The sequence below is a fragment of the Lytechinus variegatus genome, chromosome 12 (genome assembly GCF_018143015.1).
Source record: "Lytechinus variegatus isolate NC3 chromosome 12, Lvar_3.0, whole genome shotgun sequence".
In the NCBI taxonomy this organism is placed as follows: domain Eukaryota; kingdom Metazoa; phylum Echinodermata; class Echinoidea; order Temnopleuroida; family Toxopneustidae; genus Lytechinus; species Lytechinus variegatus.
This window is the reverse complement of record NC_054751.1, coordinates 9268384-9320139: the sequence shown is the minus strand read 5'-3', so window position 1 is coordinate 9320139 and position 51756 is coordinate 9268384. Positions and strand designations below refer to the sequence as shown.

The 51756-nt window shown below is 35.7% G+C and overlaps 1 protein-coding gene and 2 non-coding genes across 5 annotated transcripts; 2 read left to right on the top strand and 1 right to left on the bottom strand.

Annotated features, from left to right (window-relative positions):
* Positions 1-18362: 18362 nt before the first annotated feature.
* Positions 18363-28533, bottom strand: LOC121425565. Of its 3 annotated transcripts, XM_041621651.1 has the most exons (5): positions 28120-28533; positions 24287-24477; positions 22791-22937; positions 20479-20664; positions 18363-19965 (listed from the first exon to the last, which is right to left on the bottom strand). In XM_041621651.1, the coding sequence occupies exons 1-5, from the start codon at positions 28136-28138 to the stop codon at positions 19792-19794; spliced, it is 717 nt and encodes a 238-aa protein (XP_041477585.1). In that variant the 5' UTR covers positions 28139-28533; the 3' UTR covers positions 18363-19791. The 3 variants fall into 3 exon arrangements, with proteins under 3 accessions (XP_041477585.1, XP_041477584.1, XP_041477587.1); XM_041621650.1 differs by lacking the exon at positions 28120-28533 and having other exon boundaries at positions 24287-24649; XM_041621653.1 differs by lacking the exon at positions 28120-28533 and having other exon boundaries at positions 22791-22901; positions 24287-24626.
* Positions 28534-31050: 2517 nt separating this feature from the next.
* Positions 31051-31132, top strand: TRNAL-AAG. Its single transcript has one exon. It is a non-coding gene; the product is annotated as a tRNA-Leu (tRNA).
* Positions 31133-32063: 931 nt separating this feature from the next.
* On the top strand, positions 32064-32145 carry TRNAL-UAG. The gene has a single exon. It is a non-coding gene; the product is annotated as a tRNA-Leu (tRNA).
* The last annotated feature ends 19611 nt before the right edge of the window (positions 32146-51756 follow it).

Genomic DNA, 51756 nt, shown 5'->3' with positions numbered 1-51756 from the left:
TCACACAATAACTTTAATATTTTTTAACAACTATGAATGGTGGAATCAATAGATTTCTAGTTTGAATATTGAATGTCGCCATCTTTTGATCGTCCACTCTAACATTAGAGGGCGTTGTGGCGTGCACCTGTTATTATCAAAGTTACGCGTAAAAAACAAAGAAATACGTTATTTGAGGTCCTAGGGTTCAGCAATGAGTCACGGTTTTCCGATGATCAGCAACTAGAAAAATGATTACGCTCGATCAAAAGACATGAATGATCATCTGTAACTAAAATATGTTTTCAAACTCAGGGTGCATTATGTAGGCCTAGCTGTGCGAAAACTGCTAAAGAAACTTTCGTGAAACTGAAAAAAAAATAAGTTTCTTTGAAAAATATTACTCATGATCTCCAAAACCCCTAGGAAAAGATATTGCGTATGGCCCAAATAGTCACCAAGAAATTGTGACAGGAGCTCCTCCCAGCGCTTCCCTTTCCCCAAAGTGAGCCTCCATATGATCCCCCCCCCTCCCAATCTAAAATTGTTTCCGATGCACCTGTAAACGAGAGTAGAAATAGTAATGCAGGCAGGTAAATTGGCAGGAATGTATTCCTTGGGTGAACTTGTAAGGCTTATAGGAGATCTTTCATAACCTTTAATATATATATATAAATTCTGCCCAGAAACATTTGCATTTATCATATTGCACTTGCTTTGGGATTAAAGTTACTTTGTTATATTAGAGACATTTATGATAAAGGGTCAATTGAGGACGTCTGTGATGAGAGTAACATGATGTTTCAGAATACAAATTTACAAACGTAAATTGTATCGTTAGTTCAAAGCAATTTTATTTCGCGCTAATAAAAATCAGTAATAGCGTTTTATAACTATATGGGCTGAAGTGATCAACGAAACTCAAAAGTTTTCTCCCAGTCGGTGATGATTAGTGGGAAAAGTACTCCCTTGTCACGTGATTGACTTCTTGCCAAGTACACATCAGTAATCTCAGTGGAATAATTACAATAATGATAAATCTCAAAATAGCAGTAATAATAAATCTAATAAAAGCAATAATAATACTAAAATAATAATAATAGATCTAATAATAGCAATAATTAATGATGATGGTCAAATATGACACGCTTGGCGCCCCTCAAAAAAAATTTAAGCGTGCACCATGTGTCTTCAAATGTATTGTGATAATTCCTCGAAATTACAGCCAGCGTTTTAACTTTTGAACAAGGATAATCATTCGAAGTTATTATTCACTATAATTTCTTCATTCATTCTCCTCTTGGGGCGGGCATCTAAGAGAATAAATATTGCACAGACATGACAGATCAACATATGTGATCCACATAAAAGTTATTCCTTTCAAAACCGAAATTGTGTCGACCATGAAGATTAATGCAAATAGTTGACTTGACACACATCGTAGAACCTTTCTTTAAATAACTCATATAATAGTAGTTAGCATGTGTTTGTTGTAAGTAAACAAACCTGTTAAGATAAACGCTATCTGCAGATATATGTGTATCCAAATACTAGTTCAACAAGTGTGACGTCTTACGTACTATTGACATATGTGATAAAGATTAAAGTACATATATACTGCACTAAATATTCCTCGAAAATATGCGGGGAGTTTTAGACCTTCCCACAAATTTTCTATTGTTAACGCACACTAAAACGAGATTTGTTTTGCAGTTTTAGGGGCGTACATTTCTTTTGAAATATGAAATTCCCTCCATGGTAAATTTCGTATACTTTTTTAGAAACCATATTATTGATTATGCTCTACTAGAATGTTCGCTTCTTAGAACAGCAATATCTGTATTTCAGATCTTAATCTTGCTACTCATGACGAGCTGATTCTGTGAAGTTTTGCCTTCACTTATGGATGCATTTTTCCAGCAAAGTACAAAATAAAAACACAAATAACATAAAATCACCTTACATCAATACAAAACAAATCAAAATTTGCAAATTCTTTTTTTTCCTTTTCCATACAAGGCTCATTCATGGATTTAATCATATCAACATATTTTCCAAAAGAAAATGATACTTTTCTGTATACTATCCAAATAGGCCCTAGGTGATTTGCAAGGATTTGCATTTAAAATATATGGGATCGACTCCCTTCCTTGATGTAAAGTACTTGTTAGGTCATTACTTCATTTGTCATTACAATTATGGAATAGAACAGCATGATCAGAGTATGCAAACGTAGCCTATATATGCCACAAATTGGCCTTTAGAACTTCACATTATATCAGAAACATCCCATGTAAAACCATTCTCTTTAGCGAGGATAGAGATTTTAAAAATTAGGGCGGAGCGGCATGAATAAGCCTACGTAATCAGCCTTTGTAAGAAAGATAGAATGATTTATATCAAGCAGTAAAGGAAAGTAGAATAAGTGATATGAAAACAATGTGGTTATAATTTTCCCATCTCCATAAAACAAATGCGCATCATCCATCAGGGGTCTCGTTTCATAAAGGACTTGCAACTGTTGTAACTTTGCCATAATGGCAACTACCATGGTAACAGGGCTCAGCAGCCAATCAGAATCAAGGTTACCATGGCAGTTGCCATAATGACAAAGTTACAACAGTTGCAAGTCCTTTATGAAAAGGGACCCTGGTCTTCCTAACTTCATGAGCTTCTTCACTGAAACCAGAGTGCGTCGGCTATCATGCCTATATTTGGTTTCTGCGTGCCATATTTCAGATCGATGTATTTATCTGTTTATAGTTAAGGGTAATCATCAGAAAGTCAAACTACATGCTAGGTACAGTCGAGTCAGGGCAGTGTTAAGCAGCGGAGGGAGAAACGTGCCCCATGTGCAACTATACAGGGAAAGAGGCAACAAATTAAAATAATAATAATAATGGGTATTAAAAAAGTCTCTCTTGAAACAAAAATAATTAGACCATTGCTGATTGTACCAAATAATAAATAGACAAAGTGGTAATTAAACGATTTGGGTAATTAGTCGAAATGGGTTTAGAAAACTCATTTCAATCTCATGGACAACGAAAATAACAGCGACAAACATTAGAAGGGGCGTGGTTTCGCTATCTATCCCGGAAGGGGGCGGGGTTTGAAGCACTTATTGAATAGCAATACTTCTAGTGGTAAATAATGATAGCCATGATGCCATTTAGAATAGCAGCAGTATTTTTTTACAATATATCAAGAGCTTACATCCTATTTGACTTTTTTACATGAATATATTCTCGGGTGAAATTTCAGTATAATAGAATTGTCAGTAAATAAGACACAAATGAGATACAGAAAAGATACACACGTTCAGAAAGATGGAAAAAAAGAAGAAATGAATAACAGGAAGTGAAAGTGGAAGAGATGATGATGGAAAGTAAAGGAAGGAAGACGAAAGAATGGCAAAATGTGGCTGAGAGAATAAAGGAGATACGATGGAAGGAAGCATGAAGAAAGAGGAAATGTGAAGAAGAGCGAAAGGAATAGAAATGAAAGTTAGGAAGTCACAAAGAACGGATTAAAAAAGAGGGGGGGGGCTGTAAAAAAATTGGAAGAAAAGAGGAGAAACGGAAACAAAATTAGGACAAGAAAGAAACGAAAAACCCAGATATTAATCAATTACAGAAATAAACTAAAGGCAAGCTCATATAGTGTGATAAGATGGTTGAAATGATATAGAAATGAGATGCTTACAACGAAAACATTGAAAGTTATACAGATTGCCCCAATAAAAAGTACCACAACCCATAGACACATGATATAGTATTCCGATTGCAAAAAAAAATCATCATCCAATATATAACTGTCAGTATAAACTTGGTTTTAGTATTGTTATTCAGCCATTTACGCTGTATATCCAATAGCAAACGCATTAACTTAGGTTAGGGGGGTAGGGTTCTGAGCACATTAAAATCTTCTCTTTTTTTAATGAATCTTTTCCCGGTCGCGCTCAAAGTTTTACTCACATTATTTTTTCCAATAATTCTGACCCCTGTTATTAATATTGTGGAAAACATTTTTCCTAAATATTGGCTAATCTTTTTCAGTGTGTCTGGGTAAATTATGTCAAATGACATCAAAATGATTAAAGAGAGAAATATTGAAAGAACCTGTGTTGGAAAAAGGATGTTTGCGGTTAAAAAAAGCCGCTTTTCTGTATCGGATGTCCGGATCAAAAGGGGCAGTTCCGAAATCCGGGAAATTTCAAACCATGTGATGGGAAATGGGAATAATTCGCTACCTATCAAGGTGGTTGAATACATACTTTTCCAGAATATGTCGGCAGAACTCGACTATCATTATTACAAGTACTGACAGGAAGTTGAGATGAGACTGGAAGTGTATCATATTTGGAATGTAAAGCGCTTAGAAACAAAGTGTATCATTCGCTAAATAAATGTAGTAGTATAGTAGTAGTAGTAGTAGTAAAGGTAGTATTAGTAGCAGTAGTATATAGTAGTAGTAGTAGTAGTAGTAGTAGTAGTAGTAGTAGTAGTAGTAGTAGTAGTAGTAGTCAGTGGTAGTCGTAGTAGTAGTAGTATAATTATTATCAATTTTATTATTATTGTTGTTGTTGTTGTTATTATTCATTTAAACATTGACAAATGTGAATGGCCATGCATATTTTGTGAGCTAATATAATCATTGTTGACGGGGTTTTGTATTTCATGTTCATGACCGAAGTGCAATTTATAGGCATGTATCAGTAGAATAATGTATAGTGTACGGTGATAGACCTACGATCGATCACCGATTGGCACAATAAGCACGTATTTTTATTGTTTATAACCAGCATTAAATCGTTTGCTTTCCAGGGAGAAGAGGGGAATCGGGGACCATACCCCCTGTTGATCATGAATTGACCCCCCCCCCCAAAAAAAAGGGGGAGGCAAAAAAGAAAACAATCGATTCCTGTGAAAAAAAGTAAAATATTTACTTAAGTAGGTCTATTTGATAGCTTAGTTTAAATGATGTAAATGTCATTTATTTTCATCGCTGGCGAATACGCTCCGTCACACACAAACGCCATTGAGGGCAATATTTCATTTTGTATAATGTATTCTGGGTTCAAATGACCAAGTTTCACTAATAAAAATAGGATTTTTTTACAATCGGTCGCTATACTCCCTCGCACATTAGGGGATGCCATCACAAAGACACCAACATGATTTTATATTCGTCTTCCCTAACCCATCTTCCATTTGCATCTACGAACATGACGAATGTTGACATTTTTCCTCCCACGAGAAATGATAGCCCTTCCACACGGTTAATTTTTACGCTTCCTCGCCCTATTGAAAACGAAGATTTAAAAAAAAATCATAAAATGATAATTTATCTGTTTCGTAAGGTGAGCTATTGATAGGATTGAAACCATATCAAACAATATCGGTACAAAAAAAAGATAGACATGTATGGTAGATTCCATGTGTATTGCAACCGAACAGGTGTTCCGGTCACGTGATACGAATCTGTGCATTAAAATGTATTAATATGGCTAACATAACGAAAAGTCGTAAAAACCCTTCCTTTAATTTTGTGATGGAAAAAAATGGAAATATTTACAGCGTCATATTTTCCTTTGAAATCTTTTGCTACGAATATTGGTTCTCCCCTTAAATCAAGTCATAGGAAGGTGTAAAATGAGGCGAAGTTCCAATACCGTTGACATTATAACACAAACATTATAACATAAACACAACTTCACACTTTGATAGTATAGACGATTAATCAGTCGTGAGTAACAAACCCACTTTCAACGCCTTATTATGACGTCATAGTTTTGACAATTTGGTGGTTTACGGGTCCCAGGTGCTACCAATGTATCATTCCATATAGCCACGGTTTCTTAACAAAACAGTCATAACAAACGCATCGTTTTTATCTACAATAAGCAATGATCGTATTATCGCTATGTCTTCACGGAAATATGTGTAAAATTATATGTTATTTTTGTTCATCTCGGTTTGGAGTAGGCGTATAGTGGTCTGTTTCAGGCAGAAGGGAAAGGAGTTAACTCCCACTTCCCTGGTTACCATGGTTACTGCATGGATCTAATATGTTCCGGTTGCCCATAAATCTATCATCAATTTTAATTCTATATTAAGTGGACATTTCCATTGTACCAATGCTCATTAATAATAAAAAAAATAATGATGATAATTGGATTTATATCATGACGCCTTTTCCAGAGGATATAAAGCGCTGTTGATTGCATAAGACAAGTCAAGGTTTATGGTTATATAAGTGTGTTTTGAGATGTTTTTTGATAGGTCAAGAGAAGAAAGGTTTCAGAGAGATGGAGGAGTTTGTTCCGAAGACGGGGGGTGGGGGGTGAAAAGAGTTGAAACCGGCCTGTTTTCTGTATTTTGGAATGACATAGGAAGGAGCAGATTGAATAATGACGAAAAGGCTACTCTTAAGTCGAATACTCTATGAAATTGATTTCATCTTGACGTTTGAATTGTTTCTCGACCCCATTTTTGCCATGTAATGTGTATGTGGGGGAAGGGGTATGGGGTGCGTGTTTGATGAGGGAGAGAGAGGGGGGGGGGGTTGGTAGGACTTTCACAGCGTAAAAAAATATGATGACCCTTGGTAAGGAAATACCTTCAGCTTGTTTGTAATCATCCCCCCCTGCATGGGCGAAAATCCCAGGGGGACGCGTCCCCCTTCCAAAAAAATAGTAGAGGGACACAACATAAACTCGAAATAATACATGTATTTTTTACTATAAAATGACCTTTCATTTTGCGTGAAAACCTTTTTTTTTTTTTTCTTTTGGCTTGTCGAATTTTTCAGGCCCTGGTTCCCCTATCTTTGGGGACAGATTTCCGCCCATGCCCCTCTGCCAAACTAGCCCAACCAAGCCCGATCAATATAATTATTTTCGACTGAAGTTGATTTTGCTAAGCTAGGTGGTCGGTGTCATGCTCAACGATATCTTGCAATTTTTTGGTTCCTTTCTTCGAAACGAGACGACTTTACCCATTCGCTATCATAATAATCTATATAAAAATTCGACATTCAAAAGGAGTGGCAGTGGCAAGCCCCCCCCCCCCCCCCCGATCATGATCGGGACCAATCACACAACATAGGGGTTCTAAAACACCACTCGAGTGCAAAAACATTCCTTGCTCCTTAAAAGCGGTGACATCATATCTCCAATTTCAAGATTTCTGAATCTTATCATTGCCAATACTGGAATTTGATTGTAGCACGTCTAAGAGCTGATTAATCTTAATTTTAGGGGCTCTTATAGGGATTATGTTTGACTGATATTTAAGTTTCTAGATTGCAATAGTAAAAATCCCTGCCACAAACGAAATTGGCAAAAATGTGTTTGCTAGTCATCACAAAAGTCACGCCAATATTACTTTTCCACCATGTTCATTTCTTGGCCATAATAGATTTGTGGTATAAACAACGAAACACAGTAAAGTAATAAAAATATATCCAACTCCATTTTGACGTACTATGATAAAAGAATGTTTGGGATATAACATGTTGATCCCACACAAATAGAAATGAAACCGAAATCGAGAAACGGAGAGATATAATTCACTTCATTTTATTGTTTCCTCTGTAAAGTATAATTATAAGTATGGATGCATGGAAATTTTTACGTGATATCTCGTCATATTATATTATGCAATGCCAGATCAGGGAACCTCCCATTTTCCTGGCCTGATGTAGTATTCCATGACGTAACAAGAGGCACAACACAGCAATCTAATCAAATATTTTTCAGATAATACATGTAATAGGCCTAGGGAATTTCTATCGGATTGTTTCGAGGACTTCCATATAGATCATTATACTTTGTTAAACGTTGTAACAATAGTTTTCATGACTATTACCTACGCATTTTAAAAGAAACTTTTTCTTCGAGGATTGCCATGTTTCCATTAGTTTGCCATAAATCCCATTGGTTTAACTTGAAAATTGCTGCAGTTTATCTATGCACTTTAGGTGCCTGGCAAAAATGGCAGGCGTACAAAAAATGTCAAAGGGAAAAATGGCAGAGGTAAAAATGTCTTAATTTTCGGTTTTAGAATTTGAACGATGATAAATCAAATCAAAGTACTTGATTGAATGATGAAGACATTCAGTGAGAGGCTGAGAGCCTCAGAGAACAAGGAGAAAAGACGATTTAAAGTTTGCGGTTCACTCAAACATGAAATGTGCACAAGCAATCTCAGTGAATTTTCCACAGTCCAGAAAAAATGGTGCCAAGGAAACTTTCGTATCTCGTCTTTCATTTAACTCGAACGTTACAACGATAGTAAGGAAAAAAAATGTTCTTTCAGATAAGCAAATTTCTCAAAAGTTTAGTCCTTTAAGACAAAATTACTTTTTTCAAAGAGGACATTCCCTGTAGTATAGTATAGTATTTATTTTCCGTATAAAAAAACAAAAAATGCAAAACGGATGGATAGCCCATTTTCAGTTTAGTCGACATGACTATACTGTTCTTCCATGGGGTCCATATACAATACAAAGTAAACACATATGAAAGAAGCATAACATATACGGTAAATCAAACAAAATAACAAAAATGACATGATATATGTTGTTACTAATAAGAAAAGATCATAAAATTAAATAGTTTGGCAAGAATTTACACTAAATATTTTTTGAAATGAATGAATTGAATGAATTAGGCTGCTATCACGGTATTGAAAAAGGTTTTCACAAGGAGAAAGGAATAATAACATAAATAATATCCCTGGTAACTTATTGTTGGTGTTTTTGTTGTTGTTGTTTTTTATGACAGGTCACATATGATATTTAAATTCTTATCATAATTTTTTTTGGGAATATACTTTAATGTTTTTTGTAATGATATGCAGTGGCGTAACTACGGGGGGCATGGGGGGCACGTGCCCCCCCCCCCCAATCGGCTGACCCCCAAAAAAAAAAATCGGGGAAAGGAGAAAAAGAGGGAGAAAGGAATAGAAACGTAGTGGGAAAGAAAACACTATTGTTCATTTTAATGTTATATTATATCATAATTATGTAATGTTATATTACAGAAGAAACCCTTTTTTATAACTTTATGAAACACAATTTGCTCAGGGCCTGTCTTCATTGTTCGTTGTGCTCGCATTGTCTGTTTACCGAGATATATAATCCTGTTATACTAAAACCTTCCGGTTACAAGTCAATATACACCAAACTGCAAAAATATATTTCCTCGCACTTCGAGTTATTATTGCTTTATGTACAATAGTATGCTTCTCTTTCATGGTTACTTAAAGAGATTGCCCCATTTTGAGGTCTTAACAACAACATTTCCTGTCCGTGCTTACGTTCGCAGTAGTGGATTGGTGAAATATGTCTGCTCTCCATGAATTTCTAGAAACAGTCCTTAAAATGTCCCTCTTTCTAATCTGAATATCTAAATTTTTTAGCTCGCGCTTCGCGCTCGCATCACTTGGTTAGTGAATTACGTATGGTCTTCGTGAATTTCTACAAACAAGCCTTAAAATGCCCCTCTTCAGGTCTGAATTTCCTAAATTTTCAGCTCGCGATTCGCGCTCGCAAGAGTTGATTAGTGAGATGAGTATGTTAATTATGATTACAAGTGCTTTATGTGCATGTTTAGATGTTATTCTAACAAAATCAGCAAGCGCTTATTGGCACTCGCATTACATAACTATGGTGAGATTTTTATACTCTTAGTGGATTCCTAAAATATAGACCTTAAAATCTTCCTGTTTGGGGGTCAATATTTACAAAAATTTTAGCTCGTGCTTCGCGCTCGCATTATTTAGCGAGACAGGTACGTATCATGATTAAAAAAGATTGATTATGATGTCCCTTTTAGGTCTGAAGATCAAAAATTTTAAGCATTATTTGATCAGTGAGAGACATATCCGTTTAAAGGCACTGTCCTTAAAATGAACGTCTTTATTAGGTCAGTATACCTAGCAACTGGGCGCACTTTGCACGCTCACTTAGTGATTCAAAATTTTTGCTGGCGCCCCCCCCCCCCTCCAATGCCGTGACCCACGGTACGCCACTGATGATATGTGTAAAATGTAGTGGTAGTGTGTCATGATGATGAATCCATAGTGATAAAGGAAAAGCTAGAACAGTGATTTCAAAACATCCTGACCACATTTTACAAAGATACTTTCAAGTCTATTGAAGAACGCAGTCATATCTATAATTTGTTACTCAGATGTTCATCATCGGATATCAATGTTTACGGTTTGAAATTCATGTTACCTGACAAGGAAGTGAATTTTCTTATTCGAGGCTCGTTGCCATGGTTTTATACAAGCATTCGTAACATACTAGTATGTGACAACCCTTCAGAACGTTGATGCAATGCAAATATCTATGTTTATGCATGTATATATAGATCAAAAAAAATACACGTGTTCATGATACACACACACACCGATATGTCGTCACTTCCCCGTCCAAGGGTTTAAAGATCAATATACTCTCTTTCTTTGGATAAAATAATAGATTCAGATAGTTATCAAATCATATCATATTAATGAGACGCTCATCTAGTAGTGAACGCTCTTTTTTTCATAACTGATTTTGAAATACATAATTAATATCATACATGTACAAATGTTATAGCCCTTTTCGTGTTCCTCAAAATTCGTAGGGCATTCTTTTTACCGTGTGCGCTGGTGGTCAATCAAAGAAGTGCTTATTCCTGATAATCACTTTGGATTGTTGTTTTTTTAATCTATAAATTACGGTCTTTGGTCAGTAGTGGGGTATCTTGAAGTTTATCTTACATGAAACATGCAAATATAAAGAACGGAACGATAAAGTCGTCTTGTTCCATGAAACTTGCTCCGGAGACAGTTGTTCCGATGGAAAATCCGGATGTTAATCTAAACACAAAACCTAATCGAATCTTTGCATTATTCTGAACCCAAAATACCAATTTAATCCTAATTCTAACCCTTTGCCCTCTGAGATATCAAGACCGTAGCAAATGTCGCATGAGCAATCGTCGTGCCACCAGTCGTTTATCTGCCATTTCTCTCACTTGTTGGGATTTGTGGGTCAACCTCCGTTAAGTAATTAGTACATATTGCCACATAATACTGAGTTTGACCCGATACTGGAAAAAAGAGAATTTCCTCGCTCGATCGCTCCACACTCTCATAGAGAAAGCAACTGAATTAATTATCATACTAAGATTTCAAATCTTCCCTTCACTTCAATATCAGATTGTATACAGATTATACTTCTTTTATATTAATGATCCCCTGCGGAATCTCTCGTCCTCCCGACTCGGTAGTGAAAAATAAATCGCCTCCCCCCGCCCGCTTGCTGAGCTCGTTTGTTTGTTTCAGTGCACATCCGCGTTAGCTTCAATAGACCTTATGTATTGACGTCATCTCGCCTCCATCTCAGAGGCTGAATCCCTTTCCTTGCATGCATTGGTGATCTACAGTTGGCACATCTTTGACAAATCTATTAAAGGGATGATCCGGGCTGAAGATAATGTGATTTAAGCAGATAAAGAAACATCAGACAAACACAACATTGTAAATTTGATCAAAATCGGACTAGGGATAACAAAGTTATGGCATTTTGAAGATTTGCATTATTCCGGTAAAACAATTCTAGGTATGTCTCTACATGAATTTTCAATGAGCAACTTGATGATGCCATATCCCCATTTTTTTCTTTTGTATTTCATTACATGAAATAAGTTTTATTCAATTGTTTTCTACCAAGAACTGAAAAAAAAATTGCATTGACAACTGATTTAGTGCATTAGATTGCTACAAATTATTTCATCATAAAGGAGATACATTATTCACACATGTATTATAAAGTGAAACAATAATGACTTCATGTAATAGCATAGGAAAAGGGAAAATGGAAATGTGACATCATCAGCCCACCTAATGAATATTCATGATGACGTGCATATAACTATTTTCACAAAATATTGCTAAACTTTAAAATATTATTTGCTATCCGATTTCGATGACATTTTCAGCATTTATCTCTGTGAATTTTACTCTTCTTATTTAGATATAAATATTTTAGCCCGGAGTACACCTTTAAGGCTTAGTTCTGTATCCTCTGAGAGAGGGAGCTATGAGAAAATGACGTCACGTGCATAAGATCTATACGCGGATGTATGGGGAACATTATATAGTGCATCGAACCTTTATAAAATAAACGGTGAAACGTAATAAAGACAGCACACTTTAAGTTTGCCCATTAACCCCCCCCCCTCCTCCACACACACACGCACACACACCCACACCCACACACAGAGCAACAAAATTTAAAACGCTTCGAAAGGCATGCCGTGCCGTATTCGTTATGCGTACGTTATGCATATTCATGTCATGGAAGCCATTAATGTGTAGTTTCAATTTGTGCCCCCCCCCCCCTCATCCCGTTTGAATATCTGTCTGATTTCATCCATTTCGGGGAGCTCGCAAAATATCCCTGGTTGAAAAAGTGTCACACGTTGTGATCACACTGTGTTGACATTGCGGACTAGGTGAAAACGTTATTCACGTTGTTAAAATGCTGAAAGTGAAAAATGTGAAAATACTTTCGCACTGTGGACACCTCGACAGTGTGTATTCACACAATCGACTATGTGAATTGATTCACATAGTTGAAATGCTAAAATTTAATAGTGTGAACGCGATTCCACATAGTGTTCCACACTGTGAAAGCACTGTAGCACACACTTTTGGACACTGTGTTCTTTTTTATTTAAATTTATTTATTTATTTAAAAATCTTTATACAGGATAAGCATGTTCAGATAATATATACACTGTTTTTCAACATGGTCCTGTAGACATAGTTTTCTAACAGAGAAGGGCGTAGCTTTTTGTATATATATATTTTTTAATTTGAATTAAGATAAAACAATAGCAATCCTTCTCATTTTATGCATTTAATATTCAATTGTGCACACAAACTTAGTGGAGGGAGGTGCGATTTACATCGTTTTCTATTTTTAGAAGACTTATAATGCTTGGTGAAACAGGATAATATCCTGATTTGTTTATGAATGTTCCGGCTTTATTTCAACGATGCAAACTTTTCATGCATATAGCATCTGGTATCCGGCGGATGAAGAATGACTTTGTATGTGATTCGTGGAATTTTGTTTTTATTCCAGAACAGGTGAAAAAGAATTCTAATTTTGGCAGAATATCTCCCGGGAATTGTCCCACAGACAAGATAAATATGGAAATGTAGATCTTGTTCCTCGGGGCAAGTAGTAGGTCCATGATGCATAGGGTACACGAGCGTACCTACGGGGCCCCCCTGACGAGTCACAACCCATGCAAAGGACGTATCCCTGCCCCCCCCCCCTGACGAGCTTAAAGACCTTTTTGTTTTTGCCTGTCAATTTTTTTTCTGGTTACAAAATCAAATCCTATATTTATGGTTGAAGACCTTTTTCTTTTTTTTTGCTTGTCACATTTTTTGGGGCGGACCAATTTGCCCCCCCCCCCGTGGAGAATCCTAGGTTCGCCACTGATAGGGGATACTCAAACATCTGTCAATTACTTTGTCTTGAGAAACTCACATTTCGTTCAAATTTTAGAACTTGAATCTCTTTTTACAGGCCTGCATGCTTGGAATATTTTGGTTATGGCGTGATGTGACGACTTACGAATACATATAGTATGCATGTATACGCATTATGTATAATATTTAAATAAAAGTTGCCAAAGCTGTTGTACAAAGTCATGTATAATTTCACACAATTTTGTATACTTTCTCACATACGTGTACTGTTTCAAAGCAATAGCTTTGATCCAGCTGAGGCATGGCGGCTTGTCATTGTTCAAAACCCACCTACACCCGACAAAGGAAAGTATAATTGGTGTAGTGTCGAAAATATATATATATATATATATATATATATATATATATATATATATACATATGTATATGTATATATATTTTTAAATTTATTTATATATATATATGTGTGTGTTTGTGTGCGTACATATAGTAGTTAAGGGCATGGACTTGATGTCCCACCTTGGGATCGCCAAATTGATGTTCGACATAGGCGGCGCCGAATTGATGTTCAACATAATTTTATGGGCGCCGAATCGATGTTAAACATAGGGGATGCGGAAGTGATGTTTTACATACGGGGCGCCAAATTGATATTCGACATAGGGGGCACCGAATAGATGTTCAACCTAGGGGGTGCCGAATCGATGTTCGACACGGGGGCGCAGATTTGATGTCCGACCTGGGGGTGCCAAATTGACGTCTTTCTAAGGGGCGCCAAATTAATGTTCGACATAGGAGTGCGCCGTTCGACTGAGGGGCGCTGAATTGATGTTCGACTTAGGGAGGGGGCGCCAAATTCATATTCGACCTTGGGGGCGCCAAATTCATATTCGAACTTTTGGGCACCAATTTGATGTTTGACCCCCTGGAGCGCCAAACTCATGTTTGCTCGCATTAAATGATTACTTAGATGCCCATCCTGTTCATGATAACCAAAAATGCTTTAAAGTCCAAATTATAGGTCAGAATATAAAAAAAAAAATTCTCTTCGCGTTCGCATCAATTTTTTATTAAGATGACGATCTTGTTCATGGTTAGATAAGGGCTTAGCATTTGTTTTTTTTTCACAAAAAGTGGTATTACAATACATTCGTTGATATTTTATTTTCATGAACACATTAAAAACAATGGTTATCAATTTCCTTTTTTTTCCTCGTAATTATGAAATAAGATAATTCAACATACATAAAGGCACCTATAATTTCCTGGCCGGGGGGGCTGCTATGCCTTCTGAGATATCAAGACTTTAGACTTTCAGATTATTGACTCCAGATTTGAAAAAAAATCAATAATGTTTGTCAAGGTGGAATTTGAGCTTAGTCGAATTTTTGTTGGCGTTTTTGTGTTTGAATGGGCATGATATGATATTACTTAGATCCAGGCGCGGATCCAGGTTTTTTGGACAGGGTGGCACATATTGCCGAGGAAAATTTTAACAAGCTTAAAAAAAAAGTTTTAACCCCAAAATAGGGGTATTTCGTCTGCGAAAAAAATTGATAAGCCAAAAAAAGTTCTTCACTTTAAAAAATAGAGGGGGACACACTTCTATTTTAACGGCATTTCTACATTACAAATTTTAATTGCGCATCTCTTAGGGGGGACACGGACCGGCTGTGCCCCCCCACCTGGATCCGCCAGTGCTTAGATCCCCAGTGAGCATTGTGGGAGATGATTTCCGGACGAATGATAGACATGATAAACAATTAGACGTGGTTGTTTTATCTGTAATATGCATCCTTTTTAATAATCGCTTGTAGGTGTAGGGAAACAACGAACTGCTCATTACTCTCTTTTTTTTCTAACGTACTTTCGCGTTGGAAATTTATTGGTATCAATCCAATGCCATGGCCAACATTGCGGGTTTCCTCTGATATCAAAGTTTCTCTTATGTCTTCTTATCCCGAGTCATATAGTTGAGAACCGGATCCAGGAGTAGCCCTAAGGAAAACTTATCGGAAATACATTTTCCTCTGTGCGGAATCAAAAGCAAATAGAATGAGGCTCTGACTTTTTGTCTGCCGGATTATTACTTTTGACATTCGCAAAATTTCGCATAAGTTCTATATGCAAAGGGGTTTGACGTCTGTCAGTACCTCACCAAATCCTCTTCTTTTCTTGTAGACAATTGTCCTTTTAATAATAATTTGCATATGTTTTTTTTTTCGTCGACAGGGGTCAATGATTCCTACGTTTGAATTCATCGAACTCATAAACATTGTGGTCTCTGTAATCAAAAGCAAATAGGATGAGGTTCTGACTCTTTGTCTGCCGGCTTATTACTTTTGAAGTTCACAAAATTTCGTTTAAGTTGTATATGCAAATGGGGTGTGACTCTGTACGGAATCAAAAGCAAATAGGATGAGATTCTGACTTTGTGTCTGCCGGTTTATCACACTTGAAGTTCGTGAAATTTCGCATAAGATGTATTTGCAAATGGGATGTAACGTCTGTTAGTACCCCAACCAAATCCTATTCTTTTTTCGAAGACCATTATTTGTCTTTTTTTCGTTGACGGGGTCAATGATTCCTACGTTTGATTTCATTGAATTTATAAAACATTGTGGTCTTCATCTTATTTAATGAATGAATAATGATAATAGTGACGAAAACTCAACATTTCAGCGGAATGAAAATCCTGTTTATCAAAAATGATCCTGTTTCTTCATGTCCGTCCATGAAATCATTTTTTTCATCAAGTAATTATCGCGCCACTTTATTATCAATACATTAACACATTAACCATGTTAACAATATAAAGCCTGTGATGACTACCCCGAATCTCTCGCCCCAAATGTATTGCTTTGTCTTTGTCTTTTCAGGTGATGATGGTGATTCGATAGTTGGGTGAACCGTCAGAATACATATCATTATAGTACGCTCAAGGGCGAAGGCTGGGGGTGCACCCTCCGGTTGAGACAAAGGAGTTCCGACACTGGTAAGCAAAACGAAATTTGTACCCATTCTCTGCTTTCTACAGCTGGTTTTCCTTTCTCGGAAATGTTGCTGCTTTAATTTCTAGTGGAATTATCTACCACAGAGCAATTGTATTACCATGATCATGATGATTAGATGAAGCTTGTGAAAAAAAGTACATTCAAGAAGAGTAGCAAACACATGGTATGGAACTAAATATCAAGGTACCTTGTCAAAGAGGAAACCAGATCCAATTATTGTCGCAGGGGCTGAAAGCCTCTTTCCTTCCTTGGAATACTTTCAAAGATTTTTATCTATCTGCCATCAAACGACAGATATTATCAAACCATTAGATCATGAAGGATACATCGATGATCAAACCGTGATTATTCTAGAACCAGTACACCATCTAGTTGATTTGAATACGAGAAGGAAATCATAAAAGCTTTACGCTGAAAAAATATAATCAAAATCGAATAAGTATATTGTGACAGTTTAAAGTTCACAAAACAGTTGTTTACATAGTCTGGTCAATATGCAATTCTACATATTTGTACTTCATTATATTAAATATTAAAAATTATATATTTTCTCTTCTTGATATTTTTTTCAAAGTTTTATTTCTCCTCGAACACATGCAATAGTCAATGTTGTTAACTAATTCAGTGAAGAGTCTCCTTAATTTTTCATAGTAGAAGGTACAAAAACAGGGACATAGCTATAGGAAAGCATGGCAAAAAAAATGGCACTACATGCAGTCCTTTCCAGGTCCTTTTCTGGTCAGTATATTAAAGGTTTCAGCTCGCGCTTCGCGCTCATATCCGATTAGTGAGATATGTATCCTATTAATCATTCATTAAATGCAGTCCTTTTCAGGTCCCTGTCTGGTCAGTTTATCAAAAATTTCAGCTTGCGCTTCGCGCTCCCGTCAATTGTTAAGTTAGATACACAATTCCCGAGGATGCCCTTTTAACAGTAATTAGCGCTAAGTGAGTTTCACAACTTCAGGTTTTGAAAATTTCTCAAAAGAAATAAAGCCTAAATAGGCCTGTATATTCTATCAATCGGAAATCACTTCAAAAGGCTTTGGTCAATTACTGCAAAACACACAACTACTTCACGCAAATGACAATCTCATGGTGAAAATATCAATTTGCAGCAGAATGCAAATGTTGATGCCCTGTTTGGGCTTTGCCCCCCCCCCCCCCCGGAAAAAAAAAGCGAAAACGAAAATACGTTTATGGATCAACCTGAGCAACCTCAGAAACGGAAGCAGGTCAAACTTCAATGTAAAGTTTGTGGAGCCATATTTTCTTACGACTACTTGCAATTTAGCAACTAAGGCACAGTAGCCTTTCTATTTTGATCCAAAATGTGTATTTTTACAGTCCAATCTTAAACCATGGTAGAATTCACCTTAAAATATTCCCCAAATGCCATGAATTCAATTTTAAAAAATCAAAATCTTTTAGCACCAGGCCCTCCCCCCTAACAAAACTGTCAGAAGTTTCTTGTTTTACATTCAATTTCACTGGATTTTTTTTTTTTTTTGTTTAGCATTATGTTTTTTTTTTCTTTAATTTCTATTCCAATCTATTTCTGTTGGGCTGGACTTGACATTAATTTAAGCTCAAGAACAACGTATATAAGTTAAACATCATGTTAAAAATGTCCATCCCCATGCACCATCCTCTCACACCCACCCAACCACCCGCTTTCCCCTATCTCTTACACACACATACACACCCTCACCCTCCTTCGCTCACTCTCACGCACACACACACACACACACACACAAAATCTGCCTCATTACCTCGCACGATATGTGCCATGTGATAGGTATTGCAATTCATAACTTTTAGAAAGGAAATGAAAATAAAAACACCTGATAACCCTTTGATTATTTTCAAATATTTATTTCGTGTTACGTCAAAGGCGAAATAGGCAAGGTCGGGTTTCGAAAAGGCACATTATTTCTCACCGATTAATATGGAAGTACAACAGTGACATATATTGTTCCCTCAATATTTGACAAGTAAAATCACACTTTAAATTCCGTTAAAGGCATATTGATAACATTTCTTAGGAATTACAAAATGTAAATTCAAAATCGTCACATAATACTTTTATCATATTCATAAATATTTAATCAATTAATAAATATATAAATAGATGCTCAATAGGCAATAAATATACATGATTTCATCAGACAAAAAACATAAACAGGCCTACATCATAGTACTGAATACTTTTAAAGTATAAATGTTTGAGAGGCCCGTAAATTACAACATGAAAGCACATTTAAATGACAAAACGAGCAGTAGAACATTCCTATCGCAGACATGGATCATTTTGTGATATCATAACTAACACCTACCCACAAATCAAAAATATATGTAACATTGTACCTTATATCGTCATTGACGATTTGAATTTACAGAGCAAAATGAAGACTCAAATCTCAAAGATAAATAAATCAAATCATATAAGAATGACACGTTCACAAAGACTAGTTAGACGAGCATGGAGATATTACATGATTGTTTTACATTTGAACACGAAGTAGCTAATGATGTACATTCGACAGGTGCCACATAGTGACATACTAAAATGCACATTTAAATAGCGGTATATGCATTCATTTCACGACCAAAACATTATTGCACAAAATGACCTGTGATCAGATCCGATTATAGAATCTAGACTTACTAATCAAATTCAATTGATTATAAAGATGGGCATTGTCTAGATCATGATTGTCTGATTAATTCAAAATACAATGATTGGAAATGAAATTTACATAAAAAAGGAATCGACATAGAAGTGATGAAGAATTCATTGTACGGGCGAAGAATACATCTCGAAGCACCGATGTCATGAATGAAATAATGTAAGTATAAGCATTGTATTCAAATGATATAGGAACTAGATAATTTAAGGGGGGTGTAATACGAATGGATATCAAAAATATCTCCCTATCTCACTAGTGCAAGAAAAACATCTCAATGGTGGGAGGTCATTGATTGTTTCCTCCCTTTTTTATGTAACGCTTGTTAAAAAATGTAAGCCCATAAATAGATAAATAAATAAATACATGATTAGTACCATGAATGTTGAAAAGCATCATACGATGGAATACAGTATAAAAAATAAACCTTGTGGATGGACGTCATCGCACCGCCATCTTGGAGGTCGGCGCCATTACCCTACATGTACGTGCAGTTTGCGCATCTCTCCGTTTACGCGTATTTCTATAGCCTCTGAATGAGGGCGCTAAGAGATGATGACGTCACATGCATAAGGTTTATAGTTGTGATGAATATCAGGAGAAACTTCAATTAGACAGGGAGAGAAGGCGATTAAAGTCGACAAGGGCAGTGTATATGTATTCATCAATCCTCTGTAGAACGTAGAGGCTGCGTGTGTTGTGGATCTGGGAATTATGGGGCACGGCTTCAAATCCCTCAAAGGTTTCAGAACCCTCATCATCGATATTAAGCGTTGACATCTTTGTAAAAGAGAGAAAAATAGAGAAATTTAACATTCGTGTAAGATTTCTACACATCAAATGTAATCATGATAATTTGAAGTAGGTTCGAAGATAAACTATAATTATAAATATTTACCATCTTCATAATTATGTTTGATACAAAGTCAGCAACTCAACATCGGTTTAACATGACGTTTCGCTCAATAATATTCACAGAGCGAAGTTCTATATCCTAGCGTATTCAGAGTGGTATCATTATCATGTTTGAAAGTGACACCCTTAAAGCATACGAATCAACGAATTCCACCAGGAAGGCTTCATGGCCATTGAACTTCCACTGTCCCCACCCTTCAAAAGAATTTCATCCACAAGGTATTGTAAAATTTAGCTCCTCGGTAGAACAGCTGAGCTGAAATGGCACAGCTGTTGAGCATGGAGAAACATGCTATTATTGTGATCGTTTTATTTTATTATTTTTGTTGTCATGCTAGATAGATTAAATAAAATCTGACCAAGGTGATGTCGACTCACCAATTCAGAGACTTTGTGAAGTAGCCTATAGATTTGGATGGAGGAGGTGTCATAATCGTCAGTGAAGTCAACGCTGTATGATTCGGGAGAAGTCCTGAGAGCTAGGATCTCCTCGGTCTTCAGGGACCTCATGACTTCTTCGTAGGTCTCGAGAAACAATTTGTGCTTGGGTAAAAGCTGTTCCTCCTGAAAGTTATAATTGTTAAAAACATGAAATTAGTAAATAAAGTATAGCATTAAGATTGTGAATTCAGTTCTTCATCGATTGAATTGCAAATCCGTGCCACTTCATTCCGCGAAAATAGTAAGGCGTTTGATATAGAGTTTTAATCACTGATTACAACAATTTAACAAATTATGACATTACGTGTTACAATTAGAACAGGTAATGTCTAGCAAAAATGTGACGGTGTAAAATATAATGTAGTATTCATTGATATATTGATACTAAAACGGTCATCTCTTTTTTTTTAAATGAGGGTTATCGAAGTCAATGAAACTTTTTATCATATATTGGATGAGAAGAATTATTATTTAAAATCTATATCATGTCATACGAATACATGATATACCCGTCCTCCCCTTTTACTGTCAAAGATGTCTTGTGTCTTTTATTTGATGATTCACTGTGTCCTTGTAAAGGAAGTATTTGATGGTGTGAAACACGAATAACAGACACAGCGGAAGCCATGTCGTGCCATTTGTGTCCGTTTTGTTCAAGAAGACAGATGAAGAAATACTTTCTATTTGGCTTGAGAGTCGAACACTCTATTTTTTTCACAACCAGGTTCAAACACACGATATTAGAACCTGGATTATTATAATTGTTAAATCAAATTAAGAAAATCCATTGAAAATGCGATTTTGCTATAAAAAAAACATGCTTAGAATGTTGTCAGTGTAACTAAGTAACCGTAACCGTCCCAAGAAAGAGCCCCCCCCCCAACCCCCACCCCTCGTCCCATCAAAAGAAAAAGGCTAGGCCTATAGAAAATGTCACAAAGTTGACATTTCATTATTGAAATGGCATATCTATCAATTATATTTCAATGCATTGTCTACAATATGGCATTCAGTGGAAATAAAATGAAGACTAGTCCTAGTACAATATCGAAATCAAAGGAAGGAAGACAGTGTGATTATTATTTATAGTGATTTGGTCATCGGAACGTGTGGCCATCGTTATCTTCATTGCCCTTCAAACGGATATTGGGAAATATCAGTGAATTGCAACAATATTGTCCAATCAGTCATTAACAAATTCCCACAATTTTCCCTGACCATGACAGCCATGCAGCCGGTATGAATTTCTACAAATATCGGTTTCCGGTCTCATTTTGGGAGCTTTAAATTGGCGCGGTCCGTCAAAAGAGCGATAAATTGCCATAAAATGTTGATAAACTAAACAATCCACTAAGCATATAGACTAGTTACGTAAGGGCTACTTGTGTTGACATTGGTTAAAATTTTTAAAGATGTACCGACCACAAATTCATCGCCACATGAAACTCTTATCCTATTTATTTATGGTTGACACAGCACCAGACAAAAATGATTGCATTTGTAAATCCAACTCTATAAATAAGGGAAATCCCCTTGATGACTAATGCAACTCAGTAAACATGGTAAATCAAGTAGGCAATCTATTTTATCACCGGTAAGATATTTGCCAGTCTATTAAAAATAAAAAAAGGTTGTTGAACTTTGCTTAAATCCAAAAGTCCACAGTAGTGTACACAAGAGCGTTTTAAAGCGGTACTGAGAATTTACAATCGAACAGTCCCTAATTCAAAATATTTCACTCTCTGCTTTTTCTTGGTACTATTCTTTTAAGTTTTACAAATCATAAAAACTAAAAAAAAATCCTACAAAATCAAATCGAATAGAATGAACTTAAACATAATTTGAAAATGGCGTTATACCGGCTCTGGGGTTTTTTCACCTTCAATTTCATAATTTTAAAATATCTTCTCGTCAAAGGGCCTCATTTATTTATTGATTATTTAAAAAGTTTGGTTGGTTGGTGAAATAAAACAAAAAAATTGATTATCTTTGAACCGAACAATAAGACATCGATTATAACATTGTAACAGTGGCTTTATGAACAACTGAATATCTCCAGACAATGGAATGTCTTAACCTGTAATAAGCAGTGTGACATCCATAACTTTAACACACAAATTAAGTGCGTATAGGTGAACAAGCTAACTTTATTACTTTGGCAAAAACGATATGAAAGTATTAGACGTTCATAATTTGATGAATTTGACTTTGTTTCGTAAAAGTCTACGATATTGACAGGATAATCTTACCGTCATGTCGTGCCTTTCAAAGGCTGGGGGCATGTCGTCGGTAACAGTCAGGAATCCTAGGATGTCCATCCTTGGGGCTTGGGCATCGCTCTGAAGAAGACGGTCCGTTCTCTGTGATGGGAAATCATCATAGAAACGTGAGGCGAGCTGAACAAGGGGAACAGACAGACAGTGGAAGGATGGAGTGATGAGATGAGGGTGAGTGACAGAAGGACAACACAGATGGGTGGATGAATAGAAGATAGTTATGGTGGATGAATGAGGGATATCTAGGGATAAGATAGATTGTTTGTAGGCATATTGCGGGCAAAGATTCGCAACCAGACACTTGATATTATAAGAAACATTCAAGTTTTTCCGATTTTGGGGCGTTTATAAATAGTTGCTGGGACTATGGAAATTCTTTGTCCGATATGACTGTCAGTTTCTTTTACTCTGTCGGTTTAAAGAATTAATTGACATGATCATGGCAAGTATTTCCTTCATGAATAATTCATTTTTAGATATCGAACTCGACTTAATGATTAATGGTAAGGTGCCGTTTTTAAGTTTTGCCTTGGATAAGTTTCCCAAATATATTTAGCGGTTGAATCGCAAAGTAGGAGTTTCCTAAGGCTCTTATTTCGGTCCGACTTAATCAAGATTATCACACGATTAAATGCCAACTATGTAGACCCCCCCCCCACACACACACACACACACACACACACACACACCATTCAGCTCTATCTGTCTACTACATAACATGAAAAGAAGTACATGTGAACAAGGACAAGTGCACAGATGTGTTAGTGATTGGGAGGAAATAACAGCACAGAAACATAATGATCATTTGTGGTTAATGTGGTTGAAATTCGATACACTTTATAAACACATTGCTTTAAAGATACACCCTCATAATGTATCAATATGTAAAATGACATTCTTTAAAAAGTTTTTTTTAAGATTCTCTCTTCAACTCAGACGAAAGGGCATTAGTGACATCGCATTACAAAAAGGATGCACATGTCATTTAACTATTTTTCTCAAATATTTCCGAAATATAAGTGAGATGGAGACGCATCCTCTTTGTTATGTAATCATGCATCTATTCATTTGTTTTAGGTTTCTCTCTATGATGTTCAAAATTTATCATCTTCAGGCACGAAAAAGAGGCACAAGTTATCCCTTGTTAGCTGACTTTTTGGCCTCTTTCAGATTCGATGATACCAGATTGTCCTTTAGCAGAAAGTAGTATTAATCGAATACTTTACTCCATACACAAATAATGGAAGCAATTCAAATAATCACATCAGTTGAGAAAATGACCATAGTTCAAATGGAAAGTATTACATCATTTTTGTATTAATTCAGTGGAAGGGGGGCTTAATTATACAAAAAAAGATGTCATTTTATGTCAAAGAAACACCATGCTCTATTACCTTAAAATTAAATTCCATTATTGCATAAAAAGGAGAAAACATAAAATGAAAATAGAGAGTTCTTAAAGTACTTACGAATCTGTTCACCATAGGCGTAAACTTTGCTCGTAACATTTCTATCTCCTGAACGATTAATAGATACGATTGGTAAGTAGACTGCGTTGTCCCCACCATCGTAGGCAAGGCAGTGGTTGGAGGCGCCGTTATAGGATTAGCCCTTGACACCATGAAGCAGCACATAGCTACCGTGATAAATTGTTGCATAACTGTAAGTGAAAAGCAATTTGAATTGACATTATTAGCTACCATGATGATTGGATGGTCCTACACTTGACAAGTGGGCGCGAACTGGTTGACTGGAAAACTCGGAAGTGATTAACAGGTTGAAATATCAACGCTTTAAATACTCGACACTGATCCATAACCAGAACGGTATTGCATCACCGTAACAGCTAGAGTCATGTGAAATTTACAAGGAAAAGGCTACCTGTCGAAAAATCCCCGAGTTGTTAATTAGTTTTTCAGCAATTGTTCACAATTTCTTGGAATCGGTAAAATATTATAAAAAATTATCACCTCTTTAAAGTTTTCTTTTTCGTCATCATGTTTAGGAGAAATGTCCCCAGTAGTATGAGTTATGAAGAACTAAATACGAAAGTCAATACTTTGCAAACAATTAATTTGATTCTGGAATTACAAATATGTAATTTCAGCAACTTTATGATTGGAGAACCCAGGGAATTTCCGAGAACTGATCACTAGAACGTTTTTACATTGAATGCTGGGAAATTTTTACCAGGTAGATATATATTTTTTGCAGAACAGGCATAATAATCTTTTATCATTCCTTTTCGGAGATTTATAATGAGCCCCTACCTTTATCGTTAGCCATTTGAAGATTTCTGATAATCTAGTTGATGTATTACCTGAAATGACTGTGAAGACTTTTGGGGAAATATTTACTGAATGAATCCATCCATGGAATAGAACGTTATCATGGTTATAAGAAATTCAAAATTGTGTATTGAGCTCTTCCTGAGACAAGCTCATTGAAAATATATGTGGGAATTAATCCCGTGGCCCCAGAATTTAACCACCAATCGATATGTAAAATCTTAGAATAGGTTTATTTTTAATAAAAACAAATATTCTTCAAATGCACGGCACCCAAAACATATACCTACAAACGCAACCAAACACGCACACAAATCCACTGTAGACTTTAAAATTTTATATCAATTTAATAAGATGCTTGTAAACAAAAAGGCACCTTAGGTATTTTGTATCTCGTTCCTATGGACATCCATAAAGATGTATCTTGAAAAAAAAGGCGAGTTGAATCACAGTATAAGGGAATTTCCCCTTACATCTTAGGCGCCTTAAACCACTCAGCCACGGCACCTCCACTTCATGACCTGGTGGGTGTTTCATAAAGCTTTTCGTTAAGTTAAGAGCGACTTTATCATGTTTTTAAGAACGACTGGTGATCCTTTCTTACGCGCAAAACCCTCCCCATTGAAGGTTTTTGTGTATATTATTTACCCCAAGAAAGGATCACCAGTTCTTAAAGTCGCTCTTATCGTACGAACAGTTTTATGAAACGGCCCCCTGGTGCCAATTAATTTCAGTCCTTGATCGGCACGCGTGTTACACGAGCAAGTTGGCTTTATATGGTATTACGCAATAGCAAGTCTGAGTGGAAATGACTAAAGTCAGTAGAGAGAGAGGGCCTTATAGACCTGTTTCCTGTCTGAGTGATGCCGACAGATCTGGACGGCTAGTGTTCCAGTTCCAGTCTTTAGGTCATTTACCGCCCCTTCCCAATCCTCCCATAAGCTTTCAACATCGATTAGATCCACAAGTTGGTTAAATTTATTTATTCAAGAGATACTTTGAAAAAATATAACCTTAAATGAGTCAATAGCTAATTAACTTTTATTGACATTGAACTATTTCTTACATTTTTATTGTTTTTTTAGAACTGAATGATTACTCTCGGCTTTAAAATACCAACACTTTGGGTTCACTGGGAATATCCAGGCTATATACACTATATAACAAAATTGAGACTAAAGACACTGAAGCTTACCGAAGAATTCGCTTAACATTTTTTTCCTTTCTTTTTTGAAAATGCATCTTTTGGGGGAATTGATAAATATTATTTTCAGACACTTTTCCTTAACGAAAAGCTTTTCACTTTTTTCCAATTCACATTCACTCACTCTGGTTTATGATTTGGTTAGACACCACTCCACATATTCAGAGACTTCGAAATCGACCGAACTATCATGGATGAAATTCGGAATAAATAAGAAGAGCCTTGGTGATTTACGTGAGACAGAGGGAGAGGGCAGATACTAGGGCAAGAGTACTTTGACCCAAATGACTTCTTTCGTCTGAGCTCCCCGTCGAGAAACAGTTCTCGCGATGATGAGTGAAATATGGAGAAAAAAAAAAGTTGGTGCTACCATTCATCACGAAGTTGGCCTAGACCAAGAAATTACCAACTCCTTGCCTTGTCAGAGCACGTTTATAGCAGTGAACATAAGGTGGAAGTGGGCACAGATATTGTAGGACTTTTCAGATTTTGTGGGGTTTGTTCGGGAAACTTTATCGTAGATTTTATTGTGGAAAGCGTACATTATCTATGAATTTAATTAAATTTATGATTTATCGATTTACAATTGAAGGAATCCATTTTTTACTCTTTCATAACACCAAATTTAAAACGATTCTGCTCTATTGATCTTCTAAAACACATGCAAACAATTTTGGTAACAGCAAGCTCTCTCATCAAATAATTCTTGTTGTTACCATTACTTTCCCGCCTCCAATATTTTTAAATTGTTTTCAGCTATAAAGTGAAATTTTGGCAAATAATTTCTTTACGAAGTTAGGTAAATTATGCTACCATCCTATTGACGTTAATTCAATATATGTTGAGCTTCCATTGCTTTATACTCTAAAGGCCTATAATTTGATGTGGGCACACAAAATGCACATGTCAGGCGTATGGGCTTTTTCTATTGGCAAAGATGTTCGAAAGACGTTTTTTGACCTTTTGACCCCAACGTGTGTGTTAAAATATCAAGAATCTGGTGTTATACTTAGATTTATACGCGATAAACATGATAAAGGCATCTAATAATTTACACACAACTGAGCCAATTAACGTACACACCCCCACGCACGCAGCACACACCCCAATCATCATTAACCAATGAACAATTTGAAGTTTTATCAGGTAAAGTTGAATTTAAGTGTTATTATTTAGATGTCATTAATAATGTATTCAACACTTTGCAACCAAATTATTCATGGATTTATAAGAAATGAAAATGAATCATCGGTATGATAAACGTTTTTGCCGTTCAAAGGTGTATGAAATGATGAACTGGGTTTGGGATATCTGTGGTATAATTATAACGAACTTATTTAAGTGTGCACTAATACACAAAGTACATTATACGTAAGAGAAGTTTTAAAGAAATTTAAAAAACCGTCCAAGGCAGAGGTCGGTATGTGTTTTAAGAAATTTTAACGAAAGTAAAGAGGACGCGACGTTAATTCAAACCATGCTTATCCCGAAGTCAGGTTGATCCACCCCTGGAATCTGCTGAGATCATAATATGGGGTTCATGCTGGGTTATTTGGAACAGAATGGGGGATACATGTGCGGGAAACACGTCGGCCCAAGAATGGCACGGAGTTATAATAAACAATATTTTACTGCTGACTGGGAGCAGTCTTGAAAGACAAGGAAAATTTTCCAATTTAAGTATAATTTGATTTAGACTTTTTTTTTTCGTTGAGGAAAAAAGTTTATTTTTGTATATCATTATGAATAGACTATTAAAAGTATCAATTGACATCCAGACAGAAATTGGAATTAAGTATTAATCACTCACCTTGGCATTTGTTGGCCATTGCTATTGGGTATCTCGGTTGATTATTCACGACTATTTGTAGACGATTTGGTAGATGCAGCTATAAATATAAGTGCAGATTTGGGTCAATCTAAAACCGTGTTGGTCAGGCCTCCTGAAGTTGTAATTAAGAACAATCACGAGAAATAACAGGCGTCAAAATCAGCGAATGGTATTGTAACTGCCCAGTATCGCGACTGAGTATGTTGAGCATGGCCAAGGTTCTAGGTTCTTATAAGCTATGGCCCTCACCGTTGACATGTTTCTTTCTCGGAACAAGGTAATGAAAAATAAAGAAAAATCCCGTTCTAACGATTCAAATTTGAAACGAAAATGGGCAACCAGGAACGATGAGGCAATTGATCCCGTTTTAGTTCAATGCGTTACGTACGAGCGAAGTACGGCTTCCCTGTTAGTGCGTATTGACTCCAGTACCTGAAGCGAGCTGCGTGGCCCTGTATAACTTCTGCCAACTTACACAGGTCGAAAGTTACATCGTGACGTCATCAGAGCGCGATGGAGTTCCGAAAAAGCATGAAGCAGGGGGAATACCCTTCGTCGGCTGTAGTATTTGTTTAATCTATCGCCAATGCGATTTCCTATCATTTTAATCACGTAGACGTTTGGGTCGATCGCTTTTTTTGTTCCGGATGGTATGTTAAAATATTTGGGATGACATTTTTGTTTCCGTCATCTACGTAATATATTCTCTTGGGTCGAACGCCCCTCCCCACCTGGAAATTTAGGCTGTTTCCCTGTACATCTCATCATTATACATTCTTAGAGTGCAAATATATTGAATGCGTTTATTTGGACTTCTATCTGCTCCCGCCCTTCTATTGAAAGATTAATAATTATTTTTGGAAAAAAAACAATAATAGACTTGGGGGAACGACTTCTTTCGTCCTTTTTTTTAAATCAGCTGATGTTGAGGAATTTATTGAACAAAGAAGAATGTACAAATTAGGGGAGAGGGGTGATCTGCAGAAATTGTGACATCCCCTTGAAACATCATGTCCAGCTAAACAAAAACAATTAGCAACATTTTAATAATCCTTTTATTATTTTTTGTCCTTAATATCAATATTTACAAGCACGTCTGGAGCTGTATTGCCATTTTGCTCGATGGTGTCATTATTTCTACTTTTCTCCCTTTTTTGTAGTAATCTTTGTTGATTAGATGTCAACTAATTGCATGAATAGCCCATGACATGCATTCAGTATATTTGTCTACCATGACCATATAACTCGAACGAAATCATATTGTTATAGGAGAGAGGGAGGGGAGGGGTAAACAAAAATTAATTTGATCGTACTTATTCTGTTCCTTAAGTTATACCTTGGGGTTAGATTCGCTCATTTTGTTCTTTTTGTGCATAATTCATACTACCTCGATGTATTTCGGAGGGATTAGTCAGATTTTACTTAAAATTAGTAAAGTGTTCCCTAGAAACCGTCAGAATTGGAGGTCAGCATTCAAAACGCCCATTAACTTATTGTAATAGTCATGAAAATTTAAAGTTCTTAAGTTCCAAGTAAATCTCAAATAAGTTTTTGAGTGGTGAAATAATTTTTTGGAATCTCCAGCATGTTTTGTTGTAGAGAACTTTTACCAAAATATGTGATTTTAGCATTTTGGAATACGTTTGGTCGTCTTGTGCCCACCCTGCGTAAACAATACAGTACTTTTAATTATCATTTCATAAAAAACGATAGATATATAAATTGCACAAAAAACCTTGTGTTTAGCCTATTATTGCTATCAATTACATAAACTGATCATAGACCGTACTGAATATTTTATCATTTATTAAAGAAAAAAAAAGAAGAAAAGAAGAAAAAGAACTCCATTTTGTCTACGTCCACTTTCGTTTTCAGACAAACAAAATGCATATGAATAAGAAGAATTGAATGTAACGAAGCTATTGTGAAGTTTAGATTTAAAAAATAGTTGAAAAATAAGGAATTCGGAAATGTATCATTCTTCAAGCGTATTTTTTTCTTCACTAGAATGATTTTTTTTTTATTTTTCAAGTGTGTGGGCGCTGTTGATGTTTATATTTTTGGTGAAAATTGTACTTTGAAATGACGAATGAAAATATCTAGATGTGTTAAATGTCTTCATTCGTGGGCTCCGTAGCGTTGACTTGTAAAACCACAAAAAGATCAACACACCTGCGACAATTTAAAGGCCAAGTTTGCCAAACATCAAGTTCACCGCAAGAGTTCACGGAGGTCACTAACAGAAGACAGGCGCGATGTGATACTCTTACAAATAAAGTTTAAAAACTCAGATGTTAAAGAAAAGAAATTTCCAGTATTTTGTAGTTGGAAAATCATCACAAGTATGCTTTGATTGAATGAGAGGTTCACTGAGATTGTACTTCCACTGATGTATTTCAGGACTATTGAATGAGAATCACAAAATCTTACTTCTTCGATCATCGATAATCAAGATGCTTTTCATTGAATAAAACTAAGTTACGATATCATAATGATAACTGTGTGTTCCATTATTAGTCGACTATGATTTAAATATCGGAGCAAATTAAACATGGATTTTTCGAAATTTCTATGAGTGTTTTTAAGTGTATGACACCACTAACTATACACCATGGGCAATTACCCGTGTAATTCTGTTTTGTGAAGCCCCGTAAAACTTTTTTAAAATGTCATGCATTCCTTATTTCACATCTAATATTAATGAAACTTTCGTTGTCGTGTTTGATTGCACTTTTTAAATTCACATCAAGTAAATGTCAAAGAAGGATTAAGTTTCGTTTTTGAACTAAATGATTTTTTCTGATTGATTATAAAATGAATTGAAAATCATTCAAGACTATAGCCTACACACTAAAAAAAAATGTTTGGATGCACTTTGATTTTCTTTGTAGTATGTACTTCTATTAGTGAGGTAGCGTGGCCGAGCGGTCTAAGGCGCTGGTTTAAGGCACCAGTCATTTCGATGGCGTGGGTTCGAATCCCACCGCTGCCAAAATAATCTTCTTTTTTGGTAATTAGATTTTGGTTTCAATATTCAATGTAATGGAATTTGTTGTTACACTGCTAGCATTTTGTCTGATAGTTTTTGTTTCAACTCTGGGTATATAATGAATGCAATAAATCAAATGCTATCAAACATGACACTATTTGAATATTTGTCATTGAAAAAATCATGTGTGTTTTTCCAGAAAGGTGTAAAAAATAACGATTACCCTCTAAAATAAAAAACGAAATGGATTTATATCATTCTTTGTGCACTAAAGTGACCTATTAACATAATGGAAGGATTACACATGTGCTATCAGTGTCTCATTTACATTTCAGTATTCATGCCATACAGAGCATTCATTTTCCCAATCTAGTGAATACATCTCAACACCACGATTCTGATTAAATAATGAAACCTAAGTAAAATCTCTAAGGTCAAGTCCACCCCAACCTGAAGTTGATTTACTGAATCGAATGAATAACAGAGGAATGACATTGATTTTAACCAAGAAAAAATATAAATGGAGGTACCGATTTAAATCACCTACTCACTATCTATTTTGTATTTTCCGATATGAATTTCAAGTCATGCTATACATTATTTAACATATACGAACATATTATATCTCGATTATTTTATAAACCTTGCTTTTGCATCACTAGGATTGTTTCACTTGATTTAGAATCCCATGTAATATTTTTGTATAATGCCATGCAGGGTCCCAGGTTGAAATCCTAAATCAGGGCATTGGGATTTTCTCATATCAATTTTCCATCATTATTATTTCCAATCCTGTTCAAATCCAAGAAGACTTGAACTCTCCGATGTGTCGGATTTTATATTCTCCACCTCTCTTTCTATACTTTGGCATGGTTTAGAAAAAAAATCAAACAAAAATAACAGTCATTCACATGTGCATTTATGAACGTCGTGAGGTAGCGTGGCCGAGCGGTCTAAGGCGCTGGTTTTAGGCACCAGTCATTTCGATGGCGTGGGTTCGAATCCCACCGCTGCCAAAATCATTTTATTCATTTTTTTCTCATTTATAAAATCATTTTGTTTCAGGCCGACATATACTGAGATCAATGAAAATTGTGGCAATGATAAAATATTAAAGTATTCCATATGAAATGTCAGTACTACTTTGTTATGATTGTAGTAGTTATGTCCGTATTTTCAAATTATAGTGTTCAATAGAGTACTGACAATTAAATAAAACATTCACAAATAAATAAAAATCATTGTTGATATTATCAGTAACACAAGAACGATAATTAGACCCCGAAGTTTTTATTTTGTAACTCCCAATCTCATGAACAAATGCCTGCACATTTCACAATTTCTTTACCAATTGTAATAATAACTTATAAACCAATTGTAATCACAGTCAATATCAATTTAAACTGTACATTGAACGAAACAAAATAAAAATGGAAACAAGTTTAAAGAGCAAGTATTAATTTTGAACAAATGACTTTAATTAAAGGAAATATAATTTGGTAAGAGGGTTAGATTCTGAAATCAATTCTAACAAAAATGTATTCATGATATTTCCCTGAAGATTCTTTATGAGACTGAAATTGCAAAAGTTTTAGAGTGGTTTCTCATATTCCCAAAATGGATCCTTGTTTCCACATGCACCAGGTTTCGTGAATTTCAGTAATAAAAGGTCAAACCCCTTACCGAAAGGGGGAAATGAAATAGACCGAAAATGATATTAATGCAAACAAAACCTCGGACATTTCTGCCACCCCTACCACCTTAAAACTATACAGTATACTAAGAAGTAGTATCATAATCCCATCCTTTCTTTAATACTTTCTCTTCGAATACATGGTTATATGACGTCACTGGGAGAAAATGGGACCGTATGTAAAGTGTATTAGGTAATAATCCCAAGTTCAACACCTTTTCCAAGAAATGAAAGTTTTTCAATCTTCTTTCTCTTTTTAATGAGGAAGTAACATTGTGGGGTGGTTTTTTGGTTGAATCTCCTTGTTGTTGCAGACCTGTTAAATGTCTACTTGTTAACTGAATGTGGCTATAACACTGTACCCGTTCCATTTCTTTGGGAATGTAAGCGTTCGACTATTAAAGATCAAGAAAACATTGGTGAAAGGACGAAAGTGTGAATAACTGAAAATGAAATATCCTCTCAAAACCACCAGGTGAGGTTGACAATGTTTTATTTCATTAAGAATTTCGCACAATACATTTCCAATTCGTTTCTCTACATCATCTACATAAAGAACCGAATAGGAACAACAATCCATAATTATCGAGGGTCGTGGGTTCGAATCCCAGCCATGGCGTAATTTCCTTCAGCAAGAAATTTATCCACATTGTGCTGCACTCGACCCAGGTGAGGTGAATGGGTACCCGGTAGGATTAATTCCTTGAATGCATGAGCGCTGAGAGGCAGCTCGAGCTAAAGCCGGGGTAATAATAATAATAACAACGCGCCTCGGAATAGATTATTTCTAGATAGATGGCGCTATATAAATGCCTATTATTATTATTATTATTATTATCGAACAAATGCTATTAGGGTTACAAGATATCGTTATTCAAGTATTTTCAATTTTGACCAAGAATTTCGTATGATAACTGGATAATATGCGATCACCTGTCCAAACCCTAACACTTTATAAAAATCACCACGCCATGTTCTTGGAAAGGATCTTTCCCAAAAGAGTTATATCAAGAGCTGCTCATTCTGAACGCTGTATTACAAATTATTTTATTATGGCACATTTCTTGTTCTCAGAAAAAGATTCATCCCCGATTATTTTTTTTTATGTCCCCTTCTCCCATCCCCTCTGTCTCTCTCTCTCTCTCTCTCTGAAAAAATCGTAAAAAGTGCCGGAATAACAATTACCTTTTTAATGCTAAACTTGTTTATTGATATATTTCACATTTATTTAAAAAAAAAGTTTCATGAAGACGAAGGTAGCGAGAAACAGATTTCTTCTTCAATAATTTTAGTTATACATCTTCAAAGTTCGAAGACTTTAAGTTGTATGCTACTTAGAATTCAACTGTTACACATTTCCGTATAGAATAGTGTGCATTCGATAAGGTTGCCATAATATAATAGTTTTAAATTTTACCTTTTTAACCTTTGGCACAGTACATTAAAATACTCTTTGAACAGCTTATAAAGCACAAACTTGAATCAGTAAGCATCATGGTATACATATTAATAATAATAATAGTTAATTAATATGTATCATGACTACAGCCAGTTGTGTGCTAAACATATATTTCGTATAAACTGAATTGATTCATTTAGGAAGTTAGCTAGATGGAATTGAATATCAATCGAGTAAAAAAATATCTGTTGAGTGTCAGCGCCGATCGGAAACGATTATCGGCCAAGTCAGATATAAGTCGACGAAAAGTGACCGGAATCTGGCGGGCAAATTCTCCGTTAATCTGGTACAGTTGTACTGGCTAAACCGACTCCATTGTCCCGTCTTACAAGGAGTTGCGATTGATCCAATTAACCACAACTATGGACGGCCAGCAACGTCAACATCTTAAAAAAACATGTTTGTTCAAAATATTTTCAACATATATATGTAAATTCATAGTTTTCTTGAAAATTTTTCATTTCATTTATTTTCCACAAATCAATCAAAATACAAAGAAAAACATACAACTCATTCCGAAATAGTATGCATAATTACAATATAAAAGCATATTCTAAGTGGATGGACCTAAAGTAAAGCAAAAGCTTGTTGTGGATAGGCCCTTAACAAATAATTCATGTGTAATCATTGATAGCTACAAATAATTATAGAAAAATAGAGCTGAGCTCGGAGAAAGTTATAGAAACTGGACATGGACGAAAACAGAGAACGTTACAAAGAACAGGGGCACACAGGTTACGAGACAAGACAAGGAGGACAAAACAAGACATAAAAGAAAGAAAGTAGGAAAGAAGACCCGTCTATTATATTGCTGTTCACGATTGCTACGTTTAAGTATGACTTAAAATATTTTGACAGAATTGATCGTATGCCAGTGAAATAGTAGACGGGTCCTTTGTAAGGATATCTGCAGCTGTAAATATAAATACATGTAATTCATTACAATGGTAAACATTCGGACATAGTGAGGGGATGGAGCACCTGGCAGACGAGGAAAAGAATAAAAACTTGATAGTTGCTAGGAGGGAAAAAGTATCAAAGACGAAGCAAAACTTAGAAGAGGTATGTGGTTTTAAAGAGTTTCCCTGGCTACCCGGTGCCCAATCCACTCTCTGGCCGTCTTAAAAGTAAAATTCAGTGTGCTTCTCTTTGTTTTCAAAAGGACATCGTGCAAATTTTCTAAAGAACAAAATTATGACATTGATGGATTTCCATATACTGGAGGTTGATCGGATCAACTCTTTGTAAGACGGGACCCAGACCTATCAAATCCATGATCTAACCTTCCAGATGAGACGACTTTTGCTCCGGCTACAATTATTGCTCCGGGCTTTATTCCATCAAAGATATTGGGTTATGGTTTGGGTTGTAATAGGGTTTTATGTAAGGTTTGGGATTAGATTTAGGATAGGTTATAATGTTAAATCAAGGGTTGAAATTCGGTCATTCCATTAATGTGTGGACCTTGCAGCGGAGCAAAGTCCATGGAACCCTTATCATGCTTATGTGGATGTATCATATAGGTCCAGTTGACGAGACTAATTTTTCATTTTGATAGGTAATATGATAGAGAAAAAAGTATAAGATTAATCCAATTATTATTTAAAAAATCATTGTTCGGCAGCACACTGAATTATTTTCGTCCACAATTAAACTGGGAGATAAGAAAGGTCAAAGATGAACCATTTCATACATTAATTAGACAATTTACACAGCTTGGCTAATTAGCTCAGCGGAAGTAGATTCGGTTTCACATGCATGTATTCCTGTATTATCTAAACTTGTGGGTGTGTTGATGCTTTACTTGAGCGTGTTTTGGTTATACAATCAACTAGTATTAACGATGAAATATTTGTGGTTTAAAATTATAAATTCAGCAAGTTTCTATGCAGTAAAGAGGGTCATATAAAGCTTAGGGGGGAAAACGTATTATGATGAAATCTATTTTTGTAATAAAAATGCCATGTCATTGGTTAATCTTTTTAATAATTTCACTTTATTATTACATACAAAACCAAAACAAACCACTCTTCAGGGTAAACTCACCCTTATTGAGTAAAACGGCTGAGTTTCAATGAAGAAGTTATAATAATCATAATAAAAATGCGGTTAATTTTATTATTTATTACAGGTAATACAAGCCCAAATTAAATATGCCATTGATAGAATATTCCCGTTGTCGTAGGCTTTGGTTGTTTTAATTAGGCAATCTACTTTTACCAGCTTTTGTATCATTTCCTGAATTTTTACGGAAAGTGTATTATTATAATATTGATATTGCGGATGCGTTGACTCGGTCGAAGTGTTACTGTCTGTATATGCGGTCAAAATACTTAATATCCCGGGAGCTGAACATACCCCTAAAATTTGTAGATTGCATGTAATTACGGATTTATTAGGATGTCCTCTTTTGCTTTCTTACTTTTTTTAAAGTATGGGAAAAACAACAAATTTGGTGATTTGGGGTTTATGTTCACTTCCTTGTAAAAACTGCTGTTAAAAAACCGTAAAAATGTGTATTTAAGTTTCACCCATACATTAATTTGGTTACACTTCGTAATTCCGAAGGTTCGTAATTCCGAAGGTTCTTTATTCCGAAGGTTCATAATTCCGAAACACGTAAATTGCCTATACCTCGATGTTCGTTTATCCGAAAACGTAAAATGGTTCGTTAATCCGAACAGTTGTGGCGTTATTCCGAAGGTTCGAGAATCCGAAAACAAAATAAGGTTCGATGTTCCGAAGTTTCGTTAATCCGAAAACGAAATGAGGTTTTTTTGTTCCGAAGGTTCGTTTGTCCGAAAACGAAATGAGGTTAGTTAATCATTTAGTTTTCGGACTAACGAACCTTCGGAATTACGAATGTATGCGCATTCATTTTCGGGATAATCCAACAAATTTGAAGTAAATGTCTGTCTATGATGTCATGATGACGTGGAAACAATTTCTTATATGAGCATCTTGCTGTAGATAATGTAATATCTACCAGAATGCATATAACAACAGGTAGAAAAAAATATATATCCAATTATAGCAGTTTATAATGAGTATGGAAAAAATTATGATAAGTTATATATTTCTATTAATTATTGCCACTGAAAAATATAAAAAAATGTTTGGAAATATATGCTGGTTAGACCAGGGACTCCATTAAGTATTATGTAGGCCTCGGACTCTCAACTGATAAGTTCATTTCATACCTTTTCTTACTTTTGAAGTATTATATTCATACATGTAAATTTAAGAATAATCCTCAAAGTTTTGCTCTTTTTAAAACATTTGTTAAAAAACAACAGGACTTGGAATATTTGATAGCTAAGAAAAAAATAAGTTGCCCGCTCACTTTAAGAAGTGGCGATTCACCCTATAATTTGGTTTTCAAAAAAGTCAGCAGGTCACATGATAACTAACATTGTATATTTTGTATAACAGGCTTAGTGCCCCATTTTTTTAAATAATACTGCGCTGTATTGGTTTATGGTTGTAGACATCAGATCCCATTTTTTCATGCAACTTGTATCTCAGTTCCCTATACTTGTTTGTTTAAAAACCTCCATAATTATGTCGTCTTGGATAACCAGTTGTTGTTTTTTTTCATCCTATGAATAGTTGTTGGGAAACCACTTCATAATCATAGCTTGTATATTTTGGTTTGTCTACTTTATTTACCAAATCACCTATCTCTGTTTAGATAACACTGATATTAAGTCATCGCTTTGCCACATTCCTTTTTTTTGGGGGGGGGGGGTGGGGAGGATAAGTGGGTAGGGTTTTTTTTATTATCATGGTTGTTATTTTGTCTTTTTGTGTAATTAGCTTGTGTTTATGTGATTTGCAATCACCTAATAATCATTTGTAAATTTTGCGATTTATTTCAATTTGTTATTATAAAAACAGAATTAAAAAAAAGTAAAATGTAGGCCTATAGTAATTGATATGGCAATTTAAACTGACATTAACTGCAGGCTTCTAATTTTGTTAATTATAATAGGTAGTTAATTTTACATAATACCGTGATCATTAGACCTCATTACCTAGCCCCTCTTTCCTTGAATTCGATTGGCTGAGAAGCACTGTTGCTATGGTTACTGTCGGATAAAACGTCCAACAAATGCTTTCACAAAACGCTCCCCGATGTTAAGGACTCATTTGGCCTTATGATACCGGTAAAGTCATCGTTAGTCTCAGATCATACAAAGTTCAGACGCTGCGATTTGCAAACGATTATTTTCATAGACTCTCTTCTAGTATCGTATCCTCTACGATTCTGTTTAGTGTGAAGTTTGGCGTACATGGTCCGTAAAATTAATTTTCGATTAACAAACATGACATGAACAAATTCGCTGTATACCAAAGCAATCAGTTATTGTAGATAACAGGTATTGTACAACATCCGCTGACAAATATCAAGTATCTCATACTTAATTTGACGAAATTTTAAAGTCATATGTCGCCCTCTATTGATCAACCAATGACCTCTATATTCACCACCACCCCCCCCCCTCCACCTTCGACAAAATATACATTTTCGAACGTAATATGAATGTTCGGCGTTTAATTTCGCATGTCGCATGATCAAAAAGGTTATTCACTTGAAATTATTTCTTTTATCTCGTCGAAACATAACATTCTGACTCCGAATATCTCTGCTAGTGCTAAAATGAACGTCTCGTTTTTAAGCGGAAATATTGCTTCGCGGCAGTTTATCATCCGTCTACATTCGTTCAGTTCTCTCCATTGTAATCAAAATAACCATGTCAGAACACTATCAATCTTGATCTCTCTTAAAAATGACACCCCCTCTGAGCGATCCGTGTGCCATACTCAGTTTTGTTTTGTTTTTATTTTTTTACTTAAAAAAAGACCACACATTTATATTCATAATGCACATGGCATTTTCATTAATTTGATATACGATAAAACAGCACAGCAATGAACAATGTGGATAAAATGATTTGCTCAATAGGTGCCGAGCCGGGAATCGAATCCCCGATCCTCGGATCTCCAATGTAGCGCCTTAAACCACTCGTCCACGGCACCTCCCTGAATCCTTGCAGCTTCGTGATACATTGGATGTTGTCTCGTAAAATGACGCTGAGTTTTGCTCGAGGTTCTTGCGCCATGTCGCCATCTTGCGATCAACCAGTTACATTACTATTGTAGAGTGGCCAAATGTTCACAGATACACCTCACAAAATCAGTCGTAAAACAAGCAAACTCAAATCATATCAAACAGCCAGAAGCACCAAATAAGAAGAACCTAAAATATAATTGAAGCTGAACTAAACCCAAAATAAAGATGTCGACTAAATGAAGTCAAGTGATGCTCTGATGTATTGGTCTGTAATCTAGACTTCACAAGGCATTGCCTTTACAAATTATATATTCAAATATATTCAAAAATAATGTCACATGATAAATTCAACCAATAGAGAAACAGAGAATGGAAGAACCCAGACAAGTGGAAGAACCAAGGGTGAAAGGTGAACCAATGAGGATGAGATAGGATGATATGAATGAAGAAGAATGTTATGAATGTTACAGAATGTAAATGAGGAAAGGACAATAGAAACATGTGGAGATGCAAGGAGTTTGAATGGCAATGGAATGATGTAGAAACTAAGGAATGAGAGAAACAGGTGTGTGACAGTGGTATAGAAATGGGAAGTAAAGAAAAGTATGGAAAGCAAAGTGTGAAATAAATAATAAGATTAAATAAGGCAAAATTCAACTCTTACACTATTTCTCGGGGCAGTCACGAAGTTGGGATCAACAGCCAGAGTGAAATTTTCGCAAGATTATTATGAAAAATGAAGTGAACTGTGAGGCATCGGACGTCACAATGCTTTCGAGGAGTGCATGAACTTACAACATATCCCAGGTGGTAATTACGTCTGCAATGATATGTTACTGGACGCCTGTTGCAACCTAATCACAAGTGGCGATAGCGTTAGAATGTTGCTTATCACGACTGGTTACCGGCGATTTCGTCTGAAAGTGCCCTTTCATACCTGTCGCGTATATTTGGTGCACAATTTTCAGTATTGTGCGACAATTTAATCATAACGGTATAGGGACAACTGGGGAGCGCTTCATGAAAGGACTAGTCGGACGTTTTATCCGACAAGTCCCATTTTATCCGACAGTTACCCTAGGAACAGTGCCTTTCAGCCAATCAACATGCAGGGAAAGATGTCAGATCTGACAACTTGTCGGATGAAAACGTTGATGAAACACTCCCCAGGTCGTAAAACTTGCACACCCGCTGAAGTGACAAAATAGAATGAAATCTCACATTTGGCTTGTGTCTAGCTACATGACTATTCATGTAAATCTGGGAAAACGATTGTCTACACAAATGATGTTTGATTTTGTACTTTTTTTACCACCAATGGAACTGTTAAAATCAACTTACAGCTTTCTCGTCTGTTAAAATGTTGTACGGACTAATTATAACAAATAACAGTCAGTGTAAAATTGTCATTGCAATGAATTAATCCATCGATACAAATGGCATTTTCAGTGGACTGCGATTTAAAGAATGGTTAGAATAGCATTGGTAGACTCTCCATTTAAACTATCTCGATCGTGCATATCTTATTTTGCACTTGTACACGTGTATATTACACACTGGCGAGCCAATGTTGCCGTGTAATCATTTAAAAAGCACTTATGAAAAACGGCTGCTGAAAATGCAGTTAATGGTCACTTGATGCCTCGCCAATTTGCGGCATCAAATTCAATGGCGGGACTTAATTAATGCCTCTACGTGTCGATTTCGGCAAGCTATTCCAAACCCCCTTTTTTTAAAGATTTCATATTACTGTCTCTCTACTCTTTCTGACACTCACTCTGTCCCTCTCTCGTCATAATTTCCCCTTTACACTTACTCATGCTTTTTGTAGTTTTGTTGGCCTTGCATTTGCCGCTTGTGGCGGAGCTCTCGGGCTTAATGCATTGTGGAGTACTACCGGATTTCCCGCACGCTACGCCGGCCGCGGGTGCACGTCGTTTCGACAACGGAACCGAGCGGGAACCGCGGACACTCCAGTGCTCTCCAAAGGGATCAAATTCTCAGCCGGGCGAACGGCGTCGTCTGCATTGGGGCGGGGCGTATGTACATGGAATAGAGACAGCTTCATTGCCACTGTGATGCGGAGATTACATCTTTGGCTTTGATGTTCGAATGATGCGGGTGTGTGGATGTGTTGTGGCCAATTGGTGGAGGGCGCGTGACCAGACACCTGAAAGCTTGGGGTTCGATCCCCGACCATGGCACATTACAGGGAGCCTTCTCTATTCTCTATAGACAAAAATATCTCTACTGATCTTTTCTTCTACCGTCTACGATGAAGTAATGAAAATGCAATTAATAACCTTTATCTATTGTGTGTGCGTTAAAGAAAATGTTTTTGTTTCTGTGTGTGCGTGTTTGTCGTGAATGGAAGTTTGAAGACCAAAACATGCAAAATGGAGCAGACAAAATCTCTCGTTCGGCCGCTCCGCTCCCTCGCTTAGTCGTCACTTAAGGTATTTTGGCCCTGGTGTAACACGAAACTATTGTTGAAATAAATCATGCATTTGTAAGTCTCTCATGTACTTAAACACTCCTTACGGCAGTGAATCCACCGACTCTTTGTTACGCTCTGAGAGTATAATGACAACAATGAGACGAGAACATGAATACAGCTTTATTCAAGCCTTTCATTTGTTCAAACTATCAAAAAATTCAATTAAGATGTTCAGAGTAAAACGATTTAACAATCATCTTATCACAGATTAAAAAAAATGTTTAGGCAAATCTAGACAAGAAACATAATACCATAAGGATATCAACCCCATATTCTTTAGCAAGTGCCTTCGGCTATTGCAGACATCTCGTCCTATTGGCATTGTTAATTAATTATAAAAATGAAAGTTTCAGCGTTGACCTTTTCCAAGAATGAAAAGGAGATATTTCTTTATCCAAAGATCTACTATTAAATGACACCGATTTGACATAACAAAATTCCTCTTTTTTATTTATTTTTCTTCAAATGGCCGAAAATAATCATGTTGCACCATTCATGGTAAAATTATTCTACATCTACTATAGATTAAACAACAAGAAAGTTATTACAATGAATTGTATATTTCAATCTATGACCATATTTCCTTGAGCAAAACATCTAAATATTTGACGATTCATGATAATAATAGGCATATTTAAAATGAACCTCTTTTTTATTGTTTTTTTTTCCTATTGGCCGTATCATGATAAGTAACGTTTTATGAACTTTCTAGAAACTTTTAATTTTGCTTTGAAATACTTTCCGCTTCCACTAAATGATTGTTATGACACTGTCTTTAAATTGTAGGGAATGTAGACCTACTTACTCGGGCGCGAAGTATCCCCAGAACCCCATCACTATCAAATGAATGAAGAAGATCCTAGCCATAGAAATTAATCATTAATATGGTTATGATTAAGTAAACAATCACATTTTATAAGTTTCGGGTTAATCGGGCGCGCATTTTGAAGTTTCTTGACCAAAATTTATATCTTTTTCTTCTTCTTTTTCATTGATAGAATAATCATTATAGGCTGTTACCCATTCTCCGCCTATGATGACGTATGTATATTTGCAGTGGTGTTGGAGGGGAACAAACCAAAGCAAAATACACTGTAAATACAAAAAAAACTCATATGAAAACAAAAATCAGAACAAAGAATAAATGCTATTCATTGATTACGAAACGAAGTGTGGTTGCATTTCATCATCAATTTCATAGATCAAGGGTTATCATTCGAAGCCTCGACGTCGCTCTCTGGCTAGGTATATCATTTTTATACAATGGCTGCCATGAAGAGGCCCTGTCTTGGCGCCAAGGAATTGCAAATTGTTTCATAGCACCACATATAGATTTCCGTGTCGGGATAGACAATTCGGTGTGTTGAACCCAAAATGTATATGTAACACACGATCCCTCGTATCTTGCTCATGAATAAGATACGAATAGGAGGGAACGACGAGGGGAAGGAGTAGATATACCCACACCCTTGTCTAAGGATTAAGTGCAGTGAGAGGATTGTTGCTCCGGGAATGCGAAGGTAGAACTTGATCGGTGTGTTTACCAAAACGTTTGGGCAAACTGAGTCAAAGCTTGCGTTCAGAAGTGCGCGGTGACGCCATAAAAAGGATCTTGAGCGATGGAACTAGAGTAAGACGAGCTCACTATAGAAGCAATTGGTTTCATCTCTTTCGCAAGGAGAATGTACATTAGTAGACCCATTTCCTCTAATTTTTGTTGAACGTTTATCCATTTAGCTGAATTCTCCCTTCATGCCCTTCTTCTTTGATATCTTTAAATAATCTGTCATCCATTTTCTATAGTTCAATCTTCAATAATTCTTTTTTCTATATCATAATACAATAAGTATTGTTTCCTTGCATCAGTCAAAAAAGATCCCCGTGCGGTATATACCTCGAAACAGCTTTACATGTATGTATATTTTTTCCCCTGCTTACAAACAGTAATGCGTGTAAACGCCTCCTTACACACGCACTCAAATTATAATTTCTCTTATTTTTGAATCATTATTGTTCAGTGAAATAATTATGGTTAATCGAAATTAGTATTGCAATTAGAATCACTATTTTTGAAATTTGAATTATCACTGTATATTCGAATTATTACGGCTATATTGAATTAAGATTATTATTGTAATTGAGATTTTACCATGTTAATGTGCAATTTATATGTTTTTATTGTAAATTCAATGTCAATTCAGCCTTCGTAGCTGCTAAATTGAATAAAACATATCTTGAATCTCTTGAATCTTAAAAGAAAGGTGATAATTTTCATGTTTTAATGGGAACAATTCATTTTGATCACTAATAGGCTTATTTGTATTATCCCCCCCCCCCACCTTATCATATTGAGCAAATTCTCTCGTTTGCTTTTTGCTTTTTAAACTTTATCTTGTCTTGTTATTTATTGTTACCATGGTCACGATATGACCACTGTGTGTGTCGTGAAGCTCCATTTTCTAAATGGGTCGTGTATATTATAGATGGAAGTAAAAACAAAGTTGCAAATGCAAGAAATATGCGAACGATTGAAAAAAATGAACTTTTTTCATCTTTTTCTTTATTCTCTACATGCCCTCGCCACTGCTATTATTATCCCTCTCCGACAATCACCTTCGATGATTTCTTATCTAGTGTTCTCATTGAACTATTACACCACTCCCTTGTGGACATGATCTAGATATAACTGATTGACAAGTCTAGAAAAACTCCATTGGAGTTCACGGCACGTCACCCTCGGAACGTGAAAAGTGTTACAAAATCGAAGACTATAAATATTAATTGAGAGCCTCGCGTTCTCGTTGACTTATCTCTCCTCGCGGTTCACCATTCTATTTTCGATTAAGTGATCGTATTAAGTTTAGAGTTTATTTCGTTTAACTGAAGAATCGTTCTTTTCTGTCCTCTCTGTTCTTTCTATCACTTTTCTTTCCAAAAATACGACAGCAGATTGAACATTTGACCTTCAGATATCATCATTCCGGAATCCATACTTTTATTTCTTTTCAAAAATTATATTCATTAACTCACGATATTGATTAATTGGTCTTAAACAAAAAGAGGAAAGAAGAAAAGATATAAGAAATAAGACGATCTTTGGGCATGATAAATCAAAAGGAAATGATTTCGTAATTGAAAAGTTCTATCACACTAGACGTTAAAACTTAATGTTTAGTTTATTTAGTAAATCCAAAAAAATAATAAATGTCGCTATTCCAAGGAAAAAGTAAAATTACACCAAAAAATAAATTCAAATCATGTCACATAAACATTTATTTTCTTCCATTTCCACAAGATATCAATTTACAATATAAAGGCCTGGTCATACCTCCAGAGCGTTGTCGGAGCGGTCGTGGAGCGGTGGGGAGAGATCGTCGAATTTCGCTCACTAAATCGGGGAAAAAATCGAAAACAAAAATAAACCCAAGGGCGATTCCACACTAGAACTTCAAAAATATCATAAATTTCAACATGCTTTCAATAAGTCATAAGTAGTGTAATATTTTACTATTATGAAAATTATGAGTTTTAATGAAAAGTGAAGACAAATATAGTTTTTTGGGGGAGAACAATGGAATTTTAAATTTTCAATAATTTTGCTCATTGAATAGTCAATTACAAAATTCCACCTGAAACAATTATTTGCAAAGCAAGAGAAGATTGAAAATATTGCAGGTCAATAGAATAATATATCATTGATGGTTCCAAATAATATCTACAACATTTTCATGATCCATAATAGGGGCAGCCTTGATTTTTCCGAACCTATTTTTGGCAATGTCCCGTACGACACATGACAATGCAAAAGTTTTTCCTACAATTTTATTTTTGATGATGCAATTTCATAAAATGAGTTTCTCTTTGTTTGACCCATGGGTGATCGATTTATCCCATAAGGATCTAATTACTGCCCTTCATTTTTCAATTATTGTCCTATTAAAAAATGTCCCGTACGACACACAATATAATAATGCATTTAATTGCAGGATTTGGATTCAGAAACCATAAATAGTAGGCATATTTAAATTCATTTAATTGATTTAACATTAAGTGAACTGAAAAAGTACTTTGTTTATCTCCACAGAACATGAAATAGGTGATTCTAAACATTTTAATTGATTTCATGTAGGCTTATACTTTTGTGAATCCCTTCAGCTAAATTGGTGATTTTCACTGATCAGAGCAGGTTAATTTATTTTCATTGAGCAAGAAAAGAAAACTTTTATAATTATTTCAACCTAGCCGGGAAGATGACTCCCTCTTGCATGCTAACGTGGAATTATTACAAGATGTAAAAAAAAATACATATCAATCATCATGATCATCTATTTGGACTTCCCTTGATGATCACTATTTTTTATATACAGTATTGAAACTCCTTACTTTTTTCAAGTTGTAAAAAAATCTGGAAAATAAGACAAACCATATGGTTTCATGAAATGCAGATGGGTTTGAAAAAGTAGAATCGCATTTCTTTAGAAAAAAAAATTGTGACCAAAAAAAGCAAAAAAAGTGACAGTTGTGACATATATCATGAAGATATACATTTTATATAAAAAAATCATAACATCATTTTAGCCCCATAATTTATACAAAGTTTCATTCATTTATTGTTTAAATAGTGTTTGGAAATCATCAATTAGTTCCCTAAAATATAACTTCACACGAAACCTGAAGTTTTTCAGCTCGTAAAAATGCTGTGAACACTTGTACATTTCCCATCATGAAAAAAATTATAACATATTGCTCCCAATTGTATATATTGAGGTTACTTAATTGTATTGTCCTGAATGACTGCTTATTAAAAGATTATTCATAAATAAGCAAGAATTTAGGGGTAATGCTCCTTCTGATTGATAAAAAGTTCATGTTTATTTATTCAGGCTGCCCAGTACAACACGCAAGTGCCTGTACAACACACAAGTGTCCCGTACGACACACATGTGTCCCGTACGACACAGAAGTGTCCTGTACGACACACAATTGTCCCGTACGACACATTATTTTGTTTATGATATATTGACAGAAATATTCACCTAATAGCGGTTTCTAACCTAATGAATGTCTTAGTTTGATGGGATTATCATTATCATCAACCAAATAATGTGATTGAAAAAAGTCAAAGTGACATAAAGTAAGAAAGTTTGGCTTCAATTTAGAGATGTCCCGTACGACACATTTTGAATGTCCCGTACGCCACAATGTTCTCGAAAATTATAATTTGCTTTATTTATTCATGAATGTTTATTTTGCTTTCTTTTATAAATGTGTTTGTTCTTGGGTAATTGAGTGTCAATTTGAGTTCAGTTTCTATGAAATTTATCTGCCCAACTCACAGACTTTTGAGTACAAACTTCAGGTTTCTAAAAAAGCCACTTTTTCTGCGTCCGTACGACACATTACTATTTTTAATCTGTATTATACAGGATGTGAATTCAAGTCATGTTAAGTCTTGGTTTTTCTTACACTCTGGTATTAGTTGATGACCAACTATAGTTACTGGAATATTTGTTGTTTTTTCTTGTCAGAAACTGTCAAATGTTCTCTAAACGTCCCGTACGACACGTATGGAATCACCCCCAATCGAAATCGAAAAAATGGTGAACGGTAGCGAGCGGTGATGATTTTTTTTCTCTCCGCTCCAACAACGCTCATCAAAATCATCATAAAAGACTGTAAATATATAAAAGATTTGTTAACAGAAGAAGGCATATAATTCCCCCAAATCAAATAGTTTGTGGCGGGATATGCCTGTAATACAAATACAATACACTATGCAATACAGATATAAAACGAGAAAGGAGGTAGAAATATCCATATTATATAGTTAATGGGATAAAATCTGCGATTTCGCGTGAAATTTTATATACTGGACATGACTTTTAATCTGTAACTTTCTGAAATACAGTTACTGAGTTTATAAGATAAGCTTTCAAGGTAGTCTATTTTAATAAAAAGAACAATCATATAACCTTGCCGACAGAGGAAGCTAGATAAATTCAATTTCAAATTTTCATAAAGAATAAACTTTTGAAAATTAAAATGCCATCGTACTTTTCTAATTTTAGAATGTTACATGTTACTCAAGTATAATATAGACTCTTTACCAATGCTACAGATGATTTTTAATAATTTATCGATATGACATTAATATTGTTATACCTTTTTGATATAAAGATATACACAGCAATTAAAACAATGTTATATAGATACGTGAATATATTGTGGATTTCATACATGACCGTAAGCACGGTAAGTAGAACCAAATAGGAAAATCAATTCCAACCAACCTCTGTAAGTTACCCCTTCTTAGCGTGCATTCGTTTCAATGAAGACGTCAAGGCTTGTGTACATCTGCCCCCCCCCCCTCCACCCCCGCCCCCCCCCCCCCATTCCCCAATATCCCCCACGCGCAACCAACACGTTCGACTGCCGGATGAGACCATTCTCGACTATTTCGAGTACTTAATGGATATGACGATTGCTTGATAAGTTTGAGATGAATGTACGTGGAGGGGATATAGCTCTCCTATATTGAGCTGTTCTGGGTCCGAGGGATGTGTGTCAGTAAATAGTCGTATATCGAGATGTAATGGCTAGGATTAATGAAATTGGAGTGGAGGCGCAACCCTGCCCCCATAAACAGGCAAGAAACATTTAGGTCTTAATATCAAACTATAATCTTTAAGTGTACGCCACATCCAAACTGATGTATGAGACAGATTAAAATCAAACAGATTCTGCACCCACAATTTTACCAAAATTGGATTTAAAAAATAAGAAAATTGGTTTATTTAAAGTTTTGCAACTTTTTTTTCAGTGAAACATTTGTATGCATGTCTTCATGAATATGCAATGAATGGGGTGATAATGTCATATTTCAACGTTACATGTTCTTACATGTATTTTATGTGATGAAACTCTCATTATCCCCATAAAACAGTGGATAAAATTATCTCGCAACAAATGAGGTTACGGGTATATAGGATAAAGTTGATTCAGTATAGTTAATACTAAACCTTTCGAGTAGGAAATAAGAAATAATGGTCATTTCATATAATCAGATACAAAATAACAAGATGTGTCATGATCTCACTCATTGTGTATTCATAATCACATGCATATATAAATGTTTCAGCAAAGTGATGAACAAACTCAGAATGTTGTTACTTGATTAATTTTTCATTCGATTTTGATGAGATCTTCAGTGCTTTGTTTGTTTCATTTAACTATATTTATTCAAATCATATTTTGTAAACGCTTGTTTGTTTGGGGTTTATTTTACAAAAAAAAATCATGTAACTATCTATTTTTTTTGCTGATGTGGTTTACGGTACACCATGTGGAGTGTTATAGAAACAGTGGATAGAAGAAGAGAAGAAGTGGATAGGAGACTCCTGAAGACAGACAGTCAACCTGTCCGAAACGTCGAGTCTCTCTACTACTCATCATCTCTACTCGCCGACTCAAGCCAGCATCTCCTCATCAGCTCTACTACTCAAGCTGTTCTCACTGAACATTCCTTCTGGTTTACAGTCCTTTTCAGGACTATTTTCAAGAAAGAATATTCTACTCTCAAATCTCCACTTTCTCGCCTATCCACTTCTTCTCTTCTATCCACTGTTTCTATAACACTCCACATGGTGTACCGTAAACCACATCAGCAATTGTACATGCCACCATGCAAACCTTCAAACAACATCTATCTATTTTTTCTGTGTGAGTTTGTGTGATTGAAATGATCGACTGTAATCTTATCTTAAACATTATCTACTGAACAGCACAACCGAATCAATTCCAAATATGTATGTTTATCTATCATCATCTTTTCAGGTCCACGTCATTACTACCTATCTGAATCCATTTTGGAGTAACCATCACGAAATGTTCTTCATCCATAATGAATATCAGTTTATTACAAAACGAGTTGTTATCACTCTACTCATAAAACTTCATCATTTATTGCAATAACGAAAGAGCTGGTGAAGATCCTCCTGAATTGAAACCAATTATTCGTGACTATCATCCACCTCTCAGTACCCCTTTTTTATGACCGAATCCCCCAATGAAATTCATTGAAACACCTTTAATGGCCCTCTTTGGAGCCATATATGCCTCTAGAATCAACGAAACTAGACGTTAGTGGGTGCACATGGTTTCATCTTCCTTGCGAGTGGCACAGGTATATCAGGTACATGAAATGTTTAGGGTCCTCTCTCTTTCCCTAACAACGACCTCCCCTCCGCAAAAAGTAATAGAAAAAAAATGGAAAAAAAATGATTGTAGTGATAATATTATCTTCTTAAAATGAATACATATAAGTAAATAAATAGATGAATAAATATGAATGAATAAAATTATCAAATAATAAATGAATGAATGAATTAACAATTTTTTTAGATAGGAAGAACAAACACAAGTATTTGGTAAGTACAGTGATAATGATAAGCCCTTCGACATCATACCCGCTCCACTTTTCATTTAAGATTCAGTGAAGTCCCCCACCTTCCAATACCCTTAAAATCGATCAATTCTAAAGGCCTGGTCACACCGCCCGAGCCTTGTTGGAGCGGTCGTGGAGCGGAGAGAAAAAATCATGACCGCTCGCTACCGTTCACCATTTTCGATTTTGATTGTGTGTTTTTTTTCGATTTTTTTTTATTTCCCTACCGCTCCAACAACGCTCAGGCGGTGTGACCAGGCCTTAATGATACCCAACGACTGGATCTTCACTCCATTTTTATCGGTTTACATTGATATATTATCATTATTATTATTATTATTTGTTTGGCGTCACCTGTGCCTTCCTATACAAGAAATATATTCACAAGTCAAGCATCGCAACCATCGTGACCATGATCTGCGATACACCAGTTATGGTGGCTTAGTGTTAGAGTGCCTGCCTCTGCACGGGAGACCGTGGGTTCGAGCTCCGGCTATGTCATACCAAAATCATTAAAATTTTGATATTCTGTCTTATTGTCAGGTTCTTGACGTATGAGAATAGAGAAGGGTAATAACGACATATTGCGTGATTACAGGGTCCGCTTGGACGTATAAAAAGAGGAGAAAGGAAGAAAACTTGACAAAGGGGACTGACATTCAACGTCACAATCAAAGAACATGAAGGGCGAAGGTAGATAAAATGGCTTGCTCAGGTCCTGTGGCTTGGTTATGAGTCCCGGACTTTCATGTTTCTTATCAAGCACCAGATTAGACCACTCGATCACGGCATCGCATAACGCCCTCTACTTCAAGAATTAGTCAAGAATTATTAACTGGAGGATAATTTCCGTTAAGCAGGACAAAAACAGACTTACTGAAAGCTTTTAAACTGAAGCAAAACTGAACTGAACAAAATAAGCCTATCATTGTGAATGTAAGAATTATTATTGAGGTGTGGCAGTGTAATGCATCGGATGCTAAAATAAATGTTTGCTTTCCGTGTCGCACTGTGCGTCACATGTCTTATCTTGATCATAGTTTACAAAAATTGATATATGAAAATCAAATCAACAGCTCCTGGCGTTTCTTGTAATCGGTCTATTGCGATAATGCTCAGACACGTCAGAATTAAAATAAAGCAAGGCATGGTTTCCCGCTATGGGAAACTATTCTGATCAACCTCGGTCAATAAATGAGATTAAAGTGGGAGGAACTGGTGGCTTTTAGAGAGACCCACGCTGTTCTCCCGATGGAAACCATTCTTGATGGAGTCAGAGAGTAAAATCTTTCGACTCATCACAGGAATGGGCGGATGTTTTTGACCTCTTTCAGGTGGAAAGTCAACACGAAAGTCATTGAAATCGGTGCAGAGCAAATTTGGTGTGAACGGTTGAGGTGTTTTATCACACGTACGTGGACACTTAAATACTCCCCCATAGGAGTGGAACACAGGGTTTCT

Excerpts from the sequence above, each read along its gene's own strand:
- LOC121425565 (XM_041621650.1), bottom strand. The coding sequence starts at position 24,520 with ATGGTAGCTAATAATGTCAATTCAAATTGCTTTTCACTTACAGTTATG. Across the intron at positions 20,665-22,790 it reads TTGAAAGGCACGACATGACG|GAGGAACAGCTTTTACCCAA; the intron begins GTAAGATTATCC and ends TATAACTTTCAG. Across the intron at positions 19,966-20,478 it reads TTCACAAAGTCTCTGAATTG|ATGTCAACGCTTAATATCGA; the intron begins GTGAGTCGACAT and ends TCTTTTACAAAG.